This window comes from Anser brachyrhynchus (genome assembly GCF_964034855.1).
Source record: "Anser brachyrhynchus genome assembly, chromosome: 2".
Taxonomy (NCBI): Eukaryota; Metazoa; Chordata; class Aves; order Anseriformes; family Anatidae; genus Anser; species Anser brachyrhynchus.
The window spans coordinates 75,810,695-75,882,783 of record NC_137695.1 but is presented as its reverse complement, the minus strand read 5'-3'; the positions used below and the strand labels follow the sequence as shown (position 1 = coordinate 75,882,783).

General features: G+C 37.7%; 2 long non-coding RNA genes across 4 annotated transcripts; one reads left to right on the top strand and one right to left on the bottom strand.

Annotated features, from left to right (window-relative positions):
• Positions 1-31,447: 31,447 nt before the first annotated feature.
• LOC308189770 lies at positions 31,448-49,714 on the bottom strand. 3 transcript variants are annotated; one of them, XR_013946599.1, is made up of 4 exons: positions 49,476-49,714; positions 43,320-43,413; positions 33,041-33,075; positions 31,448-32,514 (listed from the first exon to the last, which is right to left on the bottom strand). It is a non-coding gene; the product is annotated as an uncharacterized lncRNA (long non-coding RNA). The 3 variants fall into 3 exon arrangements; XR_013946600.1 differs by having other exon boundaries at positions 33,041-33,072; XR_013946601.1 differs by lacking the exons at positions 31,448-32,514; positions 33,041-33,075 and adding an exon at positions 41,568-42,554.
• Positions 49,715-49,725: 11 nt separating this feature from the next.
• LOC308189769 lies at positions 49,726-60,080 on the top strand. The gene is made up of 4 exons (XR_013946598.1): positions 49,726-49,800; positions 52,517-52,817; positions 53,008-53,099; positions 53,974-60,080. It is a non-coding gene; the product is annotated as an uncharacterized lncRNA (long non-coding RNA).
• Positions 60,081-72,089: the final 12,009 nt, after the last annotated feature.

Sequence of the window (72,089 nt, the reverse complement as noted above, 5' to 3'; positions counted from 1 at the left end):
GAAGACGAAGCTGCACCCTGCATGGCGGTGCACAGAAAAGAGCAGCAGATCCCTCAAAACGGTGACGCAGACAGCTGTTCCTCTGCAGAAGCACAAGTCTTCAGCTCTGCCAGGAAGAAGCACAAGAGTGCAGCGTAAAGCCCATTCAAGATGCTTGGTTACCAGTTATTCCCAAGACTGGGCAACAAACTGGTAGAATGATCCTAATAAAAATAAGAAAGAAAGACATTGCAACAACAATAATAAAAAACAACTAGTGAAAGCACTTTCCTCTCTTCTTTGGTGTCATTTTTGCAACTGCACCTCAACTCCAGCATCCTGTTCTGGTCTCCCCAGTACAGGAAAGATCCTGATGGGTGTGGAGTGGGCCCAGCAGATGGCACTGGAGGGAGTGAGGGGCCAGGGCACGCAGCATACAAGGGCAGGCTGAGGGATCTCCTGTGGTCAGCATGAAGGAGAGAAGGCTCAGGGGTGGAGCTGACAGCTGCCTCCAGCTGCCTGCTGGGTGGAGGGAGTAGAGAAGATGATGCCTGTGCCTTCTCTGAGGGGCTCTGTGTCAGAAAGGTGAGCGGCACCAGGCCCACGCTTGCAGGTGGAGACAGCCCAGCTAGCAAAAAGGCAAGGATTGTCCCCACAAGGGTGCTCAGACAGAACCGGTGTCCAGAAAGGCTGCGGAGTCTCTGTCCTGGTGTTGTCCATACGTTCATGCCCAGTGCACCACGCCAATAAGCACACAGCATCGGAATCCACACCAATGTTTTTAATTAAATTATTAATTGTATAACTCTGCAGAGTCAGGTGCTTGGCAATCTTTCACAAAGCAAGCACACCTCCGACTCAAATCACCATCATTTATGCACAGCAAACTTGTGAAAACTATCTCTTTGGCTACTTTTGATTGGCTATTACAGCTCTCCTAACTTATCTCTACTGAGTTTGTGCATTACAGAGGGACAGCCGGGGAGGGAGAGGGCAGGGGGGAGGGGGATTGTGTGGGATTGTGCTAATCCTACATTATCATATATTAGCATTTTGATGGGTGTGGTTCTTAATATGTTAATGAACCTTAATGAGAAAAAAGTTACTATAGGTCAGTCGGGAGCTGTTTTTCTCCTTCTTGTTTTTTGCCTTTTATCCTTTATCTTCTTTGCTTCTGCTAGCTCAAGGCTACCTGTCTCTTTCTTTCCTTATTTTCTTATCTAAAAGACTACACAACTCCAGGCCTCTTTATTTTCTTCAAGGTTTTCTTGTGGTTTTTTTTTTGTTGTTGTTTGTTTGTTTTTCCCAGTTTTGGGACTACAGTAGGTTATTCAGAGAATTTTGTGTTCAACAGGGGATGAACCACAGAACAGGAATAAGAGCAACTGACTCACTGTGGAAATTATTCAGAATGCACTTCTTTGGTCACTTGATCATATGAACAACCCAGTTAACTTTAATAACTTTAATATCTTTAATAATACTATCAATTGAAATAAAATACCTGTGTGCTTAAGTATTTGTATGTTTTTGTTCTAGAATAATAATCTCATATGAAAAGACAGAGAAAAGGGCTGCAATGGTTGAAGTTATTTATGCGTGATTATGCAAAATGTGAGAAATAGTGGGATTAGTAAATTTTTTGACGTATAAGCTCTTTGTATGTAGCAGTAAGATAAATCTTTCTTAACACGTACCTGTGGAGTTGCCCCACTGAAGTGAATGAATTTGCAATGCAGTGAAATTACTGAAGGCATAAAGAGAATAAAGCCCTATCCATGTCATTGATATACCTGATAAGTATGCTATTCAGCATACTTGTTGTTTGATTTGCCCAACCCTAATAAAAAGTCCCATCTGTTTTGTAAGGCCTATGAGTCATAATGTCTCCTGCATAAGTCATCTTTCTGAATGTCTGATGATTTTTATTTTTAACTATAAAAGAAGCTGCAGCAGTAAAATATAATAAATGTGTTTTGTGCTTCTTGTTTATTATAATTGCCTAAAAATACTCTTTATATCCTAACAGTGCAATAATTTCTCATACTATTTTATAATACTGCAAGAGTAATCAGATAAAGTGCACAAATTACCACTACATTTCCAGAGTTCCCCATCCCTTTCTTTTCTATATAAACCAGACCAGATGAATATCTCCTTAGCCTCTGCCATTTTTCAGTCACCAATACAACCAAGAAACAAAATCTATGTTGCAGTCCTGCTGCTTCTCCGGGACGATTGGAGTGTATTTTCCAGCCATATCCTCATTTCCAGGCAGGTTATTATTTATCAGAGGTTTGGTTTTCTGTGGGAACAAAAGAGGGTGGCTCACCCAATATAGAAACTTTCAAGTTGTTCCCAAACTCTTTGGCTGAAATGGAAAAGCCAGTTAATTTAACGCATTTAAAATCCCCGTATGGGATCCTGGTACTTGCTTACCCCTGCCATTGCCCTTGAAATGATAGCAGTACACCTATCCAAAGGCCGTTGACAGCAGCATAACAAGGAGAGACAGAAAGAGGCTGATGATGTACATTAAAGCCACTTAGAATATTGACAATTTCAACCCTAATGTCAGTAGAGTAGAGAGAGAAAGTTTGCACTCAGAAACAGCAAGACAGCTTGCCAAAGCACCAAAAGAAGTGACATGATCGGGGGTGGGAGGCGGTGCTGGCAATGCACAAGAATTTTCCAAGTGCATCTTGTAACTGGATTTTTTCACTACAGTGATTTTTTACTTGTGGACAGATTATTACGTAGCTTAGGGAAGACAATGCATGTTTGCAGTATTAATGTGAGCTTGTACGTATGGTTTATATTTGCTCTTGTATTTCCTACTGTACACAGCTATAGTATGCAGAATACATGTAAAAAAAATCCTATTTATACGAATACTAGGATGAATTTACATTTTTCATCAAGAATTCTGTTTTCAATAATTTCTGTTAAGGGCAAAATTTGTATTTTCCATGTGCGTGCTTTGGAAGAAACTGCATTAGGAGATCCTATAGGTAAGGTTTTCTGAGTGCTTTCTTGCAGCCTCCAAAGCCTTTCATCTTTTGAAGTAAAATTCCTGAAGTTTGAATTCTGCCAAAATTCAGGGCTTGCTTTGCTTTTTGGCTATTTAAGACCAAAAAAAAATATATATATATATATATACGTCTTTACTTATCTTCTCATCACTCTATAGAGAGTTAAATATGGAAAATTATGCCGAAGCCAATTTTATTGTCCAGAGCTGAAAAGCACATTGAAGTCTTTGGTTCTGAACAAACAGAAACTTTTCCAGTCTCGTCAATTGAATGTGTAACTGTGCTATGTCTCTGGCCAAAAATAAAAAGGGAAGGACAAAATAACTTTCCTGGACACTTTCACACTATGTTTACTATTCTCTGAATGCTGGCTGATAGAGGTCCCATTATATAGCCATTGCAAAATTTATGGTTTTAAATAATCAGAGGAATAAATTCTTCCGATTTAGTACGCACTCATGTCTGTTGATGAAATATATTTTCTTGTCTCTTTAGCTTCAAAATTACTCGTCATTTTGAGATAGGAGTAATCCAGTGAAGTTTTTAAGTGAAACAAATAAGGCCATTTTTCATTAACTAGTGATTTACAGTATTTGTTTAGATTCCTGCAATAATTACTAAGTGATGAAACTGTCAAGCAGAGGCAAATCAAATGCATTGTTTACAATAAAAAACTTTTGAAAATGTATTTGTACACTGTGACATTGAATGCAACAAATAACAAAGATCATTAGAGACAAAACTAACATCTATTTGAGATTAATTATGTTTTGCTGACATTCAGTTTGCCAGTGCCCCCTCTACTTGAGTTTTGTTATACACTAACATTTCATACATTTTAAGGAAAGTAAATATAGCTTGAGACAATTTTTGTTATTGCTTATTGCAGAGCATGGAAATGATTTAAGCCAAAAGATTTGCATTTTAGATTTGCCTTTCAAACATTCCTAATAGTCTGAATGCGATTAGTTGGAGAACCATTACTTTGAATTCATTTCTGCTTACCTTTAGTGCCAAAGTATGGCTATATATTCAATAATAAAAATAATAGCTACAGACATTGAGGTATACGTGACTCCCATTTTTGCACTCCCTGCCTGCCCAGTCAACCAAGTTTCCCTAAAAACAGACTCTTTGTTCCCTGTATCTTGTATCTTCTTCTGCCAGCCTTCAAGGCTGGACCAGAAGGTATGCATTTATATTGTTCCTGGCTTTGAAGAAAAAGCCAGCTTAAGCAGCTCCTGCTCCTCCTCTGGCCACTTGTCTCTGTCATGACAAGTGGCACATTACTGTTTATAATGCTGCATTACCATATTACAGAAACGGTTCATCTTAAATACAACCCTGGAGGAGGGTTATTTTAATTGTTACAAGTTCAATTTTAATTTTTACAGTGTGGCCTCGATAATGACTGTACGGGCACAAAGGAGGGTGCAGCTGAGGTGTAGAAATGATGGATTAGGTACAGGAAACTTTTAACTGGCTTTGAAGAAATCATCACAAGACTGAGCTGTTCAGTCCATTATCGTGTTATGTAAAGCTGTGTAGCGACTGTACCAACACAAGGCACAGTACTCCTTAAAATGCACATTTCTACCTTCATTCAGATTTTTGGTATTCATTGTTTTGGATAAGAGTAAGGAATGGTACTGGAAAACATGGTATTAGAAGTGGCAAGGTTTTGTCTTTTCTTTTTGTTTTTACCTTTTTCTCCTTTGAATACTTACATAGTTATTAGTCAGAGGTTGTGTTTCGGTGTTCATCTGTGAAAGTCCAAGTCCAAACAACTTTCTGGCAGCACTTGGTAAAGGATCAGATCATGGTAGGTTAGGTTTTGTTTTCAGGTAGAGGAGGGAAAAGAGAAAGAAAGGTGTTGGATCACTAGAGATAGTACTGGACTGTCTTTTCCACTCAGGTTCACTAATGCAAACCTAAAACCTAAAACTCTGAAACTCAATATAAACCAGTAAAAAAACTCAAAAAGTATTTTAAAGATTCACAATAAAGATCATTTCCAAGGCAATGTGGTAAGTATAGATTTATTAATTGGGAAGAATGCAGTTTAAACAGTAATCCTTGACAGAACAGTGCTGTGACATTTCAGGGCATCGAGGTATTTTCTGGGTAGTTACAATTTAAAAACAGATTGGTTTCCTATGAGTAATTCCCTCTTTGTTGGCAACCGTGCATTCAGTGGGTAGCGCTTTTGATCTGCCTGTTGGCTGACCAGCAGTGTGTTACAGCAGAGGTTTTTCAAGCAGGGTAAAAATCACTAACCACTGAATTGTAACAGCTGACTGCTGAGAAAAAAAGAGGATTGAAAACTGCCACTACTGAGATTCAAGAGGCATAAAAAGTCTAAGGGACAGGAAGACTTCCATATAAAACCCAGAAATATGATCATTTTTAGGGATAAAAAGGATCATAGTAAGTGCAGTAAATATTAATTACTTTTATGAATATATTGTCACTTCATACATTCAGTCCAGCCAAGTATTTGTAATTTTAGATTTGTAGTTGTGGAAATATGCATTTAGACACAGCTCAGATGGTAACTATGTTTCCTGAGTACATGCTCACATCTTACATGACTCTTAATACTAAAACTAATAAATTTACAAAGAAACTCAAAAATGAATACATGTAAACATAAGAAGTTTGGAAGAATTGAATACTTTTATAAGAAACCCAACAAACAGAAATTCCACCTGTTGGAAAAAATTAACAAAGTCACTCTCTGAAAACATGATCTAGTACCCTGTTTTAAATCATCTCCACGAAAGTAGACCCAAGTATCCTTTCAATGCATATGTCAGGAAAAAAAAAAAATATATATATATATGTATATATATTCAGTTTAAACAGTTATATTTTTCCTTTGACAAATGACCTCTGAAGTAAGGAGTTTAGGCACAGGGAGAGGTCCTATCCCAAGTAATTTTACCTTAATGAGAAAATTTAAGATGTCGCCAACTATGTTCTTGTGTCACTCATCGACTGCTGTTTAACATAGCTTCTGTGGTACATGTGCCTACACAACCACGTGATCCATTCCTGTGAAGGTTAGTTTTTGAACAAGTCAGATAGGTTGCACACAAGTTTGAATTTACTTTGCTATTCCACATGACAGTATTAGCCTTATAGTATATTTTTCTTACTTGCGTAACTAGGTTTAGTAGAGAGCTGTGGTGGGTCACTGAACAATTTTACTAGGCCCATCTCCCAGACAATACAAGTTTTCATTTCTTTTCAAGCTGTTGATACACTGCTCTGTTTCCTTAAAATCTGGGAACATGAAAATTTATAACTTGAACATGCTTTTTGCAACTGTGGGGTGTTTTCCAGCTGCCTCCGCTTGTTTGGCTCAATTTGTGAACAATGCTTCTGAATACCTGCTCGTATTTAGCAGGTGTTGTATATAGTATATAGATATATGAGAGGGTGAGATTGGCCCCTTAATGCACTCTTCATTTCTTTTCTTTCTTTGAAAAATAAACAATAAACAGTTGTGATTTGGGCTCAAATCATCCGCAAACATGTAGTCAGTTCTAGCAATGGATGAATTTAAGGAAGGTGGCACAGCTATGTCATTGACATCTGGAGGTTTTGTTTGCTTATATCATGTATTTATCCATGTTAGAAGAGCTTTTTGAAATGTGCTGCCTACTGCTTTGCTGTCAGCGTGCTCATGAGTAGCAAGTGCTAGGATTTGTGGATCTCTGTAGCTCAGAAATCAGCAATGGAAATATCCCAATGACTTTTTTGATTCTGTCACTCAGAATGAAAAGATCTGCTTTCTACTGTGTAGTGTAACCTCTGTGACTGAATAGTATCAATTGATAAGGGTTGTCACTTGAAGCCGTCAGGACAGATTTTTTTTTTTTGTGACTTATTTTGATTCTAAGCCTTGCAACTTGCAGAGTAGATGTACCCTGTGGTTCCTGAGAATACTGTCATTGTTGTCCTCATCTGTTCTGCTGCTTTATGTTCACTGAAACTGTTCACTTGAAACAAAGAAAAACAGTCTGATGTAGCTGTAATCATTATGGTTATTAAGGAATATATTGATTAAAGAGACAGTGCGAGTTAAATAACATCACAGGTTTGACCTATCTGTTTCCTGCCCCGAAGTACAATGTAGCAATAATAAGATCTTTATTACAAACCACCTCATTCCATGATCCAGTTCAGCAACCATTTTATTATATAGGTAGTTATTCAGTAAAGGTCACATACTGTAGTTAATAAATGTTACACACATTAATCATTGTTAGATTCAATTAAGTTTCTAGATGTGTACTTATTAGTTAATAAGAACCAATATTTCTGTCAGTTTTAGATCTCAGGGATTTATCAAACCATCTGCAACAGCCACAATTTTAATGTATTTTTTGCCCATGTAAACCTCAAGATGGTTTATCTCAGTTACAGTACTCTGGAAGTGACAAAAGTTTTGCTGCCATTCTTGTCAGAGGAAAAGATGTTACAAATGCCTTGGTCTTCCCTTCAGCCCGTACCTTGTAAACCTTACTTTAAGTTTGTGGACGTATCTCCTTAATATCTGTACTCCAGAGGAGATTTAAAAATACCATTTAAGGAAAAGGCAACATTTAGACTGAGCAGATTTGTGTTATGGATATTAGGTTATCTGAAAATTTTGTGATAATGGTGTTAACCTGAATATTTCTGTTTGCAGCTGTGTCTATATAGAGGAAGAGCTGCTGGTTAAAATAACTGGGATCTAAGAAACCATAATTTGGTTCCCTGCTGTATGACTGAGCAAGTACTTTAAACAGTTTTGTGAAAGTATTCAAGGAAGCTAGGGGAGTATTCACAAATGCAAAGGTATCCAAATTTTAATACTTTAAGGTAGTGCACTGTAACACTGGCTGCTTTATTAGCACATAGCACTTCAGTAAGAGTGCCTCTTTAAAATATTAATATAGGTATTCTTACATTGTACCTTGGTGTATTAGCTGCTTCAAGGGTTCAAAGGATTCTAATATATACGCACACAATATTGAAAAATCACAGAATCATAAAATGTCCCAAGTTGGAAGGGACCCACAAGCATCATTGAGTCCACTCCTGGCCCCACGTAGGACCACCCAAAAATCAGACCATGTGTCTGGGAATGTTGTCCAAAAGCTTCTTGAACTCTGTCAGGCTCAGTGCCGTGACCGCTGCCCCAGGGAGCCTGTCCCAGTGCCCAGCCATGGTTGGCAGCTATTGCTCTCAGCAGATGGACTGATGGACTCTCCTCAGACCTTTTCTGTTTAGAATTTCTTTACTGATTCTGAAGTCAATAGGTGCTTATTTTGGGCTCTTCACAAAATGTATATTAAAGCTATGAAAATAATAAATGATCACTTTGGTTCGAAAGTGATCAAATAACCCACTGACTCCCAATGAGGGCCATCAAAAACTGAGACACCACCTTTGTAGCAAAGGCTTTGACTTATAAGTTGCTGCAGGCCAAAAATCTATTGGGAAACCAACAACTAAGCCTTTCCTTAGTCTCTTCCCAAGGCAACCAGCCTGCATGTTAGGCAGAGCTAGCTCCAGGCCATGCAGTAGTGACATGTGTGAATAGTATGTTCAGCTCCTCATTATTTCAAGCAGCCAACTGCAAGTTCTGCAGGTTACCCCAATCGTGTTATTTGCTGTGGACGGCAGACATGATTGCTGGTCAGCTCGGGGATTTCAGTCATCAGGTCCATCCCTGCAGCCAGATAGACTGGACTCCAACTCCAGCTCATCCAGTCTAATTCCTTTGCAGACCATGGGGCTGCATGAAATTTCATCCCTGTGTGGGTTGACTGAAAGTTTCCCTTTCCGTGGACTGTGGCTCCTTTCTTTCTACAATGAAGCATAACACATTTTTTTTTTTCCAAATGTTACCAATATGGATTAAAACCAAAAAAAAAAAACAAACAAAAACAAACAAACAAAAAAAAGGGAGATGGTCTAGACGGCCCTCTGGTTTGTCTCAGTATTCCTGCTTTTATGTTCTTACATTCAGCCTGACTACATCTAGGACAGTATTGAAATGTTGGCAGCCATTTAAGCATGGTTGTAGTATTGATATCTGTGGCTGTCCACAGTCCTGGATTGCCTCCTCTTTGATATTTTTTTTCTATTACAGGATAAGATCATCAGCTGTAATCTTGACTGGCTGAGATCCTTGTGATTTCTTAGAATAACTTTGCAGGTGGATTCACATCCTGTGATACATCCTACAAAGACATGACAAAAACTGGCACACTGTGCCAGAAAACATTGTCAGAAAACATTTTGCATCACAAGCAGCGTGAATGTTTTTGCCACAGATAAATCAGGAAGTATATCTCAGGGTAGATCCTCAGTTTACTTAAAGGTCAACTTGCTGTTACGAGTCTGCTGATGGGTTCTGTGCTAGTCTCAAGGGATGTAACATGCTTTTTCCTTACAGGCTTACTCACTTTTCTTCACTGGCTTTATCTTTGAATTCTGAGGATCTGCATGATGCAGCTTGCCCTCTGTGTGAATTTACTGAGAGAATATATTCTCTCTGTATTCTGTTGAAAGCTGAACAGAAATTACCAGTGATATTCTCCCTCTTCCAGCACCTATGTGTGCCAACTGTTACAAACTCTATGCAGTAGCATGTCTTGTTCTGTGAGTTTTTTACTGACAGCCTGAAATTGTCCACCTCAGAAAGATTTTACTGTACGTTATTGTACATCCGTAACCTTTGGTCAAAATCTTCCGGGCTGTTATGGCTTTGTGTTGCTTGAATTACATTGCTGCTGGCTTTACAATGCGGCTGAAGAGAAATGGGTCATTGATCCAAAGCGTGACTGTAAATATGGCAGCTGGATGGTTGGCAGCTTTCTTATTGCAGAGTCTGCATATTGTAGATCTCTGTATCTGCTGTAGTCCAGTTGCAGATGGTCTCATCTGCTGCAAGTCTGTAGTCTATATTTACTGTATATGTTGCTGTTTTTCCATCTTCAGTATCTTTTGCTGTCTTGCTCAGTTGCTGGGAATTCTTCCTTTTATGCTTTGTATTTCTTTCTAAGTTCTTGACTGGGCTATCCATCCTGCCTCCCCTATTCTTTATCTTTGACCGTAACTTTATACTAGTAGCTACAAGTACTTATGCAGCAATGTAGTGCAGATATATTTGAACTATCTATAAACTTGCCAGCAATGAAGCTGAATAGAATAGAGGTCATACAGGCCTGAGCAGTTGCCCAGATTTTCATGTCATTTTTCAGGAGTACACTGAGCTTTGTGTGGTGTTGTCTTTACTGCTATGTCTTTCACTTAAAAGTAACTTTGTCTATTATTTTGATGTTGGACAATTCAGTTGCACTTGGCTTTTGGGAGAGTTTGCTTGTTGCGTCTAACTGCTCTGTTAGATCTCTTTGTCTGAGCTGTCACTCATGTTTGGTCATATTACGATTCTGTCTCTAATTAAGGCAGTTGTACCATTGTGGAAGTTCTCTATGAAGGTCAGCTTTAACTAGTCTATTTCATCTTTTCCTTCTTAATTTCAAATGAAAAACAAAACTGTGCATCTCATTCTCTCAAGGGTTATAGCACTGATTAAACATCTTTACCAGCTGTAAGCATGTTTTTCGGGCTTATTTCTGGCATCAGTCTCACTCAATTCGCCTTGCTTCTTCAGAGAAAGAGAAAAGACTCTACTTTTATTAGCTTATCTTTAACTTTCATGCTTAAATCTGTATGCAGGCTTATTTCTTGGTCTCTATTACAATGTTTCCTTTTTCTTTTTTATTTTTTTTATTTTTTTTTTTACTGCTTGAAATCTGGTTTATACACTAAGTTCTGTTCTCTAGTCAGAGTTTCTAGATGCCGTGTAGTTTATTTTTACTTTTAGTCGGTCTCATTATTCATGGATGTCAGTACCATGTTCAATGCATTGTGTGCTGGTTAATAACTAAATCAACTTTTTTTCTTTCTTTTTTAGTCTTTCCTTCCCCTTCCTTTCCCTTTCTTCCCCCCCTCCTCCCCTCCCCTTTCTCTTTTCACCAAACTGTAGCTGTTAGGAGCAGAACTGCATGTTCATTCAGTCTAATTCTCTATCAGTCCCTGCTCTTCCTTGCAAATTCTGTGTCATTAGCCAACATTGATAAGAAAGGAATGATTCTGTGGAGTAAGGGTGTATGGATCTTTACCTATTCTTTTGAAATCCTGGTTTCAAAGTTTCAGGAAATGGGAAAATGGGAATAGCAAACATCCTTTTGCCTTAAGGAAATGAGTGAAGTACTTATACAGGTTGCAATGCTTTATATAAGCCACCAAAGCTGGACAAACTAAGAATTTAATTCATTAGAATCTATTTAGTTTACATTTACACATTAAGACAACATTCAGAAATGTGGTATTTTTTCATAAGTTTCTAGCTCAGAATGTCTCTGTTTAAAGCTACTAGAAGTAGCCACTGTCTATACTTTTTTTTTTTTTTTTCTTAAGTTTAAATCAGAGAAATGTTAAACAGAAATTTGGGAGAGACAAAGGGAGAAACAAATGAAGTTAATGTACCTCAGAGCCATACCGGTTTAGGCTTTAATTCAGGACTAAGCCTCAGTATCTATATTTGGGTTTCATTCTACTTTATCCCACTTTATCTTTCTGTTGGCAGGGGCATTGATCTACTTTGCTGCAGAGACAAGAAGTCTCTAGCACCCCACTTAAAAAAATATTCTATTATATAAAGAGAGAAAAATAATTTTGAACAAAAAATGAAACTGAAAGACAGGCAACATGTCTGGTCCCATAGTTTACTGAATGAAGAGTATGATGTATATCTATCTTATTCTTTTTTTTTTCCTTTTTTTTTCCATGTCATTGCTTTTGATTCTTTCAGGTTCAGTGCAGACATGGGTTCTGTAAATCTCCCCAAAGACTTGTTTTATCCAGTGTAAAAAGAAGTAAATAGTTTAATTTTTTTCTCTCTAAACAGGAACTCAATGCAATTTATCCAACATTCATATTGAATCTTCTACATATTGAATTCTCTTCACTTAGAATTTATATTGAATTGATTCTTTTTGTACTCAAAGGTATCTGCAAAGTATTAAATTCAAGGGAAAACTTATCACCATCTGCAGTGGACCCTGTTGTGCAAGGTATTGCAGTGCATGTTTCTTTTCACCAGGTTTTTCTGATGGCACCAGCTGTATTTGGCACAACAGACAACAAAGAGGAAAGAGAATATGCATTTTGATTGTCTTTCCTTTTGCAGGTATAATAACTGTCCTTAAACAGCATTTATAAGGTGCTGTTTTGCTTTCATTTCATTTTGTAAGATTTTTGGGTGAATCAGTCCACAAAGAATGTAAGAATAGACCTTTAAAATTGTGTTCATGTTTAGAGTCCAACTTTGTTAACCTCTTTTTAGGCTCTGAAAGTGTTTCATTCCTAATTTAACATTCAGCAGTTCCAGTTGGAAATGCTGAAATACCATAAAATAGGTTTGGACAAATTTGATAGGATCTAATCCAGACTTAGAGCTTCAGTATGCTCTTGGCTGTAAACATGCCTCTCACTCTCCCAGATTGCTTACTGCCCTTCTGTTTATGTCCTGAAGAGAAGGAGAATTCCTATTCTACATCTCATAAAGGACTTCATGCTTTAGCTTCACACTTACCCATGTTCCCTTTATTTTGCATTTTCATATTGTTTGATATCTGTCTTGGACTACCATACTGCTGTTCCAGCACTGATAGATTCAACGCTGTCTTACTAGGTCTCCTTTGAATCCTTGCAAACACAGCGGTTGCTCTGTCATGACATGACACAGCGTGCTCTGGCCAGGTGTCTCTTATAAGAAAAGCTCTCTCAGCACATCATACACTGCTGCATGAAAGGGATTGTATTTTTTTTAATATATATATTGTATACACTACAAAATATTATAATGATGGAATGGTATTGAGAGTGCCAGAGTTACCAGTGCCAGATTTTTAATTGAAATAAAGTTGGTAATGTTAAATGTAGAGTAAAAAGTTTAATGCAAATAGATCTATAATTTGTGTTTTCCTTCGTAGTATGAATTATTTTTTTCCCTTATTCTGAATTCCTTAGGTTACCTGTTCAGAGCTTTGTCAGAATTAGTATATTCCTATCAAACATGTCATTTTAAATAAAATGACGTTTTTGATAAATTTTCACTAAATAAATAAAACTTCCTCTAATTGTGACTGAATAGAAAACCCTCGTAAGTCTAGTTTATGTGCTAGCATTAATACCAATGGGTCAAGAGCATAGGCTCAGCAACAACCAAAAACATCAGGGTGTTATCACCACTATTTTCATAAAAAAAATCGAAAACACAGCATTGTGTGAGCCCCTGTGAAGATAATAAATTCTGTTCCAGCCAAAACTATGACAGATGAAGTTTACTTTGTCCAAATGAAGAACTTCCTATACTATCTTTGTATAGTCCTTTGGGGATCACATAAACACTGGATACTATCCTAAATAATTATTGATGTCTAATCAAACTGTGAGTTGTTGAAATTGAAAGTTCTAAAGAGATTTTGTTGTTGTTGTTGTTTGACCTGGACCATTTCTAAACATTCAGGAAAAGTGATTAAGAAAAAAAAAAAAGCATATTTAGTTATACATCAATTCACTCATATAACTTTTAAAAACTCTTTTGAGAAATGCTTAGAAAGCTATAAACAGGAAAAGATGAAAGACTGCACTCTAGACTTCTGTATTAGTACCATACCTGTGGCTCTTGCTTGTTGAGCTCACTACTATGTAGTTAAATTTTAGTTAGTATAAATTTTAAACTAAATATTATTTAGTTAGTATAAATTTTGAGAACCTGAAGATTGCCTCTGAGAATATCACAGATCTGTACAACGTCTTAAAATTCCCTCCTCATGTGTACACACTGTGGAGAGTTAGCCTAGATTTTAGTATGAGAATCCAGAAAAAAATAATCATTTCATGCCCGACATTATGATGCAGGGGACTGTGAAAACAGTTGGATTGATGATAGATGATGAAGCAGAGGTAAGCAATAGCCAGAAGATGTTGAGAGGTTTCACGTATGACCCAGACATCTAATTATTGTACTTTGCCAACTCTAAGTTGCTGGTAGCACAGCTGGGAGAACCCCAAAAAATGTCGCTGTTTGCTCATGTTGTAAAGGATAATTGGTTCTAGAAAAGTTTACAGCTAGTGTTCTTAAAATTTGTCTCTTTATTCTCTACCTGTCAGTCTTATAACACATGCTTAAAATGGTCACCACTGCCATAAAGTACCAATATCTGTACTTTTGGCTATGGTAAAATGCTATTAAATTGCTGTATATTGAACACTGTGCTTACGCAAGTATTTACCCTGCCTCTTTGCCTTCTTATCTTCCCTTCTTGTGATATGCTCAGCCCCTAACCATGTGGAGGAAGAGGGAGAAAAGGAGAGGAATGGTGTCTTAGAAGATAAATTTATTGGTTGTAAACTGAAAATTCAGTAGTCACACTCCAAAGGGCACATTGTGGCTTACTAATATGAAGAATTAATATGTGAAGTCAGTGAATTGTTCTTTTTACAACCACATCAATAAAATAACATTATGGTCTTTCTTTGCAGTAAAATATTTGTAAAGCTTTTTATATAAACACATTCCGGAAAGGCTTTTATGTCAATATTAATCATAGAAAGGTTTTAATATCAGCATAATTTTAAAGGCTGCTAAAACCTGTATATCCACTATCAATGTAGTTTCTAAATTTACTGTGAGCTGTAGAGCAGTGCTATAAAAGCAAAATTAGACTGCACATCAGAACAGGCAAATTGCAAAACAGAAAAGAAGTTACCATTCAAAATGTCTGATAGTTGACCTGATCAGCAATAAATGACACGTTAAAAACAGGTAGTGTGCTAGTGCAACTCACCCATTTCAAGTTGGTCTGATTTCAGTTTGGTTCCCAAATTGGTAGTTTTACTCTTCCACTGAAGCTCAGTAGCAGTGTGTATCTTTCATGATCCCCCTCTATTTTTGCAGTAATGTTCTTTCCTTTTCTCTTTTGTTTCCCTTTTTCTTTTTCCCCTCCTTCCCTCCCACTGTAGAATGTTTTATACATTCTTCCAGTAAAGGGTGCTTGCAAAAGCACAAATGCTTTGCAAGCTTGTACTAAGTGATATTCCTTCTCCTTCATTGCCACATCCCCAACTCCTGTTACACATGAAGTGATACGCGGAATGCATCTCTTACTCACTTCTCTCCAGTGTTTCCAGTGACAAAATTAACACAGTAATAAACCGAAACAGTGTGACATCTATAATGACCAATTATTGCTTGTTGTTTTCCTGCCTTATGGGATCTGGGAATATGAATGCCTAGATTTTCAGTCTCCTACTCTGAAGTCAGCTCAGCATCTGGTGTACCTGAAGGGTAGATAAAGTGCCAGATCAGGAGGAGACGGTGAGACTGCTTAAGTATAGAAAAAAGGCTCAGACACTAGTACAAGAAGAGGAGAAGCAGTAAGAAAGGATGGAGAGACTATGAAGGTGCCACGCAGTAAAAGGGTGGAAAAAAGTTTTTTGTGATGACTGAGCAGAATGCAATTCGTGGATATAAGAACAGGCAAGTTTTATCGTTAGATGGCAAGTTTCAAAGCTGATGTTCACCTGACACCTCTCATACATCCTAAAACCCTTCTGCAAATACAGTTGCAACAAGGTTTTGTCAATCTCAGTGCTACAGATGTTTAACAAATACCTTTCCTGTATCAGATAATTATTCATAGAGTGCCTTTTGGAGGCTCAGTGTGTATTGGACCTCCTGTGGCAGCATGGCTCCTTTGAACTCAAGCACGGTGTTGCCATGACATCCTCATTCCAAAGAGAAAAGGTTGTTCAATAAAGCTTCATCTAAATTGTCAAGCTAAATTTGAATAATACATTTCAGTAGTAAAATGAAGTGTTTATTGATAAACTTTATAAGTGTTTGATAAAGCTAGAAAAGAGCTTAATGTAGCCAGAGAGCATATTAGAGCTAAACTAGAAAAGCACTGTTCATTTCAGCACATCCAGAGGCAAAGAATTCATATTTCCAGCAATGTCCTTCAGTCACCATCTGTTGAAAATACTCGTGTCATTTAAAAACTAGTTGAATTTCAGACTTCAGGTACAAGTAGAACAGTGTGTACTCATCCCTAGCTTTGATTTGAATTGCATTTGATGATGTTTTGTTTTGCCTTTGGCTAATAAACTCCAGAGGCTTACAGTGTCCAGCATGTCTATCTCTGTGAGGATAGTAGGAATTTTGTGTCTAGTAATTTTTTGTTTAATAATAAGCCAGGTGTACAGTTTTCCCAATTTTTTTCCCAATATTTTTTCCCATTTTTTTCCCAATTTTTTTTTTTGCTAACCCTTAAAATGTTTTAAACTTTTATCTGCTGCCTTCCTAGTTTGCTGACCTTTCAGTTGAAAATGTAAGCAGTAAAACATAGTCAGAATTATGTTTACTGGTATTGCATAAGGTAAAAATGCCTCCTTAATGTCTAATTTGGCTTTCATGTGTCGAATTGTGGCTTTCAGTGATAGACTTGGACATTTAATTGGGATGTCTATCTTCATCCCTTTGGTTGTCTTAACTGTGTGAGCTGGTACTAGTTTAGCAAACAAGTTGGAAACATTCCCTTCTCCTTTTAATTCACTTGACCACAAGCTTTTTCAAATTTTATCTGTGATGTTTGGTATTTATCCACTAATTACTGAAAAATTTGTATAGCATGAGATTCAATACTGATCTGTATAGAGGAGGAAGGGGCGACAGAGAGGGGCTCTCAGGTACTGGCCCCAGCCCCTGCGCCACTTGCTCTGGAGCAGGAGGTGGAGGGGTCGGGGAGGGACGCTTGGGGCTGGGCATAGGAAGAAGGGCAGGTGGCGAGAAAGGGGGTTAGTTTGTACCACTCTATTTTTAATTGGCAATAAATTAATTTTACCCAAGTCAAGTCTGCTTTACCAATGGTGATAGTTGGTAAGAGATCTTCCTGTCTCTGTCTGGACCCGTGCATTTATTTTCTCCTGTACTGCTGAGGAGGGGCAGTGGGAGAGTGCCTGGGTGGGCCTTTGGCAGCCAGTCAAGGTCAACCTACCACACCTGTGCACACAAATAAGTTGCATTTACAAACTTTTAAAGGGATCATTTTTTCCTTACGTTTTTTCTTTCCCCTGATCAACCTACTTGCCCATATTTTTTTCTCTTTGGATAGAACATGCATCTGAAAATTGTGTTCCTTTAAATATAACTCCATAGTCTAGTTTGCTGTTGTTCAATTTGATTTCTTTTTAGGGACAGACATTTGGTTGCTTTCATATATATATTGTAAACATAGATGAAAGAAATATTGTTAGGAATTTAAAATTAATAATTTCCATCTATACTACAATAATGATATTTACAGAATGAATGCAGTACAGATGTGAATATCATGGAACATCAGGTTTACTTAAGCATAATTTATGTTCATAGTATTTTAAAAAATAACATATTTGATATTCTGCTCAGTGCTTATGTAAACACACCAGAGATGGGTCCTTATAATACTTAAAATGCTTTTAATTTTTTTACCAAACCCAAAATGAATTTGAAAAAAAAAAATTGAGCAATATTTACCCGTCCCTTAAGCATTACCTAACCACTTAAGTTCCTACCAATAAACTTCCAGGATGAAAAGCTTTTTTTTTTTTTCTTTTTTTCTTTTTTCTCTCAGCCTTTTACAGCATACCAAATGTTTGCCCGGACATGGATAACATACAGATACACTTCAGCACATTTTGTGGGAGTGTCCCCCCTGGGAGTCCTGCTGATGTTACAAAGACACTTACAATTGCAAGGATCTTGCAGAATTACTTCTGCAAGTATGGGGCTAAGCTTGTAGGTTTTATAGATAATATCTTGGTAAAATATATCTTAGTTATTTCATTGTTATTTCTTGTAAGGAAATGGTAAAATCGGGAGTTATAAAATAATGAAACATTTGTATTTAAGTTAATATTAAAGATCACAAAGAAGAGGTGCTTGAAAACCCCTATCAGTTATCGTAATTTCCTGTTGTGCTTTAAAGCAGCATACTTGCTGATGAGAAGGACTTTTGCTTCATATGATTTTGGGTAATGCAAACATGTAAACAGTATGAACATGTTACTATCTTTCCAGAGTTTCTCTTAAAACAAAACAAAACAAAATAAATGCAATTATTTGCTTTTTAGTCAAGGCTCATAGCCATTTCCAAAATTCAGTATGATTTCGAGGTTAGCTGTCATTAATGCTGCCACCGTCCCCGCCCTGCCACATCCCTGACATTTAGTGAGTATATGCTTACTACTTATTACTTATATTACTTATATACTTATATACTTATATACTTATATTACTTATTGTATACTTATGAGACTAAATGAAGAAAGCAAGTGTAATGACATGACAAAGTTTTCCATTAATAATCTAAGCATAAATAATGACTTCACTGGCTGTTTCCTTTGAATTTGAGTTTAGTACTGTTCCTGTGAAGAGTCGGTGGGCAGCAGCTGTTAGGAATGCTGGGAACTGCAAAGATTTGACACTGGAGATAAAGAAAGGTTTTTCCCTGGTGTGACTGCAAGGGAGCTGTGCAAACCTTCTTGGAGGTAAGCTGTATTATTTTTGCTCAGCACAGCACTCTGGAAGTTTATAAGATGCAAGGCATCTCACACCATATATAAACTGAGAATTGCATTTGAAAATAGCTTCTTTTTCCTCTGCAAAATACAGTATTTTTAAACATTTTCTTGGTAGCTACCACTGTAGCATTTTATTGAGCTGAGATTTTTGACAGCTTTCCTGTGAGTGAGTGTCTAAATTGTGGCACATGCAAAGGAGGAAAGAGAACATGCAGGCTGGAAAATGCCACAGTAGTGCAGGTTGAAATCTACTGCCTCAAAGAGCGTAAGAGCTATCGTATTATTTACAGTGACCAACATTCACACTAACGGAGACTTGGAGACTACTATCCCAATTTTGCAATTTGTAATTCCTCCTGTGTCTTTAGCAGATCTCTCCAGCCTTTTGCTGACCAATCTAAATGGAGTAATATAACTGGTATTTTATCTCTACCTCTCCCTGTCACCACAAGTCCTGAGTTACGGTCTATGAAGTCTTCCCTCTTCAAATAATAAGATGTCTTATAGAAGTAATGCCTATGGATAAATCAGAAAAAAAAAAAAATCAGAGATGAAGAGTTACAGACTAGGAATTTTATGAGACCCAGCATTTTATTTTATGGATTTCATAATTAGAATAATAGAATCATGGAATCATTTAGGTTGGAAAAGACCTCTAAGATCATCTCATCCAACCATTAACCTAGCACTGCCAAGTCCACCACTAAACTGTGTCCCTAAGCACCACATCTACATGTCTTTTGAATGCCTCTGGGAATGGTGACTCAACTAATTCCCTGGGCAGCCTGTTGCAATACTTCACAACCCTTTCGGTGAAGAAGTTTTTCCTAATAGCTGACCTAAATCTCCCCTGGCACAAATTAAGGTCGTTTCCTCTTGTTTTATCACTTACTGCTTGGGAGAAGATGCCATTAGGTCTTATTAGGTCTGAGAATGGGAGGGAAAACCTTAGAGGAGAAATTAGTTCAAGACAGGGAGAAAGTTAAGAACATTCAAGGTAAATATTCAGGTCTGGGAAGGGATCCAAGAGTGCTTTGCTCAGCATAAGATCAAAGGAGTAAGGCAGGGTTAGCGTTCTGGGGAGGGACAGGAATCTGACCTATGAATGTGAATTTCACCACAGATAAGTTACGGGCCTGTGATGAGATGTTTGTGCTGAGTTGCAGAGGCATGGTGTTCAGTGTGTTTTAAAAAGTAATGAGGTGGGAATGATGTTCTAAGAAATTCTGTAGGATTTCAGTATTGTCTAGTAAATAGCATTCACTTAACGGATAGCAGACTTATTTGTCCTAAAGCAAGGATGTGACAGATAAGTACAGGTAAATATATTTTCTATAGAAAAAGTAGAATGTCCAGCAGGCAGAGGGTCTGCAATAAAGGCTGCCTGTTATTCAAAAAAAGTGTGATGTCCTATGACCAGGATAGAATATCCAGAATATGAATCTCTCTCTCTCTCTCTGGATTCACAGTATATTTACTGAAAATATAAAGCTGTGGAAAACACATTTAGAAAGAAAGATGTTGGGAAAGAAGAGAGAATAGTTAAACAAGTGAACAAGCGGAAGAAATAATGCTAATGGTCTTTATAATGAAGGTAGTCTTTTAATGGTACAGAGAAGATAAGCAGACTGAAACAATGAGATCTGAATAGAAAGCCATGGGAAGGAGGCACTGCATCAAAGCTACAGTCTCCAGAAGAAACTCTTTCTATTTTGAGATATGAACTTTACCTTTTTCTACCCGAATATTCTCAGCTGACAGTCTGGTACATTTCTTCAAGATTCATTTCTTCATGAGTGGAGTCACTAATGGCTCAGAATGCCCAGAAAGGTAAGATGGCCTAGTTCCTTTAGCATGAAAGGGCTTGTGATAGTACTTTTTTGTCTGTGCATATGTTGTGGTTTAACCCCAGTAGGCAGCTAGGCACTTAACACGCACTCGCTCTTCCCCCAGCAGGACAGGGAAGAGAATTGGAAAGATAAACGTGAGAAGACTTGGGGGTTGAGATAAAGACAGTGTACTAGGTAAAGGAAAAGCTGCACATGCAAGAAAAGCAAAATAAGGAATTAAATCACTAATTCCTGTTGCCAGGCATATGTTCAGCCATTTCTGGGAAAGCAGTGCTTCATTACGTTTAACAGTTATTTGGGAAGTCAAACTACATCACTCTGAACTCTCACCCCTCCTCCTTTCCCCAGCATCTATTGCTGAGCATGGTGTCATATGGTATGGGATAATCTTTTGTTCAGTTGGGGTCAGCTGTCCCCAGCTGTGTCCCCTCCCAGTTTCCCGTGCATCCCCATCCTACTTAATGGCAAGGCAGCATGAGAAGCAGAAAAGATCTTGACTCTTTGTAAGCCTTATTCATCAATAACTAAAACATTCATGTATTATCAACACAGTTTTCATCACAATTCCAAAACATACCCATGTAAAAGGTACCATGAAGAAAATAACTCTATCACAGTCAAAATCAGCATGATGTATCTTACTGGGGAATAAATTCCTTATAGGACCATCATCTGCACAGTGTTCTAGATATCCGTGAACTCTTGAGACGCTTTGGGATGTTAGCAAGATAGTATCCCTGCCAGCACCTCATTTACCAGCAGCATGTCCCCAACAATACATCATCTAAATACTGAAACACATCTCTGGGTTGGAAATCTGCAAAGCTCCAGTGAACCTCCTTACAGTCTTCCTCTGTGATGATAATATAATTTACATGATAATATGTGAAAGGCTTGACTGCACTCACCAGAAGGATAGTCACAGATGAGATACGCTGGGTTGATTTGTGATCATGATGCATGAACATGTGTCAATGCCTGATTTAATGACGTTCTAGAAACCTAAGCTAAGTTATAACTAAGATAGTTTCAAGAATGCACTTAGTAAAGTTCTAGGTAATTCTTGATTGAAAAGATAGCAAAGGGCCCCATACAGATTAATATCTCATAGAGATGACAGCCTGACACACCCAAATAATGATGATCAAGAAGGATAGTGTGTACAATCCACCTGCATGTTCCTAACTCTGTAACCTTAAACCATACTACTTTAATTTCTTTAATTTCTTGCTGGAATTCACTCCTTGTTATAGTCACTCGACTCCCTTTTAAACTTTTTTTTTTTTTTTTTTAGGACTTGGTTTAAGTTTGGTTTAATTCTAGTGAAGCAATCTTTTTTTTTTGTTTTCTTTTTCTTATTTTTTCCCTCATGCCATTTGGCCTACCACACTTGAATTTCTTTCTAGAGTCATTGCTTTTTAACCTATTGCATTTGTCTGCCAGATTACTTGGAAGGATAGGATGCCTCTTCATTACACCACAGGAAAAAAACATTAATTTTATAGAATACTATTCATACCAGAGACTTACAGATAAAGGATCTCTAAACCTGTAGCCCCAAAGCTGGGAAAAAACAAGGAAACCTTCAAGAAAATAGGGAGGCCTGTAGCTTGTGTAGTCTTTCTATAGGTTGTGTAGTCTTTTAACTGAGAAAATAAGGAAAGAGGAGACAGGTAGCCTTGAGCTAGCAGAAGCAAGGAAGATAAAGGATAAAAGGCAAAAACAAAAAGGAGAAAAACAGCTCCCGACTGACCTATAGTAACTTTTTTCTCATTAAGGGTCATTAACGTATTAAGAACCACACCCATCAAAATGCTAATGTATGATAATGTAGGATTTGGTACACCACCACCACCCCATCCCCATTCTTCTGTAATGCGCAAACTCAGTAAGTTAGGTGAACTGTAATAGCCAATCAAAAGTAGCCAAAGAGATAGTTTTCACAAGTTTGCTGTGTATAAATGATGGTGATTTGAGTCAGAGGTGTGCTTGCTTTGTGAAAGATTGCCAAGCACCTGACTCTGCAGAGTTATACAATTAATAATTTAATTAAAAACATTGGTGTGGATTCCGATGCTGTGTGCTTATTGGCGTGGTGCACCAGGCATAAACCTACAGACAAGAAACCTTACTGAAGAGTTCACCATGCAACATATGTTAATGCCAGTAGAAATAAAGTAACAAATACTTCATCGGCTTTGAAATTTGCAAGCTTTCTTATGGGTTCATTCAAGCTTATTTTACTGGATTTTTGAGAAGCCAAATTCTGTACAGAAAAATAACAGTTAAGGGTCTTTACTGGAGCCTACTCAGGAAAACTTTGTTTATCCCCAAAGTTCTAGAGCCACTCATTGAATGATAATGATTAAATAATGCCCAGGACTTTAGCAGAAGGAAGTCATTTATTTTTTTATCAACTATAACATGACTGTGATTATGTGAAGAGTTAAAGATTTTCAGCCTTTACTGGAAGTTTTGTTTACTCACTGGGCATTTTGAGTTGTTCAACTCCAGATTATTTCTTAAGTCACCGATTTGGAATTTGTTCCACATGCTTGTAAACATTTTTGATGCTTCTGATTTCCCTTTGTGTAAGCCTTCTTAAGTTGCATTTATTCTTATGTTCTTCCAGCTTAATGAATGATTTTGAAGGTCTCTAGGTGCTGTGCAAATATATATAACATTTCCATTGGATAAGTAAATATCCCTAGGGACTTCTCAAAAAGGACAAATAAAGATTTCTACTTAAACTAGGTCTGTATCTACAAACCATGTCTGTTTGATGCATATATTAACCATTTCAAGTCATAAATAGCCTCTTCCTATATAAGTCTTAGAAAGTGTAACAACCTTTTCAGAGACACCTATTACATAAAACATCTGCTTACTGTTTATTGTTTACATTGTAACTATTCTATGATAATACCAAAGAATTTAATACCTATGGTATTGATGCAAATATGAACAGGAGTATAGTAATTTCTACTGTATAATTTGGTTCTTGCCATAAAGAGTGGCATCAGTGAGAACAATGTTTTTTTTTTTGTTTTTTTTTTCGTGGCACCTATTACTTTTCATAAACATAAAACACTGCACATGCTGCAAGATGTGCATGATAACCCAAAATGGCGTTCAGATAAACTTGCTTATCTAAATATTTTGCTCTATCGTGAAAACAAAATGGAGGGAAGGATCCAGTTATTTAATATTCATATATACATATATATTGTTTATAATTATTTCATTTTTAATGTGTACATATATATATATACACCTCTTAATTTTATTTTACTCTACTGGTTCCATTGCATGTTACAAAGCATAGGATTATAGCACAAATACTTCAAAAATTTGGGTCAACAACTGTGTTAGAGTTCAAAGAAGATACGCTTAAAACTTAGTCCAAGTTTTCCAGATGCTCAGTAGAACATTTCCAAGTAGCAACTGTTTCTCTACAGATCTTTTAAATGATTTTGGAGAAAACAAAACAAAACAAAAAAGACCACCACTACCACCACAAAAGCCTTTCTGAAAGTTAAGAAGCAAACACCTGCTTGTCTAAAGAGAATGCAAATTTCAGGGTTCTTTGCAACTACTTTTTTTGTGTTATCACTGAGGTCAGCATGTTAGTTCTGCAGTGCTCTCAATGTGCAAGGCAATTTACAAGAAATTGTAAGAAAAGAGCATGGTTATGGTCTCCAGTGTTCTTCAAGGCAATGAGAAAAGAGAGAGCACAGTTTTGTCCTTTTTTGTGGAGGTTGCCCAGATGTTGTCATGCTTAGTAATCTCTCAAACAAACAAACAAAAAAAAAACCCACCACCCAACCTGGGGATGACGGCATATCATTGCCATGATTCAGTTGCATGTTGGCATTTGTAAATATTTCATAATTCATTTAGACTTACCTTTACTCCTGAGGACCAGCATGAGGCCTGTGCACAATTAATACTGTATTTGGAAATCAAAATAAAATTTAAGTGGAAAATCCACCAGTACTGGAGTCACTGTACTATCTCCGACTTTATTTACAGTTTGTCCTAAATGATAATACTAAATGGGGGTGATGATAGAGTGACTGTAGGTTTGCTGCAAGTTAAACTGGCTGGTAAGCCTGTCTGGCAACATAACAGGAAAGAGGGAGTTAGGAAATTTTACACCAGGCAAAGTAATATTCGTTTTTTAAAAATGACTAAACTTGCTGCTAGCTATTGTGTTGTAGCCGTCAAACATGCAGAAATAAACCTGTATATTGCTATTCTGTATTCCTTAATAATTTTTAGTGAATCTGTCCTTGGTGATGAATAATATTGGCCATTACATTGTACATTTCCATTTGTTAATGTCTGTTGTCAGTTGTCTTTATGCTTGAATATAAAATATGCTTTAACATAAAGATACCTTTGAACTATGTAACAGTTTAGTTTATAGATAGGCCTTAGGTGGTAATTCTAAAATGCTAACAGTTGTAATCATTTTAAGGAAAGGAAAGCACCTGAAATCTGGCCCCTGCCACTATTCAAATACTCTTATTTGGCATATACTGTGTTGCCAAACTTGCTTTGTCTCTTGGGAGCTCATCTTTCTGTCTTACTGAAATAATTGCAGCACATAAATTAGCCTAGGTTAAATTAAATTCAAAACCCTGCGCTGTGATAATTTGTTGACTGTCCTTTTTTTCATTTCTCAGGTACATCATTTATAATTATTTTTTTTAAATAATACCCAGTTTAGAAAATATTCATTATGGCATACATATATAAAGAAAAATATTAATGTAGAAATTCAGTATTTTTTTTCTCCATACTTGAAATTTCTGAGCAGAAGGATCATTAAATGATGAATTAGAAACACCAAATTAACTTGTTCACACACATATGCACACACGCGTACACACAAAAGGAGAGCTGAAGCAGTAGACATGGATAAGTTGCTTTTATCTTTTGTCATGCTGGAATTATTAAATCATTGCAGAACAAAAAGACTTAATTTGAAAAGGTAAGGAGTGAGCTAACACAATTGATTTTATACTTGTCAGTACAATTGTTCTTTCAGCAGCACAGTTTTTATTTGAGTATTTTTACTGTATTAGGCTCATAATATCTATAAAAGACTTTTTTGGAACAAACAATAGGTTTTTGTTTCTGCAATTTTTATTGAGTATTAGGCCTTCTAAGTCTTTTTTTCTTTCTCCCATATGTACCTGAGTGTCACTAGTCTGTCTCTAATTCTCAAACCTCCCTTCTTGCTATGTATCTGATACATGACAAACCTTTGAAGTCTTCTATAATTTCAAACTTTCAATAGAGTTTCTTTTCTTCCCTGCATGCATAAACACTGGAAAAGTTTTATTAAGTGAAAACAGCTATGAAAAATGGCTAGAAAGATTAGTTCTTCTTCCTTCAAAGTAGATGGAGTTACACTATAAAAACAGCTTCCAAGTCTAGAAAATCCTGGGCTTTGTGTAGGGGGGGATTCACTGATAACAATGAATTATTTTGTCTTCTATTTCTTAGTTTCAAGTGGTAGGGAAAGAACAATGTTAGTGAATGAAGTAAATAAAACATTCAGATTAGAAAAACAAAGTTAGTGATTCACATTCAGACCTAGCTCACAGCATTAGTGCTTCAAAAAGATGCCCTCCATAGTAAGTTCTTTACATATTCAAAGTAGTGTAAATACAAACATTTCCTGAAGTACAGTTATATTCTTTGGATTAATTCCTTCTAGCAGCAGTTGAGGATGCTTGCAGGCCCTGAGATGTAGCTGATTCTGGATATGGAGTGCCTTCCTGGAAGCTACATACCTGTGGCTTCAAAATGAAAATCTATTTCTGTGAATAAATTCTGCTTCCTCTCCCTTTATTTACCCATAGTTAATAGACATTTCAGTATTTTTTACTAAGCATCTATTTATCAGTGAAATGAATGGGTCAGCTAATACAAACTTTATTCAAAACATTTTGAACCATTTGCAGAGGCATTTCTCCATCAGTTTTGTTCAGAACCCTAGTTAATATGAAGTAATTTAACAAAAATAAAATCTTAGATTCTCAAGAAAGGATAGCAGTCCCTGGAAGACGCAGATATATTGTATTGTTGTATGTGCTAATATAAGTCTTAAATCTTACCATTTATGCCAAATGGTCTCTAAGACTGGAGAAGGAATCCCGTATTTAACATTAACTATATATTATTGAGGTCCTTCCCTATTTTTACCCTTAGAACAGAACACTAAAATAGAGAAATTATGTGGATTATTTTACAACAAAATGTCAGCAGTTTGCAACTGAAAGTATGTTGGATTTAACCTCATGTTAAACTTTGATGTGGCAAACCAGCTCAAGAATTTGAAGAAAATTCTGAAATAGACTGAAGGCTGTCAGTGGTTGAAATCTTTGCGTATGGACACAGAGAAAACACACTATATTAATCCAATAATCTACTGTTAATAGAATAGAAACTTTGACATTCTAATTTAATACTCATTATTAGTCCAGGTCTAATTATTTCAGACAAATACTTGTATGTAGAAAAATATTTGATAATAATTCAGAATAAATTGTTATACTTCCTTGTTTGTATCCCATTCAATGGTTGTATGCTCACCCTTCTGTGACACTTCAGGGTTGTAAGTTTGATGGCTTCATTCTGGCGCTGGTGGTGGACTGTTACAGCAAGTCATTACCATCTCCGGGCCTCATGGGGAGGAATCTAAAGTTGATAGTTTCTTATACTTCTTCCTTTTTCCTTTCTTTCTTTCTTTCTTCCAAACCTTAGATCCACTAAGTGATGGGTCAGGAAATCCTAATGCAGACTGCTGTGTTCACCTGGTTTTCAGGGTTGGCAACTCTAAGAGCTGGTTTGATTTCCATTCCTGTTCCTAAGTTTTCTTTAGCAGCTTGGTTAAGGGCTTACAGATTTATGATGACACTTACATAAAATCTCCTGAAAGCCTAAACAGTTCCAAAAGAAATCTTAACCCATGTACATTTGTAGGGACAGGAAATTTTCCTGTTTGTTTTGTTTGCTGCTGGTTGGGAGGCTGCTCATCCTATCCTAAGTCTGTTCCTTGTTCTTTTTTTTTTTTTTTTTCCTTTGTTCTGTACCCCTTGTACTTTTTCCTGATTTATTTTGAGTTTTTGTTTTTGAACTTACAACTAGAACTCAACAAGTCGTTTACCTCTATTTGAGAGGCCATGGATAAAGGCATCATCTAAAATATGAAATTAGATGGACTTGGTCAGCTTCTGAAAATTTTTCCTACATTCAAATAACATGAACATGACTTAGAGTTGGAGCATTGTGAAATCCTTAGGGAAGTAAAGCAGCACTTCTGTTCTTTGAACATAAAGGCATACTTACACCTGCAGTTCTCTGCTGGTGGCATGAGAAATAGTGTATTCGCTAAATCTGTTACACGCTGGACCATTTTGCCCTGGCTGCTGTGGCTGTTTTTCTGGCATTTTTGCTGCAACAGATGCTGTTTGTAACAGTATTTAATGCTCAAAAATCCACTGTTACCTGGTATTTTTTGCCATTTTAATTCTGGCCAGGACAGACTGGAGAGTGACAGAAATTTTGGCCTTTGTATAATTTCTCTTTGCTCATATAAGCTTTGGATGGTTGTCTTTGGGATTTTGTTTTGTTTTTCTGCAGCCTGAGACTGTAAGTACTGTTTTGTGGTGGATGATCAGGATTGACTCTTCAGTCCAAAATGCACATATTGTAACTTATTTTGGTACCATAACAGGTTGAAAGTTTCTATCCCTTTGTCATCTTTGGATAGTTTAAGAACTTCAGGGACCTTTTAAGACTGCACAGTCATGTACTGCTGGGATAGTTTCGGTGTGCCGTCCTGCTAACCTTCCCCAGTTCCACAGGTATGGGTTTGCTAAATCCACAGATACGGATGTGCTAAACCCAATGTTAATACATTTTCCCGTAAAAAGAGTACAACCAGAATTCCTTGCTCTTTCTCATTATGTAGACTATTAGCTTTAGGCTCGACACAAAATGTTCCATTTCCTCTTGATGAACCACTATACGCTTCACTTGGGTTAATTTCTTTTGCATTTATGGTGTGTCCACTAAAAGACTCTAGCATAACAATTCTTCTTGTATCCCCATTAACGATTTTGGCAGCCAGGGATGCTGGATTATGGTAATGGCTGTGTCAGTATTCAACTGTATCCTAGGACTGTGTTATTTTGTCACTTTGTAAATTTATTTCATCAGTAGGCCTTCTCCCCTGATTCAGTTCCAATTTGACCACAAGCCCTGGGATGACGGGTGTTGGGCCTTCCTGCTCCATAACTGATAGGATGGGGGCACTCAGTAGTTAATTAGTGATGGTCTCTAGTTAATTAATGTTAATTAATCAACTAATTAACTAACCAATTAATGATGGTCTATTTCAAATGATCCACTAGGACACATGCTGGAGTTTTGTCTCACTGTCTCCTCTCCTCCTCAGGTTTCCATAGGTGTAGCTGTTTTTGATGTCGGTTCATCTGCCTTGCTGCAGCATTTTTCTTGCTGTTAGAGGGGTTCTGTTATTTCTGCCTCTCCTTTTCACCCTGTAGCCCCAGTTCCTTCTCCTTTTCCCCAGAAAGGTACTAGGGAATTACAGTAGCAAAAGTAACAGTTTGTAGAGGCTCAAAGTAATTTCTTCTCCAACGGCTTCCTTCTTTTTACTTTTGTTCATTCTCCTCGAAACCTCCCTTGCTTCCCTTTTTGGCTCTCTCCCTTGCATCACCTGTTCTTCCCATTTCTGCAGGCCCTAGAGCTAGACACATGCCTGGGCTCAGGCCATCTGCTACAGATGTTTGGGATATAGCCTGGATATAAGGTGCTTGTCCACCTCTGCTATTTACAATATCACAAACGGAAGGAAATAACCTTCTACACTCCAAATATATTTCTACACATCTACATTTCTATATTCCATTTCTATATTCCTCCAGGTGACATCATTTGCCACTTTCTGATTGTCCTGCTAAAGCCCATGTAACCTGCTCAGATGGGTCTCCTGCTGGAGCTGGAGCATCTCCATGCTGCTGCTGGCCAGCCCATGCAGGCATTGCCCTTCCTGATGCTCACAGCTCAGCTGGGCTTCTTGCCTTATTTAAGCAGCCATTCAATAAATATATTTTGAATGATTCTGAGATCAGTTCAGCAGGAACCGCTGTGGTAGTAAGAAGTGTCAGTTGCACCAGCCCCTTTGTCCTTTCCCCTTCTTGTTTTTACAGAGGAATAGGTAATAATTGATGCTACAAAATTTGTTTTTTACCTTTCCAGTTCCTCAGCCCCAGGAGCCCAAGGGCTCTTAGCCTCATATTCTACTAGGACAGTGTTAGTTCCTTTACTGAGCCAGCTAGTTGTGGAAAGGGGTCTCGATGAGCAGCAGGGCTGGACTTTGCCTCTGGCTCTGCCACTTCTAGCTTCTCCAGCCTAATTTTGTGGGCTCAGATCTGTACCCTGCTCTTTCAGGATCGTGGGGTACCCCATGATTGCCCAGACTGCTACACAGGTTTACTCAACAACCCCAGTATTAGCAGTTAGTTTGTTTTTTAATTCTTGATTTTGTCATAAATGCCCCATTTCATTCATGTGCTTCTTGACATTGTATAACCCTTCTAACTTGGTGTAGAGTTTACAGGTCTTCCTGGAATTATTCACTCCCCTCTCCTGCTCTCCTAGTCTAGTTTGATTAGCATCATTTCAGTTTCTAGTTTTTCATTTTCTGCCTGTGGATTCTGATTCCTCTCCTCGTCTATTTGTTGCTAACCACCCTGCCTACATTCCCCACATGGTTTAGGGCATTTTGGAAACAAACAAACAAACGAACGAACAAAAAACCTTGGTGGTTTTCTTAAATCTTGCAAGCTTTTACTCAGCCTGCTTAATATTTATGAAAGAATCCAGATCTCTAGGGTTTGGTCCCCATTGAAAAAATCCGTTTTGTCATTTTTTCTGAAAAGGTGTGTGTGTGTTTTTAGAGAAAGTTTATTCTGGGGTTAGTATGATACAATTTTACTCTTAATTGCAGTGTTTTTTGCTTTCTGTATACTTTTTTGGCTGGCTTATAAGCGTGTCTGGATTTTTGTTCTTTATAAAAAAAAAAATAAATAAAAATCCCCAAATCAGGATACAAGTAACACCGGGAAAAAAAAAAAAAAAGGCAGAAAGAATTTTCCAGAGGTCTTATAAAAGTTTGGCCACAGAGATGGATCTATTTGGATTTTATCTCCTTTTATAAAAAGAGAAAGTTTTTTTTTTAGCCCCTCTGAGCCATACTGGCCCTTCTATAAATTCATCTCTGGCAGGGATTTCCTCCCTTCTCTAAAAGTGAAATGCTTCTTTTCCTAGGACAAAGGCAGAGAACACAATACCTCTGGGTTACTCTGTCCCAAAGCTTTTTCTTTATTTTTTTCCTCACATTTTTAGCAAGTCCTTAGAAAGGTTGGCTTAGAATCCATATAAATCAATTGTTTAAATAACATACTTCCAAGGACCATAGGAGCACATATTAATTACATTTCTGGTCTTCTGTGATTATTGTACACTTTCATCCACTGAGGTCTGTATACAGGGAATGTCCCCAGAATAGCATAAGGGATTACAGAAGGGCTTTCTCTATTCTCCACTAAGTAGTTACAGTGAAAATCTTGTTTATGGCCAAAGAGATGACACGCTTTCACATAAAGCCAATAATTCCTTATAAATGTAGTTGAACTCTCAACAGTCTAATCCAAGACTCATTATTAGTAAATCATCTATTTACTATTTATTTTATTTTTAAATTTAAAAATATATTTTATAATCTAATAATAATATAATTATTATAAATATATATATTTATTATATATAATATAAATATTTATAATTATAAAATTATAATATTTATTTATATAATATTAAATGATATTTAATATATTTTTAAAATATTTTTTTAAATAGACTATTTTATTTTATAAAACTCATCTATTACAGTAAATATATATAGATATATATATATAGTGGGTGGAAGAATTGTCACCAAGAATTCAGTAAAAATAGTAATATGCATAGTTCTTAGTTTATACTCTTTCCTCTGTTGCTATGCTTACCTTTCTACTGCCCTTCTTGATCCTAATTATAGGTGGTTTCATTATAATGGTGGTGGTGGGATGTTACAGTGAGCCATCAGCATCTGGAGTCCTTTGCAGGGAAAAATCTGAATGTAGAATGTATGGCTCCTTTATGGATGTTAGATACTATTTCTGTTTTCTCTTTGTTACTCCTAAAGACAGCTTTGTCTAGCTGTGGTCTGGACTTATTTAACTGACCACTGGAGAGTTGTTCATAGCTGTGTGATCACCTGTGTCCAGCCTGTGTCCCATCTCTTCTAATCCTATGCTGGTACTCGACTGAACCCCATCCTGTGTTTCCTGTTACGAGGACACTCCTGGTATGAGCTTTCATACCAGGCCTCCATTTCTCTGCATGGTGGCATTATGCTGCAGATTTCACCCTAGAAAAACTGCTTGTTAGTGTCATCTGTATGAAGCTATGATCACACCATACAAAGATAAACCGAAATTGTCTGTAGCTGCTTGGTCAATTAGAAAGACACTGGTTACAGCTGAACCAAGGAAACTGTCACCTGTTATTACCCATGCCAATACTGCCTGCTATGAGGGCTATGGAGTAACAAAACTCAAGTGGAAAATACTCTAGAAATTCTGTTTTTTTTAATAGATTATAATTGTGTTATAGAATATAATAAGTTTATGGAATTGTCATCTGGTAGAGCATACTTTAAACTATACTGGCCTTGGTTTTTAGGAATCAATGACAATGCCTATAGGATTATACTTTAAAATAGAAAAAAAATACATCTGTTTATGTTTTATTCCTCTCTGAAGATACTCATGTGACTTGCTTCATGACGAGGTATCTGTGGTCTGATGAATTCCACACTGAAAAGAAGACAAGCGATATATGGTATTTTTAAAATTTTTTGAAACTCTAACTTCAATACTTGTACTAGTGTGTTTTTCATCCTGGTATATTCTGTGGAAATATTCTGAAGGAGGATGCTTCTTGAAATTTATATTACATTTATTGAACAGCTGTACAACATACTAATGACACCTTTTCAGGATCTTTTTTGTTCTTCTTTGTCTTCTGATAGCAAAGACAAGGGAACCCTTCCAACCCACCCCATCCTATGGCTCTGTAACAAATAGTCTCAGCATGCTGTAGTACCCAGTGGGTCACAGTCCCGGGGCCGATGGCCCCCTGCGGGGCTTCCTCAGGCTCTTGCAGTGAGGGCGTTGGGGGTGTGGGCCAGGTCTGGGTGGGCATCCTGCCTTTCTGGGTAAACCAAGAGGCCACACGCCTATGGGACACAGGTGGGTTTGCGAGGTGCACCCACATCTCCTGGGGAGGTCCCCAGGGGATGCCAAAGCATGGTCCCCAGTCCCCCATGGGCGCTGAGCTTACCTGGCTCCATGGTGCTGTGAGGGCTCTGGCATCTGCTGGGAGAAGATAAACAACGAGCAGTTGGTAGACCAGAATTGCTTACAGTCAATTCACATAACAGAAGTGTTTGTAGAGATCCTGATTTTGATGTAAGATGTTTACCTTGGCGGCAGGCAATTCTGAACTTGACGCTGTGCAAATTTTCTGTCTCCCAACAATAATTAACTTTTTCATTTTTTTTTTCATAGCACTCCCTTTTCCATGTTCATTTCAAACCTGAAAAATGTTTGCTTCCAGAACAACTCTATTGAGTATGTTGTGTGAGCCTTATGATATTCGAAATGATACAGTACTATAGTGACTGTATTTCTTTTAGTGTCGTTATTAAAAAGCAAACCATCTTCCAGTGTTAGTCTTACATTTCTAAACCAAGAGCACAAGCAACTTCTGCCATTAACCTAAAGGACTTTGAGTAGATAGATGGGTGTCTGGAGTGACTGCTGTAATGAAACAGAGGAGTTCAAAAAGTGATCATGTCTTATGTCTTCAGCTGGACATTTTCACCAGTTTCATTTCCTGCTTTTCACATTTTATTTCCCCTTGAGTGACATCTGAATCCAAGACAACTTACCATGTTAAAACAGACTCTGAATTGAGAAAAATGAATTCAAGTTATAGGCTTTATTCAAGCTTTTTAATTTTTTAAAGGATTTAGATATATCCTTTCATATTATGTATTTTGTGAAGCCTTCACATTGCAAGTCCTCAATCAAACCATTTAAGAATGTACTTAATGTTTAGACCCCATTAAATTCTATGTATTTCTTTAAGTACTTAAGGAATAATAGCTAAACGTGCTGAATGTTTTCAATGAAGCAAGATTTTGAAGTTTTCTAATGATCAATTTCTAACTGAAGACACGAAAGCTGTAAACTGAAGTATTTTTAACCATCTTCCAAAGCTTTTGTGAAAAGTGTGGCATGTTGTATTATTTAAATTTTGGTGTCATTTTTGTGGGCTATTAGTAGGGAAAAAAATTGCACCTAAATATTACTTGAAAAAAGTACGATCTTTTTACTTTTTTTTTTTTTTATCACTACTAGTACATTTTTCTCCCTTTGGTCGTAATACTGCAATATTGCATTATATATTTTAAATATGTTCCTTTCCTAGTTTACTGAACATTGACAATTTTATTTCCAATTTTTAAGGCTGCACATACATTTTTCATTATTGGAATCAGGAAATAGGATCTCACAGGGTTTGTATCTCACATGAGACACAATGTCAGATCCTGTGCACTGATGTACGGTCTCAGAGTGTTTTGTTGTTTCAGGGAAACATATATGTCCTATCCATCTGTACCCATCACCTTGCAATTTTTCTACTGCTAATAAAACTAGTTCATATAAAACTAGTTCATATTACTCAATAATCTCAGTGGATTTACCAGTAAAATTCCTGATGTTAACTGTTCAGTGATCTAATGGTTTAAAGGGCTTTCAGCATCAACTCTGGCTCCAACTAGAAAATGCATTTTGTTTCATCTTCACTGTTACGTGGAATGCAAGCTAATATAAAGCATTTACATTTTTTTCTCCATGACCCTTCCTTGTATAGAAGAAACTGGGAGAAAATATCACCCATATAATTAGTTTTTGCAGCAGTTTATCTGGCTGTTATTTGGCTTCCACAGTAGGGTTGTTCCTCCCCCCTTCCCACGTCTCCCCCCCCCCCCCCCCCCAGCCTTGCATATTCATTCTTGTTCTCCATGAAATGGCATTGCTCTTAATTTGCATTGGCAAATCAGAAGATTTTTGCAGTTTTGACTACCATGCATAATACAGCAGGCAAGATACTTGCCATATCTCTACTAAAAAGCCTGTACCATGAGTTTAATCATGCTATATAATTGCTAGGCTTAATTTGAAAATAATTGTTCACAGCAATTAAGTAAATGCCCCAATTTCATTAACAGACTTTGTAATTAGAAAGTACAACATAAAAGTGCTAATGTTGCTTCATTAGGCTTGAATTACTGTTTCTAATACTACTTTTTTACTATCTATACAATTTCTTCCTGCAGCAGAATATCAATGTAATGACTGGTACTAGATTAGTAACAAATTTCCTGGTGTAACGCATTCATGTCCCAGTCAACTGTGCAATAATTTAGTAGAAGAGGCATATCAATGTTGGTTTTTTTTTAATTATTATTATTTTATTTTAAATATAGTCTGCATCTTAAAGAAATATGAAATATAGCAGTTTTTAAACAGGGATGTAGGAGTTCATGGCTTTGAATAATAATAAAATCGTTTTCCAAAATTTAATGTGTCTTAAGATGTGTTGGCTAATTCCTATATAAGAATCTTGAATGAGAAGTAAAACGATAGTAGACACAGCTATGAATAAGATACAGTGATGACAAATGTAATTATGTCAGTGTCATGAGCTAATGAGATGTCATTAATAGTCTATAACTGTCAGAGCTATTGTTTCCGTTGGGACATTGAGGGATCATTTCACTTTTTTACCACATAAATATGATTGTATTCTAGAAGAAAGAAGTATGTCTGCATTTCAGTCAAGATGTTCCAGACTTTGATGTTAACAAAATTGATGAAAAGCTGGTGATAAATAGTGGTCACATTAAGATGATTATGAATAATAATAATAATGCAATAAGATTCAAGATAATGTATAAGATTTAAGTGATGTATGAACCCTTATGCTTTTTTTTTTTTTGTAGAAATTATTAAACACTGCCTTCCTGCCCAGACTATCATCCCTCACTAGAGGTCATTGCATTCCTTTCTGCTTATAAAATTTTTGGTATTCAGCAGCTTCATCATGCCCTGTAGTGGATAAAGGAAAATATAGGAGATAAAGCTGCACATAAAAACAATAAGGAGAAAATTAAAAGGATGTAGCAGTACATAAAAACAAGAAATAAAATAGTCCTTGCTTGTCTCTGCGTTAGCTGCAAGCTTTTTCTCAATTTCATTTATTTTTTTCTCATGCTGTCTCTTGCTTTAAATACAAGTGATAAAAATAGATTAGCAAGAAAAACAGGTCAGTTTCTTTCTTGTGAAAAACCAGCCAGTCATCTCATGTTCTGATCATTAGTAGCTATTTGTAGGTCTAGCAACTTTTATGTAATTATAGATTTTAATGTCAGTAAAAATATGCATATTAGGATTTATTTATTTATTTATTTATTAAAATTTCACAGCATATTGTCTTATTCATGCATACATATGTATGTAGAAATAGTCAAAGCTCATAAGTGATCAAAGAATAATTTTGATGTACTATTCTCTATCCAAAGATACTAAATCCAGACTGTATGTATGGACTATGGCCCACTGTAGAGAAAAAGATAAAAGTAGAATCCATCAAGAGGAGTTGGAGACAATTTTCAATACTGAATGACAGAGCCAGACTCTCCTTGGTACTGAATGGTTATACATCAGAAAATAAATGTTTCAAATTGCAACTTGGCTGGCTTGTCTGGACATTAGAATAATTATTTTCAGTAACAGTGTAGGGCAAGTTACCCATGGAGGGTAAGGCTCATCCTTGATGAGCTGGATGAGCTTCAGTGCTCATCTAGACAAAAGTATAACTGTCTCTGTCTAATGTTGGCAGTAGTTCTTCTAAGAAGTTAGACTAGATTGCCTCAAGAGATCCTCCCAACCTCCATTTCTAATCCTGTGATATGGTAATGTACACAGTGCTTCAGAAGGGATTTCACTGACCCTTCATGCAGATACAATATCATCTTTAACATCCGACTTGTTATGCTTCTTAAAAATGACAAGATACCACAACAGCAGGACATGTTTATCTGATTGTATAACAGGACCCTGAAGTTCTCTACAACCCTACTGTATTTCAGCATGCAGCTTTAGAAGGCCAGTGCTACATTTTTGGGTGTTCCTATCCACATGACTTTGAATTTAACTCTATTAAAACAGTAGATTGCCCAAATAAGCCCAACTTGGTAAGATGTGTACTAATCTGCAGACTGCATTCTCCCCATCAGTTCACACAGCTATACCGATTTGGGGGAATAATAAAAACTAATCATAATGGCATTAAACTGTTTTCTCAAGCACAGATTATTATTATTATTATTATTATTATTATTATTATTATTATTATTATTTATTAATTAATACTATTATATAATAATAATAATCACAGGATCACAGAATCGTCTAGGTTGGAAGAGACCTCCAAGATCACCTAGTCCAACCTCTGACATAACACTAACAAGTCCTCCACTAAACCAAATCACTAAGGGCTACATCTAAACGTCTTTTAAAGACCTCCAGGGATGGCGACTCAACCACTTCCCTGGACAGCCCGTTCCAATGCCTAACAACCCTTTCAGTAAAGAAGTTCTTCCTAACATCCAACCTAAAACTCCCCTGTCGCAACTTTCGCCCATTCCCCCTTGTCCTGTCACCAGGCACGTGGGAGAATAGACCAACCCCCACCTCTCTACAGCCTCCTTTAATGTACCTGTAGAGAGCGATGAGGTCTCCCCTGAGCCTCCTCTTCTCCAGGCTGAACAAGCCCAGCTCCCTCAGCCGCTCCTCATAAGACTTGTTCTCCAGACCCCTCACCAGCTTGGTCGCCCTTCTCTGGACTCGCTCGAGCACCTCGATGTCGTTCCTGTAGCGAGGGGCCCAAAACTGAACACAGTACTCGAGGTGCGGCCTCACCAGAGCCGAGTACAGGGGGACAATCGCTTCCCTAGACCTGCTGGCCACACTGCTTCTTATACAAGCCAGGACGCTGTTGGCCTTCTTGGCCACCTGAGCACACTGCTGGCTCATATTCAGCTGCCTATCAACCAGTACTCCCAGGTCCTTCTCTGCCAGGCAGGAGAGATATGAGGCAGGAGAATAATGTGATTGAATAGAAAGCTCTCCTGAAAGGCCTCAGTAAACTGGATAATGATTCTCCACTTAAAGTAAGTTTTTGAGAGCTATCAGTTAAACACCTTTTAAACTGTAAGTTACAGTTATTTTTGTAGTGCTGTTTGTTGTTGTTGTTGTTGCTCTTTTCCTTTCACCCTCAGAAGTCTTACAATTTATTTTTACATGTCTAGGTTTATTGTTTTAACATAATTGTCTTTATCCATGGTTTGACATTTTCATGTGAACATGCTGATCCCTCTTATTCACATCAGGTTATGTGATACTCATATACCCACCTCAGGAGACATAACAATCTCTAAATGCAGGACTCTGGAAACATTCCTTATCTTCGACTCTTGCTGCAGCAGACCTACAACTTTTTTTTTTCTTTTTTTTTTTTTTTTTCCTGAATCTGTGTAAGTGGATGGGACCTTCCGAGATGCTAGAAAGGAGTTATGGCACTGCTGTGGGAATATATGAACTCCCAGTTGCGTGATGCAGGTTATGTGTGTGTAGGGAGATCCTGAAATGGGATCAAAGTTTCACTAAACACAAATCCGTTGCTTTTTCAATTAAACCTCTAGGTACAGTTTATAACACCTATTTTGTTCTAAAAGGCTTATTTTCCATAAAACTGTAAAGTTTGTTGTTGCTATTTTGCACTTATTTCCTGAAAATATCCTATACCAGTCTTTCTGTGTTTTTGCCTAGAATTTGTGTAAGACTTAACACAATTATGAGAGCAATGAAGTCTGTATTCATTTTTAAAAATACTAACACAGTTGGTTCTGTATGTGCATACACGTAACTCAGCAAAGTACTTTACAACTCAGCACTTTACAACTCACATAAGTAATTCAGAATTTACTCTCATATTCTATTGGTCCAATATATTTAGCCTTTTTTAAAATCATTGCAAGAAAACGTGTACCACTCTGAACAATGCCCTGCCTATACAGGAGCTAAATTTATACATTAACTGTTTATAGCCGTAGTTCAGTCAAATGTGGTTGCACTTCCAGAAAGATCTGGATTTGAATTAATTACCAGAACGTAAAAAGATTCCTTTCTTCACTGCATTTGTGCAGTTGGTCCTTCCTCCGTCATGAAATATAAATGTTCTTCTGCTACCTCATCTACATTTGTCACTGTCTTCCTTAAGATGCTTCATACTCCCTGTTGTTCAGTACCTGGGGCTTTTGCAGGTTTTTGTTTTTTTTTTTTTTAGAATCATTCTTTATTTATAGGCTTGTACAATGAAGAAAAATTAAAAGCTGTTGCTGTACAGAACTTATAGCTTAGGTCTGCAGTGGGACCTGTAGATGAGTTCCTTTGCCTCTGGCTTTGAATTTCTAAGAACCATGTAATAACTTAGGGATGTGTCAAAAAAAAAAAAAAAGAAGAGAAAAAAGAGAGAGAGAAATAATTGTCTGTCCATTTTTATAGTAGTTCTTCTAGTCATGCTACTTCAACTCTAGGTATAATCAATGCTAAACAGTAGGTATATCACCTTTTTGACAAGAAGAATTATCATTTTGAGAGATGTGGAAATGGGAAGCATTTTGAGGTTCACACTGACTAATATGAAGCATGCTGAGAATTCGGCTAAGAGAAACGTATTCTGAATTTCATTAGGATACTGTCTCTGCTTCATAATACTTTAAGACTGTCTGAATTAGGATTGACCAAATTTATCTCAAACTTCCTAATGAGTTTGACAGTTTTTTCCTTGGTTATTATTTCAGGTGATTGTCTTGACTGAGTTGTCTCCTGATCATACATTATTTTATTCTGAAATTTGTATGCCATTTTAGTAACTAAGAGGTTAGTAACTTATAAACCATAGAGTTTGTTCACGGTATGTTCTATGAAGCAAAATAAAGTCAGGATTTGCACCGCTGTTGCTATTTTACAACTCATCCTTTCATCCTCAGAGAATCTTAGCTTTTTGGTAGGTCTGATATTGTAGATATGAATCCTACACATATTTTCAGAGGTGTCATCCTGTCTGGTGCACATCTGGTCTACCTAAATTAAGAAAGATCTAAGAAGCTGTAACATTAGTTGCTGAGTATCTATAAAGGCCCATTTACCACTGGGCTTCTAACGGGCAGCTGCAACTGGCTTGAGAGGTATGATGAATGGTGTCTGGTTTGTGTGTTTGTTCTCACCTTGTATATCAGTTTTTCTTTTTAATATTATTATTATTATTTAAAAAAAAAAAAAGACCAGGTCAACAAGAGAGAGAAGATTTTGTCTTTCCTTGCATGTACTTGACATGTTCAGGAGACAAAAGATTAGGTGATTGAGACAGAAGAAAAGAGCATGCAGGATAACAGGAAAGCAAGAAATTGCAGAGAAGAGTAGGCAGCAACTGCGTGTTCAGGACTGTGTAATGATGTAAAGAGAAAATGTCTAATGACCAGTGGGAACTTCATAACGAGTTTTTCGCAAAACAAAACCATTATCTTCAGTCAACCCCGGAAGCAAAAAACTAAGGAGGGGAAATTTGTTCATAAGCACCCCCCCACACTCCCCCCCCCCATTTCCATTCATCCTATCTATGGCTATTCTGTGCTACCCAGTCATTTTTTTAATAAATCATTTGAGTTTACATTCAAGTAAAAGAAGGTTTCTGCATTTGAAAATCCTTTTGGTGTTCTTGAGGAGGTCAGAACAGAAGCACTCAAACTTCTGGCTAGGGTAGCTCCAACAACAAGAGATGTATCTTGCTCTGTGTCATAGCATACCCAATTTTTGTAGGCTTCCCTGAGCAATAGGTGAACACCATACACTCTGAAAAATTAGGCCTCGAGAATCTTCATTTTACACATATGCTCTCTGATGGTCTTCCAGAGAAAGAAAAAGAACATCATTCTGGCTCAGATTTTGTTCAGTTCCTGTGACATCCCCCTTTGGAAGTTCCTGTTTGAAATGAGCTGATGTTTCACTGGCCTTAAGCCTATAAACTTTACTTATTAGCTAAATGTGTCATTTATATATTACATTATTCTAGCCTCTATTGAGCTTTAGAGGAATGAGTAACACAAATTATTTTTAATTCCCTTTAACTACTTTTAATTAATACTGTACTATGCATGACCAAATATCAGCCAGGGTACACACACCATTGTGCGCATGTGAGAAAGGAAATTTATTTTTATCTTTTATTTCCAGTGAAAAGCTGCCTGCTCATCAGCAACTTGTTTTGATAGGTTTTGTAGCTACACATTGACACTAATGAAAACATAAAACACGAAGAGTTATTCAACTCTTCCTAGCTAGGCTAAGAAAACGTTTATATGATAAAGTTTTCGATGCTACAGTTCATCTTTTGTAATGTCTTGTAAGAGGAAAACAGAAAGCTGCACAACTTATTCTTTATGTTACTGAGTTTAAACAGCCTTCAGGGTCTGATCTTTCTAGAGCTCTTAGACTGTTGCTATTCTTTTGTCTCTGCTGTTTTTCATAACAGGCAAGGCTTTTCTTTTAGAAGTCCATCAGCCTCTTGCAGAGCTTATTTTTATCCATATATTTGTTGAAATCTTTATGTCCTGACACAAAACTTAGGATAATTATCATATCCTAAAGTGTTTATCTTTCAATCTCCCTTTTTGTGCATTTTCATTTACTTATTCATTATTTTCTCATTTTGAAACTTTAAAATATAGGTCTTACTGTGTCTCTGTAGTCGGTCTGTGATTGCAGCTGAGATTCAATGTCAATGTCAGTGACCCTACAGAACTAAAATTGCAGCTTTTATCTTTCCTTTAGACAGTTTGCAGTGGTTTTTTTTCTTTTTTTTTTTTTCCTTTCTTCTCTTAGGCCTCAGCCTATAGATTCTGTCTTACATGATTAACAATTAGTTGAGTAAAAGGGGAGTTGCAGATTCAGGCAGTGGGTATGTATAAATGCTCTCACACATCGAGTTTAAATTGCTTTGTTCTCTGTATTTTTTGACAATTCAGTCAAGGTGAACAGCATTACAAGAAAAAGAAAGGGAAAAAAACAGAAATAGTCCAGATGTTGCTTCAATGTTGAATGAAAAATGTAGAGTTTAATGTTTTCTTCTGTTCATGAATAAAAATAGAAAGAAAAGGAAAGAACCATTCTTAGAAAAAAGATGCAAGAAGAATATTGCTTAGTATTTAAACATACATTCATAGAAGATGGATCTGAACGTAATTTACTTCTCTTATTTGCATGAAATTTCAGTTTGGGCGCCAGGAAGATATTTTATGATTCCTTTTTTTTTTTTGGATGTGTCATTTGTCATCTATGTTACAGAGAGCTATTTATTTATTTATTTGTTTTCCTGAAATCCAGTACTGTTAAATGATAAATTTTAGAGGGGGAGGAGAATGTTCTAATTTTGGCAGTTAACAAAGTTTTTCATTTTAAGGTTTATTTTGGAACAGGAAGGAAAACTGAATTAAAAATAATTTCTCTTCTCAGGGCATCAGTGTAAAGCCATTGAACATGAATGTTTTGTCCGGCAGAGAGGACTTTCTGAAGTTGCATGTGGTTATATATGAAATTGGTCAAGTTGTGATACATAAATCTGTCATCCGCTAGTTCGCCCAGTTTCCTTGAGGACATAGTGCCTGTTGAAACAGAGTATTTATTTTGTGCAGGGTTCTGACACATTTTTTTTTTATCACTTCATTCACATTGTTTTTTATGATTATTGTAGAAAGGATTAATTCTACATCCTGAGAACTTTTTCTATATGTTTCTGGTGGGTATGGGCCCCCAGAATTGTTTAGATTTAAAGGGATCTCTGGATATTATTCAAACAAAAATATAAGTGCATCTTAAAAGGAAAAATGACAATGGCTTGAAATACTGTATTTTTAAAATAACTTGGTGACAAACAGGTTACAGCATAAACTAAACAAATTTGCCTTGAAACTTGTCCTTCCTATAAAAGTTTTGTTTTTATGCTTACATAAATATGTAAATGTGGCTTTCTGCCTGGTTATTTTTGTAGTGTGTAGATTGAAATGGTAGTTTAGAAAGACACCATTTGGGAGTTTGATGATGGACTTCTAGAAGTAGTTGTTGTCACAGATTATTGTCCTGGTTTGTGGGGAGAATAACATTGTCTGTTCTGGGATATGGTGTTATGTCACTTCCTGTATGCTTTCTTATCTGCAGGTAATTCTACATGAGTTGGCTGTATTGGCTTTTTTTTTGTGCAGTAAAGTCTCACTGAGTTGGGTTTTTAAACCGTTTTCCTACCAAGTCATATCAAGATTCTGTTCTGTCATAAGCTGCAGATCGTGTCATTTCTCTGTCCTTCACATTTTCAGATGGAAGAAACCCCTTCCAAACCTAACTACCCTCAATTTTAATTCTCCAGACATCACCTCTTTTGTCTTTTCCATTTCCTCTTCAGATGTGGCAGGTGTTGGAAGACCGATAATGATTCTATTCTTAATCACCCTGCCAAATATGCTGGGCCTGTGAGAAATACAGGGAAAAAAAAAAAAAAAAGAGAAAGTTATTGTTTTTTTCTTTGGTTTCCATGGTAGCAAAGAGAAAAGTTCTCAGCTTCAAGTTCCCTTCCCTCTGGCTTCTTCCCACTACCAGGGAAACTGTATGTGGGTTACTCCTTTTCCAACTTAGCACTTCTGAATTTTGGTGCCCTATTTGTTTGTATAATGGCTGAGTTAACTTGGCTTCGTTAAGACAGCCTGGCTGCAGAGAGACTTTGAATGGTACAGAAGTGCACTTAGGGAGCTTAGATGACTCAGGACAGGGACAGCACTTCTATAGGAATGTCTTTTCTCAGACCACTTAAATCTGACCTGTGAACATAGAAAACAGAAAATATACCCTAAAAGAATGAGAATACATTAGCAGGATATACAGCAATACTGTTATATGCAAGTACAACTGGACTGGAAAGGCACCTGTAAAAGGGCAGCTCTACTATGTCAGAACCAAAGCAGAAGACCTCTGTGCCTGAAATCCCATGTTAGAGTTCTATGAATGAAAAATTTGCTGAGCAGTAAGTTGAATTTTATAATTATTTTCTTCAGAATAATAAGGGTTAACATTGTTCGTCATCTCTTGTATCTGTTTCTGTGCATTTATATTTGTATGCCATGAAATGCCCCCTAAAAGTTTACTGCTAAATTGCTATTCAGGCCATCTGGTAAAGTGGCTGCATCAAGTGCTATCAAACATCTCTTACAAAATGCTATGACAAAAAGCTGTGGAATATACCTCATACAGTGCTGACACAATACTATGAAATGTACCTCATAAAATGATATGAAACCTGTACCTTCTAGGGCACTGATCAAACTGTGAAGCAAATTAATTTAAATTGTACCTGGTTTTACAGTACTCTAATATATTTACTTAGAAAGTAGTGTAGAGCTCCCAGGTGGAAGGAAAAGAGGAAGGACAGCTCAAAGTCATCATTTTGATCACATTAATAAAAGAAGAGGCATGACAGGGTGGTTGTCTATGAGTAAGGTGGACCAGGAGTTAGGCTGAGTAAGAGAACATTGTAAAAAATATTGTTCCTGTGAGAATATAAACCAGTTCCTCAGGCTGACCTAAATGCTATTTATCCTCTTCAAGGTAGAGAAGAATAACCTTAAAAATACTTGTGTCTATCAGGATGCTTCATTTGACAAAAGTTAGCCAATTTGACTTTTATTTTTAATATTACACATAGAAAAATTATGGGTAACAGCACAAAAGATACTAGTTCAGAGTTTCTTCACAAAGCACAGTGCCTATGTAGCCTCCTTAGAGTCTGTTTTTAGATTCAAGAGTTGGGAAAAATGACTTTTAAGAGGGATCTCATTAGTGGAATGGTAATGGTATTAAGCATCTTTGGATTTGATTGTTCCCATGTGCACTGCTCACAATAAAATACAGCTTGATGGTTACATTCCAGGTCAAAATGCTCCTTTACTTCTCTTTATATGAGCATGTGGAATAAGCATTTCCATGAGGTTTAGACTTTATTATCGGCTTCTGAGGAGCTTTCTCTCCCTTATTCTTGGCTAGGTGTCCTAGGTGCCACTCCTCTGAACTATTCAATTGTAAATGGCATCATTATTCCTGCAGTTACTGTTAAAGGCTTCCTGGATATTTTTCTCTCTCCGGAAAGAAAAGTGACCCAGGACCTCTGCTGATCTCCAGGCAGTTGCGTGACATGTCATAAACATGAATATTATCTCTGTCACAGGAAAAAAGTATTGCTCAGTTCACATGATTTATACTAAATCAGGATTGAAGCATTTACTAAAAACACATAATTAATCAGCTGTGAGTGAACTGCGCCTTCAGGATGAGTGTCAGTCATACACCACATAGACCACAATATTAAACACTGAGGAGTTGTTTAAGAACACCTACAGATCTGTAAGCACACTTCTATACCTAATCCCCCAAAGCAGTCCTGCACATGCAGCGTTACAGGCCTGCCCCTGTGTGCTGTGGGTAATTAGCACCAATTGGCCTCCATGTTAGCTCACCCCATGAGCCTCTGTGCTCCCACAGGAGTGCCAAACACCAGTTGAGGCAGTGTTCATGTCAGTAGAGATCCCCACGTTAGTGTTTTATTATATGTTTGCTATGATCCCTGAAGGTTACGTGAGTTGTAGTAGGCCGTAAGCCTGTTAGCGTAGGTAATCAAATACCACTTAACTGTCTGTCTTTCTATATTAACCCACCAATATGGCCAAAAAAAAAAAAAAAAAAAATTGCCTGAAAGCCTGTCCTGTGTAACTTAGTCAGATTCCCTGAGCTTTAAAGACGTGGGAGGAAGTATGCCTTTGCAGTGCTTTATACCGGGGACAAAAAGATTATATGATGTAGAGGCCCGGAAAGCTTGTAGGTGATATCATGGAATACATCAAGTCAAATACCCCAAATGCACTTGCATAATACTTAGATTTAATTTGATGATTGTCTGGGTTATCTTAGAAGGTCTTACATGTTTTGTTTTCTATTCATTTAATTTACTATTTCAAAAGGAGAAGCTTTGAGAAAGATGAAGAATGAAATCCCTTTATCTGTCCTCTGACTTAGTTCAACTCTGACAGCAGCTGTACTCATCTGTTGGGCTTTAACCAAGAGGAAAGAGCTATTGAAGGGAGAAGGTGGTTCTGTCTGCTGAGAGCGCTGACAAGAATGCCAACTGGGATGCAGCTTTCTGAGCCAGTAACTTCAAAGAGAACTGTGCTTTCATTTCAGTGCAAGTTAGGAATGCGTAGCTAGCAGTTCTGCAAAGGTCTGTGCCTTGGCAGTGCCCTAAGTTAGGTTGTGCCAAGTGTTGTCAGCATCAAAAAGGTTCAAATGTGTAAGGTGTTCTTTAAGTAATTAACAGGCATTTCTGTCTCAAATTCCCTCCCAGAAATCTGGAAAGGCTATATACATCCCTTGAGGCCCTTATTAGGGTAGGGCTCTAGACTTGCATGTTCTGAATCCATACAGAACACAAAAAAAAAATCAAGTTGCTGTCAGAAGGGATACAGAGTAGATGTGTATAAGCTCATAAGATATTCTTCTTGAAATTGCCATCTGAAGATAGAAGAGGGAGCATATGAGCAAAGAAATCTACACTTGGTTTGTGGGAAAATGAAGTGGAATTACAGTCCTTCTTAAAGAAAAGACTACTTAGATTTAAGGCTGTCCAGCCTGAATGAAAGAGAGGATGATGCCAGGCAATAAAATAGATGTCTGTAGTTAATTTCCTTATAATGGATGAGGCTCTTTAAAATTCTGTTGACCCCAAACTCTTCCTGGTACTTATTTGTTGATGTGCTGAGGAGGGAATGCAGAAAGCCTTTTGTACTTCGAATCTTGTGGGGCTGTTTTCAACTCTGTCATTGTGTCTATCTAGAAGATACTTGTCTCCCAGACAGACTTGTCCTTTTTATCACAGTAATACTTAAAGAATCAATCAGGGATCAAGCGCCATTGTGTCAGACAAAGACAATCCATGCCCTGAGGAGCAATTGTCTGGATATCACAGTGGTCTTATTCTCTGTAAGGACACGAAGAACCATTATTCAGTATTGTAATTATTACAGAGAGCAGTAACTGAAAAATCTGCTTTAGCCATGGCAGAGCTTTTCAGCTTGTTGTCCTCTCTCTCCAAAGGACATGAGATTTAGATCAGACAGTCTATACAGGCTCTGTGCCTGTGGCCTCAGGAGATGATCTATGGATGTGGAAAATTCAAGAGAAGAGATTCATAAGCAGGGGAGAAAAAATTTTGGTATATGTATAAATGACATGTTTTAAAAGTGCTGAATGAATGTCAGAAGATATGACAAATACTTGGGCTTTAAAACATTTTAAAGTTCTAAAAGTAGTGCTTCATATGAAAAATATATTTTGGAATATTATACTTGAAAAAAAATGATAGTGTGTTGAAAAAGAGGTCTAGTCACGCTATTAGTTCTTGTGTGTTTCTACATGAGAATAGCTAGTTATACACCATAAATGTTAATGACTAACAAAATTATTGTATTGGTAAGTGGCAGAATGTATTTAACACAATGAAGGATAAGAACAAAAAAGAATATGACAATTAGCATTCCTTAATGTGTTACTAATCTTCCTCATTTATGCTTTTATTGTTAATAACCGCAGCTTCACAAATTGAATATCAAACAACTTTATATTAATTAAATGAAAAAAGAAACATTGTTAGATTAATTAGTCAATTCTTGTATAAATAGGGACTGGAAAAGTATAATTTTGTGGTATATTGTCTTAAGAAATTCTTTGAAGTCTGAAGGGCCTTCTCCTGAGGTGCTGTATCAAGAGTATATAAGTTTGTAGCTCTGACACATAAATTCATAAGTGTAATGGAAGCAAATTCAACAGTTGTAATATTGGCCAAAAATCTGTACTGTGGCAGACTAAATGTACAAGCATAAGTACACTGTCAATGTTTTCTATCACAGAAGTTGAAAATTATTAAAGAGATCATGAAATATGATATAATTTAAAGTTGCATGATGTGATGAAAGCAAATTTTGTCACTGTCAAAGACAGCATTCAGGTTCCTGTATTCTACTTGTTACTTAGATTAATTGATTCCTATACAATCTAGTATTGAAGTGGAACATAACTGGTCCTCCCTGATTGTGGAGCATGTCCGGGCAGTGTTTGGTCTTAAGTCCTCAGAAGGCTACAAGGTAAATGCACAGTGTATGCACTTTGCGTTGACTCATTTCAGTGACCTTTACCAAAAGAGTTGTTAGGCATTGGAATGGGCTGCCCAGGGAAGTGGTTGAGTCACCATCCCTGCAGGTCTTTAAAAGACACTTAGATGTAGAGCTTAGCAATGTGGTTTAGTGGAGGACTTGTTAGTGTTAGGTCATAGTTTGGACTAGGTGATCTTGGAGGTCCCTTCCAAACTAAATGATTCCGTGATTCTGTGAAAGTGCTTTAACACTTCAGTTTAACAGGACAAGTAAATGACTTTTTCAAGTTGCTGTGGGTCTCAAGGCTGTAATAAGTAATAAAAAGAATGGATGTAAAAAAATAAGCTTGTTGATTTCAAGAGAAATCCTGAAGTGTCATTTAGGAAACGTGGATCTTGTCTAAGGAGTTGTGGCAAATGGATTTTACTCAAATAGGGTTGCAGAATACAAACGTAAAAAGAACAGAAAAGCTATTGTGAGTGCTACACTGTTTAAAATTATACAGCACAAAACCTTTGTTATTACTAGAACAAATTCTCTTTCTGCTCCACGTGCCTTGGTAAATGGGATTCCCATGTTCTTCTTAAATGGATGTTGAAAACATAAGAGTGCTGACTTGATAAGAACTCTCCCCCACTTACCCGCGCTCATACCCACCCACCCACACAAGCTGGGATGTGTCACATAGTGTGGGGCATTAGTTAACTGTGTGGCTACTCTGTTACACGTCTTGAGCTTCATAATCATGGACACTGATGCTTTTATGGCCTTGTATGCTCCTGATTAGTCTGGAGTGAAGCAAAAGGATAGCATCTGACCCATCATGAAGGGAAAGCTGATGGGTAGATCAAACCAGAACCAAGGCATTAACAAACTGTAGCAGCTTATGAGACAGTATATGTTGAAATAAGTATGAATGGTGTCACGTTAAGGGGTGTAGCCGATTAACCATTACAGGTCTGGTTGGATTCAGGATACTGAACTATCACAATCACAGATTCACCAATAACTCATTAACTGATATGGGTCTGGTCAGATTCAGAGCACTGAACTACCACAGTCACGGATTCACCAGTAATGTATAACCGCCCTTACTCTAGTCACATTCAATGGGAACTATCACGGCTAGGAACAATGCAGTTAGGTGCAATTTATTACAGCAACAGGTACACAGGTTCTTTGGATTGCTGGTGATAGTTACTGTCTGCAAAAGCAAGCTAGCATGCATGAAATACACAGGTGCACAGCCTGGACATTAACACGTTAAAAGGCACAAAGACTGTATAGAGATTTCTAAGTTTCCGCGGAGACACACAATATAACCAAGTGTTCAAATCTCACCCAAAGGCGTCCCAATGGGGGGGAAGAGAGGCTCAGCCCGTCAACTGATCCCAGGAGTCAGGAGGTCCTTGGGATGGTATATTCCCTCGGGATGGTATCTCCCCCGACAGTGGTATCTTCCTGGACATCCCCTCTCTCTTAGGCCAATTTATACTATTTTCTGTCTTTTAGGTGGAGCTTGAGTGACTCTAGTCAAGCATATCTTAGTTATGATTGGTGAAAAGTCTTCCCGTCTCTGTTTAAAGGTATAGACTCCGAGAAATTCAGAGCGCATGCTCAGTGAGGGGTGGTCGCACCTTGGAGGCGGGTAGCTTTTGGGATGGAGGTGTGTTTTGGTATTATAATGATATTATAATGAGCAAAAGTACACTAGAGTACAGCATTTGTCAAAACATGACAGGTCATTGGCTCAGGGTAGCAAAAAGTGCGGCTTATCGGTCTCGGTGTGCACAAGAATAATCGAGTCCCCGCCTGGTCACAGAGCCTAGCCATGACGTCTCCACTCCACTCTACGCTCCGTACTGTTCCTTAGAGCCAGCACAACAGGTTCCCCCAGTGCGATAGCATCTAAGTTTGGAAGCCTAGGGAACGCTCAGGTAATGCAGCTACGCCCTACCCTGAAAGCCTCTTCAATGCTGTACATTTTCTTTAAAATGTGAATGGTAGTTTTATTTTCCTAGTTACTTTAGGCAATTGCACCACAAATGGTGGCTGGCATTGTCAGTAGTTATTAAGGAAATCAAAGCTGTCCTCAGTCCATTCCATTTAGTCACCCTTACATTAAATACACAGCCACCAGTATATTGTCAAAGCAATGGTCTGTGAATCCTAATTTTAAATGGTAGAGACCAACAACATTACTTTTGGTCAAGTAGCTGTGACGTGGTCCACCCCCAGCCCCCTGAGAGCAATTCATCCTGGAACCAATGAAAAGAGAATTAGGGCATGTCAGAGCCAGTCTACATGGTGCAGATCCACCTTGTATTTTTGCACCCACATTCCAAACATTATAGTCACCCAGAACTTCATCATTCTCTTCTCCCTAAAGCCATGACGAGAAATAGAAGGAAACATTCAGTCTCAGCTCCCAGAATGAAGAGATGTAATTGGAAAGGGAAAGTAAGTACACAAGGCACTGTCAGACAGAAAGATATCTCTGAATTGCAAAGGAAAGGAAATTTGAGACAAAAAAAAGACCATATACCTGAGATGTACTGGAAGCTGAATGTTTCTAAAGCCATATAGTTTTGATTGAGGTAAATATAGCTGTCTCATTTCAAGCAAATGAAATCTGGTCATCTAATATTTGAGTAAGGACTCCTGTTTAAGGATCCAAACTTCCTTAAAAGTCCCTATAATTTAAAATTGGAGTCCCGAGTCAAAGAAACACAGAACATAAATATTTAGATACACCTTTTCTATATTAAAAGTAATAAAATTTATATAAGTTTTCATCAAAAAGGAACAGAGAGCTAGGTCAAAACATGCCATGGCCTCTGGGAAAGCTGAACATGCTCAGAGATGCACTAAAAGTGTTAGCATAGGCTAAAAAGTTACAGGAAACAGTCCCTGCATAGAGATGTTAACGGTATTATAATGATCCTGAATGATTTTTTACCTTAATACTGTTCACTCAAATAAATAACAAACTCATGGGCATGCTTCTAGAAACAGATGAATCTTGATCACAGAGTGGATCAGTACTTGCACATGTCAAAATTTGAGGCTACAGATACACCTAGAAGCCTAGATCTTCGTTGCACACTGTTTTTAAAGGCACACTTGTTTGCATAGGCAGTACAGGCAGGAAGCAGCATACCCAGGACTATCTTGTTCCAACCCCCTGCAATGGGCAGGGACACCTCGTATGAAACCAGGTTGCCCAAAGGCCCATCAAACCTGGCCTCGAACACTTCCAGGGATGGGGCATCCACAGCTTCTCCGGGCAACCTGTGCCAGTGCCTTACCACCCTCATAGTAAAGAATTTCTTCCTAATGTCTAATCTAAATCTACCCTCCTTAAGTTTAAAATTGTTACCCTTGTCTTGTCCTTATACCCCCTGACACAGAGTCCCTCCCCAGCTTTTCTGTAGGCCCCCTTTAGATACTGGAAGGCCGCTCTAACGTCTCCCCAGAGCTTTCTCTTCTCCAGGCTGAACAACCCCAACTCCCTCAGCCTGTCTTCATCAGAGAGGTTCTCCAGCCCTCTGATCATCTTTGTGGCCCTCCTCTGAACTCGCTGCAAAAGGTCCATGTCCTTCCTGGGCTGGGGGCCCCAGAGCTGAATGCAGTGCTCCAGGTGGGGTTTCACAAGAGCAGAGTAGAAGGGAAGAATCACCTCCCTCCCCCTGCTGGCCATGTTTCTTTTGGTGCAGCCCTGGATACAGTTGGCTTTCTGGGCTGCAAGTGCACATTGCCAGCTCATATTCAGCTTCTCATCAACCAGCACCTCCAGGTCCTTCTCCTCAGGGCTGCTCTCAATACATTCTCTACCCAGCCTGTATTTGTGCTTGGGATTGCCCTGACCCGGGTGCAGGACCTTGCACTTGGCCTTGTTGAACCTCATCAAGTTCACACAGGCCCACCTCTCAAGCTTGTCCAGATCTCTCTGGATGGCATCTCTTCCCTCCAGCATTCACCACTACCCTTCTAAGTGTCACCATCCATCCAGTTCCTTACCTACTGAGTGGTCCATCCATCAAATCCATGTATCTCCAATTTAGAGACAAGCATATCACATAGGAGTGTCAAATCCTTTGCCCAAGTTCAGGTAGATGATGTCAGTTGCTCTTCCCCTATCCACCAGTGCTGTAACCCTGTTGTAGAAGTCCACCAGATCTGTGAGGCACAATGTGCCCTTAGTGAAGCCATGCTGGCTGTCACCAGTCACCTCTTTATTTTCTATGTGCCTTAGCATACTTTCGAAGAGGACCTGCTCCAGGACGTTGCTGGGCACCGCGGTGAGACTGGCTGGCCCGTAGTTCCCCAGGTCTTCCTTTTTCCCTGTTTTTAAAATTGGGGTTATGTTTCCCCTCTCCTAGTCAGTGGGAACTTCACCAGACTGCCGGGACTTCTCAGATTTAATGGACAGCGGCTTAGCAACTTCATCCACCAGTTCGCACAGGACCTGCAGACGCAACTCATCCAGTCGCATGGGCTTGTGCACCTTCAGGTTCCTTAGATGGTCTCACCTCTGATCATCTTCTACAGCGGGCAGTTCTTCATTCTCCCAGTCCCTGCCATTGCCTTTAGGGACTTGAGCAGTATGGCTAGAGCTCTTGCTGGTTGGTGAAGACTGAGACAAAGAAGTCTTTGAATACCTCGGTCTTCTCCATATCCCAGGTAATGAGGTCTGCCCTCTCCTTCCAGAGAGGGCCCACAGTGTCCCTACTCTTCCTTTTACCATGGATCTACCTAGAGAGGCCATTTTTGTTGCCCTTGCTGTCCCTGGCCAAATGTAACTCTAATAGGGCTCTACACTTTCCTAACCTGCTCCCTGGCAGCTCAGACAATTTCTCTGTATTCCTTCCAGATTTTCAAAGATGACTTTGAACACGTGCTCAGAGGCAGGTGTACTCTATCATTAGACTGCTGTGTGGATTTGCAGGACAACTGTGGCTCTAGGTGTGTACATGTTTTAATGTGCTGTGCCCTATCGGGTTGGGGTTGTTTTTCCGTCTTTTTGGTAAGCTGATGACTATTTTCTTTTCCTTCCTTCCTTCCTTCCTTCCTTCCTTCCTTCCTTCCTTCCTTCCTTCCTTCCTTCCTTCCTTCCTTCCTTCCTTCCTTTCTTGGAGGGCTTTAAATTCTTGTTTGGCAGTTGCATTGTGAGTTGTTTTTGTCTCATGATACTTACTGCCTGGCTGTCTCAATAAAGCAGTCTGTTTTTTTTTTTTTTTTCCCTATATTTGGCTCTATTGCAGAAAGCAATGGAGGACAATAACATTTGTAGTTCTTGTATTAAAGTTATACTTTCAATAAAGTGATCTTATATTGAATATTTAACTATAGGGGCCTCAACTTGTTTGCACTCTCTGTGAGTAGCTGAGTGTTATTATGTGGCCCAAATGGCTATCCTGATAAAGAAAGTATATCTCTTAATAAGAAGGCAATCTCTTTTTCTAGAGAGCTGTGTAAATTAAGGCTGTTGCTAGAAAATGAATGAAAAGAAGCTATCTATTTATATATATGTTTATAGCTAAAAGTACAGAAGATCTTGATTACATAATCTGGTGAAGTATAGAAGGCAGCTATATTTCTAAATGAAGTTGAATGTCTGTGTTGGGTGTATCTGGTATCCTGAAAGACAAATAAGACCATGGATCTATGAATTTGCTTTTAAGATGTATCGACATAAACTTTTTGTGAAGTATAATATTGCCAGAAATTGTGTGAAATAGTGCTTTGTTTCTACTATCTTTAGTTACCATGTCTAAGAGTTGAAGTCCTTTTGACTGAAACTTGACTATATGACATCTATGAAAACTCATTTTGACAGCTATGAAAACACAATATTACTATGGATAATGAGACTGAAATACTGAACATGCAAGAGATGTCTTATGACCTATATAACCAAATTCATGAAGATTTAGATGAAATGAAGGTAGATTGGAGAAGTACTGTAGTAGGTGAGTTGTTTTCTTTCACTACTCTTCTCAGCAGTATTTCTAATTAACTGATGTTCTCAGACCTGTATCGAATCTGACAAAAAGTATGTTAAGAGTTGGGCTTGATTATCCTTGTGGGTCCTTTCCAACTCGGGATATTCTATGATTAGCCTTTCTTAGGAAAAGGATGATGGCTATTACACATGGGTCATACTGACCAGCATATTTATCTTTTTTTTTTTTTTTTAAAGGTGATTAGATGCCTAAAAGCTAGCTTTATTGATATATCTGAGTATATACATTGAAATAAGATTTTTCGATGCTTTTTAGCACTTACAGAGGCTTTCATTGTATGTATAAGTGCTAAAATCTTTTCTTGTCTCTTCTTGTATAATGAGGAGATAACTTTGGTCAAGGAAGAAAATAAAGCGAGGCCTGAACAGTGGGATAGCTGATATGTAGCTGTAGCCATTTTCTTTAGTGAATACTTTTGCAATTAAGCCTTAGCTCTGTAGCATAATGTAAGAGCCATGTCTTTGTTTCATATTTGATCGTGTTCTGGAGATGCTCTGTTGTGCTCTGTTCTCATGCTGGTGTGGGCTTCTTGACTTGTGAGGCACTAACTAGCACCAGAGTTTCCTGGAAACCCAATTATATTCAGGTAACATTAGAAACCCTGGAGGATATCTGACACTAGTGCAATCATGTCTGTCCTATGCATAGTAGTGAACACTGAAAGATGATAGAGTTTTAAGTATGTAATGTATGTTGTGTTCATACTTTCAGCGTATGGTTGCTTGTGTGAGTTGATGTTAATCCGTGTATGCTGGAACTATTCTATTTACAGGGGTTTTGTATGAACACTTTTGCCCGTGATTTATATTATCTGTAACTGTAGTTTTCTTCCATTACACTTCCTAAAGAAAAAGCTTAATTGCTCACTTTCTTCCTACACTTCAAGATGCTCATGCTTTGTGCTTTTTTCTCATTAAGGCAGAAAAGGCATTAAGATGCAATAGTAGTTGTCTGGGGCAGAGGAAGGGCACGGAGGAAAATGCTGAGCCAGGAAGAATCCTTGCACTGCCAGTCATCAGTGGTGTAGCTTTTCTTTTTAAAGAAATAAACACTGTGTAGGCTGTTTGAAGTCTTACAACTGTTATGCTTCTATATGGAGGAAAAGGATTTTGGTCTTCCAGTTGACTTGAGTGATTTCTACTGAAGAGTGTTACTCTTCTATAACACCACCTAAAGACTTCTTTGTAGCATGACAAGATTATTTTTTTAATGCTGTCAGCTTTTCTTTTTTGAACTGATGGCATTTTACTGCTTCACAGGGCCATGATGAAAAATATTTTGTATGTAATGCCTTATGTGCTCTTTAAACTGACTAGCATGCTCATTAAAATAAGCTATCGAAAATCTTTCTGCTTGTTAGTCAAGTTTCACTTTTGCATATTTATTTAGCACTTGCAGTAGCTTAACAAGTTGATAATATTGGTCAGCTTACTGTTTTCTGGGGCAGGCAACTGGTCATGTTAATGTCATGATGTTTCTTCACATTTAAGTGGCTGTCTGATATCATCAAGGAGGACTTTGCAGTGACTGTGCTGGCTGGTTGTTTCTGTATATAAGCAAGAACATTAATAAGTGTAGTAACTAGACACTTAGAAAACATTTGTCACTGAAAATTCATTTTGGAAGTGAACCCAAGTATTTTGTTGTAAGCATGGCCAGATTGAACAGCTTTAAGCATTATTTTTTTTGAAATACAGCCTTTATGATATTTTAGCAACTCCAAAATTATTACTGTCAAATCTGGAACACAGTCTGGACTAACTGGATTGCATTCCCTCTTGGTAGGTAAACACAAGGTTTGTTTTCTGAAAGCGTTGAAGCGGCTGCATTATGTGCTTCCTTCAGTTTTTTTTTTTTTTTTTTTTTTTTCTATGCTCTGGGACTATTCAGAGTATAATTGGCTCTTGGGAAGACAGGCTTACAAAATAGCAGCCTACAAACTAAAGGCAAGGTCTTGAAACTTTGTTTTTAGCATTTGGCACTCTACAGCTGCTAGGACTTGGACTACAGTGTATTAGCATTTGGCATCCTATAACTGAAGTTCCACTCTTACCTCACTCATGACTGCTTACTGAAGGTGATTAGACATGCCATAGAATCTGACTGAAGTAATACACTGCAAGTGGAATTGAGTTAACATCAGTTTCTAGAGTAGTGTCTCTAGTATTTCTGAGTTAGTCTTAAATACATAGTCTTAAATCGTGAACATCCTTTAGATGCTGTTGTGTGAAACAGCTGTTGCAGAAGCTCTAATAAACCTTTTGTGTGGTAAATGCTAGAAAAGCTGAGATACTGTATTTCTTCTGAAAAATTTTGACTTACCTGTTAAAATTCCTTATGCAGACACTCTTTCAAGACAAGCTTTCATATGCTTTTTTAAGTAAATGCCAGTTTGTGTAAAGTGTTGTGATACTACTGGTTCTATTACTTTGCAGACTAATTATTAAGCTACAGAAATTGGATATTTTTTAGTGTGAACTCTGAAAACATGCCTTGATAGTAACACTGAGCCTTTCACAAAATGTTGGCTTTAGCAATTTTATCAGTGACTTTGGCTGCCTTCATCACTACTTTAATTTGGTCTGGGTCAGAATCTTCTTTTCCTTCTAAAATACTGCATTAGTTTTTTTTTCTTGAGGTTTTTATCTATTTAAAATGGTTCTTGAAAGGGAAAAAATCACTCAAGGCAGTTGTATCAACACAAAATAGCAAGAAAAGGACCTCTAAGTTATTCCTTTATAAAAGTCCATATGGCTATTGGGATGTATTCAAAGATGATGTAATTTCTAAAAAGTGGTGTATGTGCTATCCTGTGGAAATTTTTTCTTGCTTAACTTTGACAATGCTTTAGAGCTGGGTTACATGCAAGAGCATGACTGTTCTCACACAGTTGTTAATAAACGACATGCTTTTTATTCAGGGGGAAGGAGGGGAAATAACTTCTTATTCCACACCCCCCCCCCAAAAAAAAAAAAAATGCTGCACATAGCAGTCTTAGCAGTACTACAGGGCGTATCTGCAGCACTGTAACATTTAACCGAAGCTGAAGTAGTGTTTCCCAGGGCCCCTGTGGCAGTATCTTTCTTTCATTTTTCTCATGTTGTTTTTCCTGGCCTGCTGGTCTCATTCTCTGCACCTGCAAGCCTTGATAGTACTTCTGTGGCAGCTTCATAAGGCAATTGGCTGCCACTGGCATGACAATTGCCTCTTTCTCACCTCTAGTCCTTTCTTGTTTTGTAGTTTTGCTTTTGTACTTCAGGAAGCTAAACCTTGTGTGCAATAAAATAGGTATTACACAATGATTGCTTATTGAAAGGACTATTTAAGTCCCTGTATGCACAGGTTAATATGTGTACTTGCACCTGAACAGCATGCTCCCATCAGGGCTGATGGCGTCACTAAACAGGATCAACTAATAGAAATTTTGCACAGTTCCTAATAAAAAAAATATAAAAAATACACACAAAAATATATATTTACTTGGTTAAAATTTATGGGGATTTCTTTGGGAGGGTGACAGTGTGGGGGGATGGGGATGTAGCTGTTTCTTGTCTGAGCTTGCAATTTTCCACATGCATTTTTAAGTCAGATGCCTGAATTTGTCATAGAGTCTACTTCTCACTTTCTACTTGAAATACAAGTATGATGTTCAATCTGCTAGACTTAATCCGTCTCAAAGTGCACGCAGGGGTTTAACAACTAAGGTCTCTCTCTGCCACTGTGTACAAATGTTCTGAATATTTAATGGATGAGCAAAATTTTCTGTTCCAGGAAGGGGATGGGAGGGAAAAATTCACAAATGAAGTCTTTTATTGATACAGTAAGCCAACCAACTACTAGGATTGTTTGACTTGAAGATAAATGGAGGGGAGATGGAAGAAGGAAAAATTGATGTTGCTCTGCTTTCTGCAGGCCAACTCTCACAGGTTCTCAAGTGACTTTTTATTGAATTGACACTGCTACACTACTGTGCTGTTGCAATGAGACACCAAAAGTCATGTCCCCGCTGAATGCAGGGCTTGTTATTGCACAGATGCGGAGGAAACATTGTCTTGGCTGTGGTGCCTTACTTATCCTGCACAGCAGCTGCCTGAAATTCATGTTGTGGATCTCATGAGTGTGCTACAGGCTGCCTGTGGAGTTAGGCCATCTCATCAAGTGAAAGTCATGCTTCAAGTGACTGGATGAAACACTGTAGTCCAATCATTGTTACAACTGAAGTGGAATATGATAAAGTATAACATAATCAGGTTTGAGACCTTGTCAACAAATAAATGTCAGTAAGTACTACTCTACTTCCTTAAAACATTACCGAAGTAAAAAACATCTTGGAAAAATTCAATACTAATCTAGTGATACTGCATGCTTATTAGTAACAGAAACTTCAGCATAAATTCCTGTTACTTAGAACAAGACTTTTTTTTTTCCACTGAAGTTCATAATGATGTATCTAACAAATGACTCCTTTTCAATTGCACTTATTACTTACACAACCTGTGTCGTCATCACTGGTAGAGTCTTGACATTTTTCAAAGCTAGGCCTCTGGTCAAAATCAGTGATTACTGGCCTATATATGGAAGACTTCAAGCACTAGGTTGCTGTATTAAAAGGCTTGTCTTCACACACACAGGCACAGTGTCAGCCAGGATAACCCCACTGGAGAAAAGGAGCCCACACCTGAATCCTCCAAGGACTGCCACAGGAGGGCTGTAAGCTACCTGGTGTGAGGGGTGAAATTCATCAAGATTAGTCAGTGGACTGGTTGTCCCCATCACCTTTCAGAGTGCGGGCTTCCGTTGTAGAGAAGTATGGGACTTACAATGGCCTGTGGAGATTTTGGGTTGCACAGAGCTTATATATGGAATACAGGACTCTTTACAGTCCTATAGGCCTCTTATTCCTCTATGTGCTGACCAGACAAGCAATGTGTCATGTATTCTTAAATTTATTTCAACTGTTTCCCTGTGTGAAGGGACCCAGCATATGTTTCTGTCTGCAGGTCTGAATGCCAGCAACTGGAGTGAGTGAGAGTGTGTGCACCTGTGATTGCTCCTGAGCATTGTGCTGAGTGAGGCTGGGGGATCTGGGTGTCAATTGTCCAAATGGCTGCAAGACTGAGCTGGAAGTGTGTGTCCCTGAGACCTCTGTATGAGTTGCCTGCCAGAGGGACCAAGAGATGTGGGCCAACTGCTGAAGAGGTAGTAAGGCCTGGGCATGGATGTACCTTTGCACCCCTGCATGGGACAAAAGGAGATGAAAAATCCCCTCAGGGGAGGTAGTCAGCATCCCAGGCCAGCTACTGGAGAAGTCCACAGTGTGTGTTGGTGCATGTATATGGGACAGGCTCTGTTCCAGCAGCTGGAGGGGTGCTAGGACATCAGGGGCCTGAGTGTCTGGGCACCAGAGGGCAGGGTCCTGGGATTCAGAGACAGCTGCTGGATTGACTTCATGTCTACAGATAGCTGCTGGGAGGGGTCGGCACATCTGTGTCCATCCAGTGGTGAACCTTTATCCTGATCCTCTAGAGAAGGGAATAGGATGAGGCCATTGGTGTGGTATGTATTTCTGTGGCCAGCCATGTGTGTATGTTTGTGTGTGTGTGTGTTGTGCATGTGCCTTCACAACTGGTTGGACTGGGGGGCAGGGAGCTGCAGCAGCCTGTCCTCGACTGTGCTGCTGGATTGGGCAACCCCTAACATCAAAGCCAAGTGATTGTTGTACTGCTTGAAGGTCTAGGCCTTTGTCTCGTGTTTAGAAGTGAGGCACAGATGAAGGCAGAAGTGCATCATTGTTTCAGTGGAAGAAAATTTAATGTGAATGCTGAAAGGCTCAAACCTGGAAGATGCATTCAAATTGAACTTGGTGCACAATATGGTTAAGTCCTGTAATTCCAGAGTCAATGTAAACTTTTTAAACTGCTTTCTTTCTATTCTGGCATTATATTTTTGAAAGCATGCAGTCTTCACTTGAGAAATCCAGCAGTTCTCATGTGTTTTGGGCAGCAGCTTTTTCTCTTAAGTGTGATTCTGCAGTGCAGTGGTCTTCTGGAAGCAATAGGGGTGGTAAGGCACGAGTAATAGGACTTAACTAGTATCCAGACAGGGAAAGGTAGTCAAATCCCAACCAAGTCTACAGCTGTTCTGGACTTTCACTAAGGATATGTTTTTTTATAAAACTTAATTTGATTTTTGGGCTTTCTGGCATTGTATTTACGTGCATTTCCTCAGGTTTATTTTAAATGTATGGTTTTCTTACAGTTAATTATGTTCCTTTAACATAGGCATGTTTGTACTATTATTTTTGATTAGTTCACAGCATTCTGTAGAGCACAAAGCTAATTATAATACTTATTATAACTGTATGAAAAAATTAACTATTGTGACCAAAAATGCTGGTGAGTTGTACAAATAAAAATGAAGCAGTAAAAAATCTTTATAAAGGCATCCTAGACATTACCCAATTTCACTGCAGTGTGTCTTCAGAGAAAGGAAGGTTCGGGGGAGTGTATTAGTAGAAAACGTTAACAGAAGAATGAAGCATAGAAGCTTCAATTATTAATTGGGCTCTTCAGCTGAACAAACAGCTGGCAAATCTATTGTTTAGATGCATCTGTAACTTTAGGTTTGAGCTTTAGAAAAAACATTACTCTTTAAAAATGAACACTGGAAAAAAGCCTCCACGATATGTAGCGTCATGTGTGTAATAGCTTAGTATGTAAGGTATCAAGGTTTGTTCCAAAGTACTAGTCCTTTCATGGAAAAAATTCTTAAGCTTTTAAAGCTGTTCAGAAACTAGTGCTACATGTAGAAGTTTGCATCTATATAGAGAAAAAAACCTACAGCAGAGGGAATGAAAACATCAGTGAAACAAATGAGATTAACACTTATTTTGTATGTTTTCCATTAAATAAGGGGATTCGGTAACATTTTTTTCCCACAAGACACATCCAAATAACATATTTCAGTAACACCCAACTACAGGTACATATTAAATATGTAGTGTTTTCCTATTTCTACTGGAGGAAATAGGAAAACACTTTCCTTTTCTACTTTGTAGATTACCTCTACTTACAGAGATTTTACTCCAAACTCTTAGTAAATACTAACCTGATGCTGTGGAGCAAAAAATGTCTGAAGAAAGGAGACCTTATGCTTTAAGCCATAATTTGTTACTCAGGGTTAGATGGAGGTCCTAAAACTAATTCTTCTAATGACTGTTGTGGCATTAAAATATTTTTTCTCTTTCCATCAGTCAGTGAGAAGAAAGGTTTCTTTAAAGGCTATTAACTGAAGTGTTAAAAACAAACAAACAAAAAAAGCCTAAGCAAACATGGATGTGAATCTTTTTTTCTTTTTTAAGCTGGGTCATAAAGCACTGAAGTCTAGGAACAGTCATTTCCTAGCTCAACTTTCAGATGGCTTTTTTTCCAGAACTTCTCACCTATATAGTTACTCCAAAAAGGACAGTGACTTTCTTATTCAGCCTACCGTCACTTTTTTTAGGACTAATCGATATGTATCTTATACAGCTATGAGGGGACACGTCTTTGCTAGGTAGGATGAAATATGAATTTCCAAGGTATTTATAGATTCTTCCTGCGCTGCAGATGGAAAAATAAGAACAAATCTGAAATTCTCTTTATGCAGTAGAGCAGGTCTAAAATCCTGGCCTCTGCCCCTCATTGCTTAATCTTTTCATGAATAACCTTACCAAACCTGCCAGAGTTCTGAAACGTGACTTAGATAAAGGATTTAGTCATCTGAGTGATTCCAAACTCTGCTGGCATCTGGGTTTGGTGGTGTTTGTGCTTTGAGGTGTGTGGCTTTGGCTGCGCCTTGGAAAGTTGTGCTTTATGATGGTAAATTAAATGTGTCAAAGATTACATCATGAACACAACCATACTCTGTCAGCTGGCCTTTGTGCCAGAATCTTAGCCTTTAAATATAAAATTGCTCTGTCAAAATTACCTTTCTGGACCTTGCCAACTCCTGAATCAGGCCCAAGAGCTGTTTGGAAGAGTAATAGTTGTTCTAGGCCAGTTTAGGCCAAAAATATGCCAGACAGGGCTGTTTGAACAATTAGAAGGACAAGTAATTGAATTCCAGTGCTGTGGAACATTTCCTAGCACTTTTTAATTAAATAGTATAGAGCTAGCCAATTTAATAACAAAACAAAAATACTTCCTAGCTTAACACTGTATTTCAACTTGTCAGTTAACTTAAAAATTGGCACTCAGGGCCACTCAAACTTTTTTTTTTTTAAAAAAGGAAAGTGTAATGAACTTAAGCTGCAGAAAGCATAATTAATTGGCACAGCCTTGAACAGGTCAGCAAGTCTTTTCTGTTTCAGATTAACTAATGATTTTATAAAATAGCACACTTCCTTATTTGTTTTAAGTTAACATTCTCTTTTACTGCCTTGATTGCTGGATAAGAAAAACAGACTTCAGAACTGGAAAAATAAATAAAAAATAAAGCAGCCATAGGCTTGAGATTAATTGATAGAGATGGTGTGTCAGATACAAGTTATTTCTATTCTTTTGTACAGAATACAGGTCTTTTGAGCATCTTTGTAGTTCCTGCTCCTACCAATCAAAACTTCTGGTTTTCAACTGCCTACATGCACATCCTTTGTAAATAGGTGATCAAATATGGTTTCCCTACTTCTCTACTAATATCAAGCTTGAATTCATGTTCTGTTTTTAATGTTCATCATTGTTTCTTGATGCATCAATTAATGTAAAAATTGTATAGCGAATAGTGTAGAATGAGTTGTAGTAAATAACTTCACTGTTCTATGAGATTATAGTCAAGGAGACCTGTGTGTAACTGATACTAACTTCTGGGAAACCCAGAAAATATTCCGATTGTGGAACTTCACTGCCATCACAAATTTGCAACACAGAAGCTTGTTTTCTCATCTGCATATTATATAGGCAATCATATTTCTCTTTTAAAGGGGATAATGTGAAAATATTTTGTTGCAGTTTTCGGAACGCTCAGTAAACTCATTTAAATTGATATTAAGGTATATAAGCAAGAAAGAATGGTCTGAAAACAATTTTGGCTGATAAGTATGTGATTTTTTTCATTTAGCTCTCCAGGTATCGTTAACTAAGAGAGCACGGTATTTTGAGGGAGGATAGGCTTACAATGTAAGGAGAATTTTAGCTACCAATATTGTTTTTAGTGAAGGTTTTCTGAAGTGATAAAGAACTGTGTTGGGAGAGCTATTAAAAACAAACAAACAAACAAAAGGCAGGAGAGAAATACTTGGGTATGGTTTTATGAATGACTTAAATATGCTGTTATAAGAAGTGGTTAATTGCATCTCTCGTGATAGCACCAGCACCCCCTGATCAGATTGAAAGCCAGCCATATAAAATAACAAAAGAAGTCTTGGTCTGTTTCTCTTGACCAATAGCATCTGTACAAGGGGTAGTATTATAAACCCCCTTTGTACAAGCAAGGATATTAGAAAAATGAGGCCACCAGTGAACTCGAGGGGAAAGGTGGGGCCTCTGTGTCTGACAGAGGTCTTAACTGGTTTGTGAAACTACTTTTTTGACATAGCTTTGAAAAATATGGAATCTGCCAAAAACAGGCTGTTGCTGCAGATCTGTTTTCATAAAGCAAAGAAAACAACCACCAAAACCCTCAGGCATTTTGGGGTGGGCGGGTGGGGAATTGCTATTTTGCATGTACAGATCCATCTGTACATCTGCAATAACTCTCTGTAATACTCATGTATGCACTTGTCATGTATCAGCACTTTCTGGTGCTGTTAAAATCTATTTAAAATTACCCTGGGTATCTTGACCCAAGATTTCTTGGCTTCTGTATGCAAAGTGTGCACAGGCAATGTGTAGAAATAGCCAAACTATAGCTGATCACCTCCCCGGAGGCTGATAGAAAGGTGAGGGAGGGGAGAGCATTCACAGATAACAAGCAGATCTGCCTGACACTAGGGATCTATAGCTTACTACTACATGAAATCTACATCAGGAACTGTCTGGACAGAGCATTCAATGAGATATTGCTCCAGACCCTTTCTGTGAATAACTTTTTTAACCAGTCCCCTCAAAGGAATTTTAGTGCTAGCATTAACATCCTATGGAAAGGTATAGAAACTGCCAATAGATGGTACTTCAGGATTTCTGCATTTAAAGTAGCTTACATACAACTGCTACAACTGCAGGAGATAGATATCTGCTTATCTTACAAGCAGTTTTTTTGTTTGTTTGTTTGTTTGTTTTTTATTCAGCAGAATGTGACTGTCATTAGGGTGCTTCAAATTCAAAAAGTATGAAAGGGACGACAGGAAATAGTAGTTTGCAGAATTGTATTGAAACTCTCAAATTCATTCAGTACTAAAATATAAAGTTGTTGCATATCGGCAAGTGTTATTGCGGTTTATTATTGTATATCACGTTTAAAACATGTTGGCAGTTCCCTAGTCAGACTTGTCAGCAAGAAATTAAACACTTTGTGTGAGGCCTTCATTTTATCAGAGTATAACATAATGATTTAAGCAGTAGTGACATTCAGCATCACTGATCTTAAGATCGCTTTAATAATTCTCTTTATGTCAGGCTAGGAAATCTGTTAACTTTTAATGCATTGTCTTGCAGGTCCTTCCTGGGGATCTGACGTTTTGTGCAAAGTAATTCATTAGAACTGCCCTTTTTTCTACACTTCTAGATATAATAGGTATAAACTATAAATCATATTTTTAATGACAGAGGTTGGTTAAAGGAGAATTGTCTTTAAGACTCGGATCATTAGTGTCTTATTAGCATATTGTTTTTGCAGTTATTGCTATTTCATATTCCAGCAGCTGGTGGATGGGAATAAATAGACTGAAAACCCAACAGAATAAAAGATGCTCAAATGATATAATCCTGTGTAAGAGGAATGAAGGATCACATCTTGAATTATAATGAGAACTCTTTCAGTGTATGAGTGTGACTTAATGGAAATGTGATATTTGATAAACCAAACTGTCTTTGTGATTTGTAATGGCTAGCTTTAGGGTGACTCAGCCTTATCCTCTGTATAGAAAGGTGTGATGCTTTTTTTGCCCTAGGGATGCATCATCTAATTGTGCCTATGTGGAATAAATCATAGGTTATATAGACTATTTTCTTGTCAATTGGAAATAATTGAGAAGTCTTTCACACTTACTTTTTGAGTAGTGAAATGTAGTTTGGGCATTACTTCAATAAGCTACAAATTTGTAGGTGCCAACTTGTTTCTTTTACAGTCTGGGGCTATTTCAAGGAATGAAGAACAGTCTTCTGTATACATAGCCTTCTGTGTACAGCCAGCCTGTTAAAATGCATCAGCTCTCCTTTGGCCTCTTGCTCTGGACAATGCAAACGTGGGACATAAGGGTGAGTGGGGGAGCTGGAGGTGCTTTCATACAGGCTGGTGCTTGCCTGAAGCCAAACAACACAACACTTGATCCCGATTTAAGAGCCTTATCTGCTTGGCTTGCTGTGTGCTGTGCTGCCACACCTGCAGCAGTTGCTAGTTCTGCTGAGAGCAGAGGTCCTGTGCTCTTTTCTTGGGGATGGTACACAGAGAATGAGTCTCCCCAGTTGCAACAACGCATGGGGCGAGAAGTGTCTCATTGCTGAAGGCCCTGGTAGTAAAAATTTTTCTTGCATCTCAGTCTTGTCATTTTTTCCCTCTGTAGTAAGAAATGATCTTGCGGGAAATTGTTCTTTGGGTCTAAAGAACAGGGACATATACGGGTAGGGGTGAAGGAAGTGTAAGAGAAGAACAGGTTTCTCAGAATGTCTTGACCTTTCCCTCATGTTAAATAACTGCAAGTGCTACAAGTGGTGCTACAAGCATGGCAAGTAGTGTCACCCCACAGCTGATAAACATATCAATAATAAAGACACCTACAGTTGAAGGAATATGTGTTCTTAAAGAATGGAGATTATTCACAGTATTCATAAAATGTACAAAAATGATTCAAAGTCATGCTGGTTTCTCTTTCCTTTTTCATGTGTTTTCCCATGACAGATGCATATAGCTCTTGAATTTCCCCTTGCAGCAGGGAAGCTGTGTACTTTTAGTTCCTGTAACACGTCACTGCAATATTAGGAGAGCCAATTGCATTTTTCAATGTAATTAGTCCTATATTCTACACAGCCCAGTGGGAGTAAAATTCCTATTAGTATTAGTGAATGTCTCTAACTTGAGGGGGGATGTGGAGGATTTAAAAAACACAAACAATGAACTACATCCCCTACCAGGGGCTCGAGAGTGTACAGGCAGACTGCCTTTGAGAAGCCTTCACTACTTATTAGTTACCAGCCCATACATTTAATTGCCAACTCAACAGCAGGAGGAGGGGGCTGCAAAGCCAAAAATTGGCTTTTTCAAGCAGTATGCCTTGCTATAACAGCTGGTCGCTGTCTGCTTTGATATGGATGAAGGAGACAGTCTACAGCCCTAACAGCTTTGTAGCATAGTTGCATCATTTTCATTGTTTAAAACAATCATCAGGTTTGTCATGGTTTCATCTGGGATAGAGTTAATTTTCTTCCTAGTAGCTGGTATGGTGCTGTGTTTTGGATTTAGGCTGAGAATAATGCTGATAACATGCCAATGTTTTAGTTGTTGCAGAGCAGAGCTCACACAGAACCAAGACCTTTTCAGCTCCTTGCTCTGCCCTGCCAGGAGGAGACTGGGGGTGCACCAGGAGCTGGGAGGGGACACGGTCAGGACAGCTGGCCCACGCTGGCCAAAGGGGTGTCCCATACCCTATAGGCTCATGATGAACAATAAAACTGTGAGAGTTGGCTGGGGCTGGGGGGCTGCTGCCCAGGGTTTGGCTGGGTGTTGGTCAGTAGGTGGTGAGAAATTGCATTGTGCATCACCTACTTTGTATTTTCTTGTATTATTACTATTATTTTCCCTTCCTTTTCTGACCTGTTAAGCTGTCTTTATCTCAGCCCACAAGTTTTTACCCTTTTTTTTTTTTTTTATTTTTCCAATTCTCTCCCCTATCCCCCCAATCCTACTTGGGGTAGTGGCGAGTGAATGAATGGTGCTTGGCTGCCTGTTGGGTTAAACCACAACAAGGGTTGAAGATTTGTCATGTATGTCAGTCTGACTACTGTTCAGACCACCCCTGTGGAACAGAAGTCACCTGTGTACAAGTGGTATGAAATGTAAAGCTGAGAAGCCAGCAGAAATAGAATTGGCTCAGTACTACTGAAGTTACATAGCACAGAATCATGTCCTTAGCCAGACTTGCTTCTCTGGTAATGTCTGTCAGGGGTCAGCTTAGCTCTTAAATGGTTGGAAAATTTCCTGAGGACATCATAAAGTTTGCACGTAAATGCGTATGTTCTGTTGGGTCTTGTACACGTGCAATCTATCTCCGTAAAATTCTATATTTTAAGTAATCTGAAAGCTATATCTGCGTATGAGGTTATGATATTTATATTGCCATTCCATGTGAGTAATAGCAGTACTGAGCATTATTCTTCTATGTTATTTGTATGTTCAGTGGTAGGTAGGTCATATGTGAAAGCAGGAAGACCCCTAGCAAATAGAGCTCCCACAACCTGTAATTCTCTAGTAGTTTTTTCTTTGGTCTTCTTGCATCTTCCATTTCTTTTATTTACTGTGAATAACAGGTTTTGGTAATTAAGTCAGGAATGCAGTCTTTAAATTGAATAATGTTTAGGAGGCATTTATAAATAGCTTAATGTAAAATTAATCTTTTTACGGTAGGTTTTCAGTGGCATACAGTGAAAACATAGCTGAACTTCCTGTGCAAGTAGTCCATCTGGAAGTTATAACTGCTGAGCCAAGAGAATAAAAATTCCAGGTGTGTACTTCCCAGACACTCAAATTCCTGACTTGTTCAGTGCGTGTTCAGATCATGTTGAATGCTTAACCAAAATCATGGTGTTACATTGATGTTCTGGACTGTTTCTGGACTTGAACATTTTCTGTTATTCTTACTGAATTATGCTTTGAAGTAAACTAATCTTGTTTCTATCAAGTCTTGCATGCTTTTCCTGTCCACATAAAGCTGCTGTACAACAACAAGAAGAAACAGTCAACGTCAAAGCATTTGGTGGCACCAGTCTGATGAGGTGACACAAATAGATCTAGACAGGTTGAACAAATTAATAGAAAATAAAACATGCTTGCTGGCACTTGGGTCAAGCACTCAGGGCTCTGGGATACAAAGGCAATCATACATTTGATTTAAAATCATCATGGGAAGATGTGCAGTCATCTCTGTCTACTGGGATCAACTTGTAAAAGTTCTGAAATGGTTACAAAGCTGCTATTGTTTTTCTTCAGGTAGCTAAATTTGTGTATAATAAACACCATGTCTTTAAATGCTGGGAAGCTGTACTGTTGGCCAATTTTATGGGGCAGTTTCTGCCCCTCTAAACTGAACATAGATACAAATTTACCACAAAAAAAAAAAAAAAAAAAAAAAAAGGTAGTAGGAGAAACTGGAAGGAGTGAATTACCAACTTGAGTAAACTACTAAACCACCTCAATACTTTGTCAGCTTTTCCTGGTATGATGTCCTGTCCTGTTGCATGTGCATTTTGCACATCCCTCCCCCTACTCCCATTCATAGTGTATGGTTGAATTTCACTCTAGAATTGATGCTGGTTCTTCATGTTTTGTTTAAATGTAACCTTTGCAAGAAGGTACTGTTTCTAAATTGAAATTGCCTGATACTGACCTGTCTTTTAGATCTTCCTTTGGTAACTGTCTTATTTCATAGTAGGTAATGTAACTGAAACTCATGGGGAATTGAGGAAAATCAGACCTGTTCAAGAGATCTTTTGCAAAACATACCAAAGAGTCACTTATCTAGATATAATTTCTCAAGCAGATCTGACTGTTTCTGGCATCACAAAAGGGAGAAAGGAAAAAAGTCAAGGGTCAAGGCTATTAATTGGAACAAAAACAAACAACGAGGAAGAGTTATGCCGTTACACTTCAGCCACTTCAGCATTTTTTTTTTTTTCAGTGAGTGGTCTCCCTATCTAGCCATTCTTCTGCATATAAAATTTCTTCGTTCAAGTTGAATTTCTTGAAGGCCTTTGTAACAAGCTGTTCTTGTTTGAAAAATTAAGTGATGATATGGAAGGTATGTATCTGCCATCCATTTGGTCTTCCAAAGTATCTGCAAGGAACTTTTCTTGTACATGCTGGAAGAGGTGTTTGGTGAAGGTAGCTAAATTATGCCATGCTTCTGTTAACTAACTTCCTTGGTAATGTGAAGATCGATATGGTGCAGGTCAGCATCTTCCTACTTTTATTTCCTTGGGTGCTTGTCATAAGATCTTTGATTTTACATAGCTGGTCCAGCCTGTGATCTATGCCTTGTTGTACCTCACTGCTGGGGGAGTCCATGTTATAAAACTGTCACCTTGCTTTCTAGGACCTCAGGAATCCTAGAGAAGTCTTTTCCAGGCATTGTGAAATTTCTGTATCAGAGGACTAAACAGCTATTTAAGACAGAAATGATGCTTTCATGAAGCACGGCCACACTCAGCCAATGTGGACACAAGCAGGTCTGAGAGGTTATAGGGTGTTAATGTATTTGACTTTGGAAAAGAAGAGTGTTCAGATGCTCTTCTCACTAGTGAAGGTGATGCCTTTTATACCTCTTGCCGTTTCAGTCACTAAGGCAAAGAAACCCACAAAGATCATAGAATGGCCTGGGTTGAAAAGGACCTTAAAGATCATCTAGTTTCAACCCCCCTGCTCTGGGCAGCGTTGCCAAAAGAAAGAAATGTTCTGAATATTGCTTGCCTCATTTTGATACTGGAGCTTTAAGTCACAGAAGTTTAAGATCTTTCTTGAAAATAAGTTGTTACTGGTATCAATCAGAAAAGACTCCTTCAGTCATTTAAGTTAAAAATTGACTGTGTGGTGTAACATTCTGAATATGCTAACTCAAATTCCTTTGAACATAGGTGTGTCTAACACACGATATAACTTATCGTGCATTTGAACTTCTAGTTGTGTTGCCAAAAAGAAGAAACAAGACACATCCTTTGTAAGATGGACATTTGTGTGATCAAATATCTTTAAATGCAGAACACATACAAACAGATTAAAAAAAAATAAAAATCAAGATAGCAAAATAGGATAAGTATAAAAATTTTACTGGTGCTCGTCACTTCACAGTAAAACATCCTGTATTTATCTTGGGGATAAAGTGAAAAGAGGTTTTAATTTTAGTGTTTTACTCCAGGATTTATTTAATTTAGTTTGTATCTTCTAGTTTTAGCTTTCTTTTTTAGGACAGGTTTTATTTGGATGACTCTTAATACTAATGTAAAATGTTACGCAAAATACTGGAGGCGTAATCTTTATACAACTGTGGAAACTATATATTCTTATTAAGCATAGAGCTTGTTTAAGATACTGAACTTGTGTTCAAGTTCAACAGCATCTTTGCCACAAAATATGCAAAAAGGATTATCTCTGGTTGTGTTGTGTATACATATTAATATATGTATCCCACGTACGTTTATAAGGCATGGCTTGATAATGATCAAATGAATTATGGACAGTGTCTTCAGATTTGAATATGAAAGAAAAGCTTTGATTTTAGTCTATTCCTCAATTACTGAGCTCTTGAGCTATAGTGGTTAAAAAAAAAAAAAGTTCACAAGTGTTTTAATCTATAATACTCACCAAGAGTAAATTTTCAAGTAAGAGTGACAACTTTAAGTTATGACACAGGTACTTATTGCTTGTTCTGGATGGATCATTAACATAACTAGCAACATACGAATAAGTATTAAAAACTCTGCAACTAAATCCACAGGTTTTTTGATATTTATCCAATCAAAGAATATTCTTATGTCTTTTTAAGTAAAAATAAGCACAATAGACTAATCTTTCAATCTATATAGTCATAATTAATTGGTCTTAAAAGTGATTACGTTTTAAACGTAAGCTCATGATTCCTATGATAATCTTATTTCCTGGGGTGACTAGTGGACTTGTCATTTTTTGACCTGTATAACTTCACTCCATTTTCTCCATAGTAATTCATGTTAATTTGCTAAAAGGTAAAAAGGAAGACTGGATGCTAGTGCTGTTGCTGAGACTGGAACTGCAACTGGAGAGTACAGTGTCATGAGGCTGTGAACTGTCTCTCAAAAATAGTAACTGGATGTTATCAGCATGTAATGTCTTAGTCTGCCAGTCATCTCTGAAAGACCAAACATTTTCATGCATGGCAGGTTAATGCTTCCAAAAAAAAAAAAAAGTGTTTGGGGAGATTTTTTGGTAACTGAAAAGTTTCATTGAACCTATTCAGAACTGTAGTCTGCATTGTTGAGCATTAAGGCAAAACCACTTTTGCAATCTTTGATACTTTGCATCTAACTTGTGTTTTGCTGGTGATCTGGGTGTGAAAAACAAGAAAAAATTAATGTCATGGAAATTAGACTATGCATTTGAGAATTGGAAATGTTCTTGCTAAATTGTGGTTACAAAAAAAAAAAAAAGGTGGGATGATAACTTTTTTGAGGGGAAATAGTATAAAGGAGGAATTAAAAAACAAAATTTCCCAAGTACAGTATGTGGAACAAATTTTTAGGTGGCAGCTATTCCAAAAAAAAAAACCACAACTCAGTAGTGGATCCTTAGCTGAACCATAACCCAGTCAAATCCTGCTGTTTAGGGGGAGAAAAGGAAATATTATATTCTGCAAGTTTACAAGTCTTTAAGGCCTTTTGAAGTAATCCTTTTCTACTCAGTACTAGCAAGGTCTTGGCTTCTGTCCAGTTCTGAGCTTTGCACTGCACACTTGGAGAAAGCTCAGAGGGGATAATAAGAATGATCATAAGTCTACAAAATGTAGCTTACAAGAAAAATATGATTTTAATTCATGTTATCGTGTTTAAGAAGA